Source organism: Gambusia affinis, linkage group LG09 (assembly GCF_019740435.1).
Source record: "Gambusia affinis linkage group LG09, SWU_Gaff_1.0, whole genome shotgun sequence".
Lineage (NCBI taxonomy): Eukaryota > Metazoa > Chordata > Actinopteri > Cyprinodontiformes > Poeciliidae > Gambusia > Gambusia affinis.
The window spans coordinates 21,438,503-21,510,591 of NC_057876.1; the positions used below are offsets into that span (position 1 = coordinate 21,438,503).

At 37.7% G+C, this 72,089-nt stretch overlaps 2 long non-coding RNA genes across 11 annotated transcripts; both read right to left on the minus strand.

The window, feature by feature from the left end:
* Positions 1-7,475: 7,475 nt before the first annotated feature.
* Positions 7,476-60,068, minus strand: LOC122837155. Of its 10 annotated transcripts, none has more exons than XR_006371705.1 (12): positions 59,994-60,068; positions 59,684-59,895; positions 59,498-59,606; positions 59,281-59,361; positions 59,072-59,119; positions 31,974-32,189; positions 31,657-31,889; positions 26,206-26,268; positions 20,676-20,899; positions 7,938-8,022; positions 7,682-7,772; positions 7,476-7,595 (listed from the first exon to the last, which is right to left on the minus strand). It is a non-coding gene; the product is annotated as an uncharacterized LOC122837155 (long non-coding RNA). The 10 variants fall into 10 exon arrangements; XR_006371701.1 differs by having other exon boundaries at positions 20,676-20,844; positions 59,994-60,066; XR_006371709.1 differs by lacking the exon at positions 7,682-7,772 and having other exon boundaries at positions 20,676-20,844; positions 59,994-60,067.
* Positions 41,760-46,454, minus strand: LOC122837156. Its single transcript, XR_006371711.1, has 5 exons — positions 45,477-46,454; positions 45,113-45,263; positions 44,819-44,942; positions 44,661-44,728; positions 41,760-44,105 (listed from the first exon to the last, which is right to left on the minus strand). It is a non-coding gene; the product is annotated as an uncharacterized LOC122837156 (long non-coding RNA).
* Positions 60,069-72,089: the final 12,021 nt, after the last annotated feature.

Here is a 72,089-nt window from a genome sequence, read left to right on the forward strand (position 1 = left end):
CAGCTGAACCCGGCAGCTTCGCCGCGCAGACTCGAGGTGCGGCTCTTTGCTTCTCGCCCGCTACACACCTGCCTTCGCTTTTCTCCCTCAGCGGTGCAGAAGCCCGGTAATGATGTGGCCTATCATTTAAAGTGGAGACAGGGTAACAACCCTTCAGGGCTGGAGCCAACATCAGGGGTAACTCTGACCTACAGTTTGGCAAGGACATTAAATATTTCTCCTTCATTGGGTGGAATGTATTTTAAAGTTTGGCAAGAACAAGTTTCATAATAGCTCCTGTCTTGTTTGAGTGGAGCCTGCCTTTTCAGATAAGAAATGCAGATACCCTCTTGCTACCAAGAACAGCCAGAGGACATCTAATGAGCCTTTGAGATTTCCTTGCTAAACCTACCATAAAATGTCCCAGTGCATGGAGACCTAGCTTCAATTTGTTTAAAAAGAAATTCCCCAGTTTCAGATTCAGCCATAATAGACAAGACCGCGACGAAAAGTCTCGTTTGCTCAATTTGATTTTATTAATAAATAAATAAAGGATTACCACTTGTTTGCAACGGTAGATTGGACTGAGATTTGAAACGGCTTGAATTCGTCTACTTGGGCTAACCAAGAGAGAGATTTGCATTTGTTCAGGGTGTTTCTTTCTTTATTCAGCGTTCTTTGCACTTAAACCCCCTGTCAAACATTTCAGACTTCTTTGTCCTTCCCCATTAGTTGCTGACAGAAGCAGAGAGGTTTAGTTTTATGTAAGAGCAACACAGATTGTCAGCGACACTGGCGAAACCAATTGCTTGGCCATCCTCATGCATCATTTAAAGATATATGTCCCAAGCCACGTCTGTCCACGTGTCCTTTGGTTTTACGCCCCGCAGTCGCTGGTGTCCAACTATTCTGAAAAATAAAATTACAACACTTTTCACACCAATCGCTGGTTTTACAAAGAATGTTAAAGCTGTGCTTTTAAAGAACAGTGTTAGAGCAAATAAATGGAAAACAGAAAAAAGTAATAATTCTTAATATCCTGGATGCCATAAATCTTCAGAGTATCAATCTTCACGCAGTCATTTAGTTTTCTGTTTGACCGGACTTTTAATTTTTTTGTCTCTTCAGAATATTGCGGTTATTTGAATTAATCTGTTAGTTATTCTTTGCATTCATTTATAAATCAAATCATTATTTTACTCCAGTGCAAAATAAACTATGAATTTAGAAAGATTTACAAAAAGTAATTAACTGTAAATGCTGAAGTTAAAAAAGCTTTTGGTCTTTGATGAACCTCAGCTGCTCGTCTTGGACAAATTCAGTTCAAGGTTCTCCATCAAATCTATCATTGTAGAGCCAGCTGAGGTCAACCTAACTCACATGGTCCTGTAATAAACTGCACAGATCCTATCTGACATTTTGGATAAAGACAACAACCCGGTTCTGACAAGGCTGTACAGAGTCCCAGGTGAGAGTAAGTCAGTAATAAAATCTTTCCTTATCAACTCTCCCTGACTGGAGAAGAATCTTGTTTATGTGGAAATCAGCACATTCACCCAAAGCTGGCTAAAGACCTGACCCTATTCCTTAAAGCGGACCCATTATGCAAAATCCACATTTTGCACGTTTTTTTTTTTTTTTTTTACCTGGGTTTCCAAATGGTGCTTAAAAAACAAAAAACAAATAAAAAAGAAACACCCTGCCGTTTTATGGCAACATCTCGATTGTTAAGTCACAATCAAAGGGCACTGTGCCGTTACCTAGCAACCCAAACTGAGCCCAGCATGTTTGGTCAGCAGGTTTTACCGCTGTACAATGGCTGCTGGAAAAGACAATAGTTTTGATTTTGACTTGCTATTCCGAACAGTGCTAGAATTGCACATTTACTGTAGCCATTTTCCAGCAGCAACTTGTTTAGATTTAAAGTGACAAGAGGCCCTAAAACAGCTCATTCTGGATGAAGCTCAAAATAGAAGAGAACAAACTAAAATATCATCATCTAAAAACAACTTTGGGCAAAAATTTAATAAACATGTTTTGTAACTTCCTCACTCATTCAAGGGAGTATAATAGGTCAGCTTTAGGCAAGAGAAGAAAAAAATGTATCAAAAGATCCAACTGTATGTTACCCACTTATTTTGAGCTGGGAACTTTCCACTCATTCAGAGTGATAGTTTATGAGCTTTTCATTCAGATTTTTTATTTTTTTTCGGTAGCAGGGAGAGGACAGATGGGAAAGAAAACAAGAAAAGTTATGTTTTCTGTCTTTTTTTTTCTGTAATCAATGTTCTATTCTTGGTGGATGAAGAAAAGCATAAAAAATAAAATAGCTAGTGTAGCAGCACAACAGCAAATGAGACAAGAGCAAACTGCTTCATAGATTTTTGAGTCTTTAGTTTCAAAGTGGAAAGACTAACGAGGTACAACAGGGACTTGACAGTCTTACCCTGACAGCTGAATATGTGCAAAGAAAGAATGCTTTAGAGTCACCATCAACTATCAATCTTCTCCAAATAAAAAGTCCCTCACAGCCGCACACTGTCTGTCTCTCTGCAGCAGTCAGTATGTGACAGGACTAGTTCACCACGGATGGGTTGCTGATCCACTGTAAAGTAAAAAGGACAAGAACTTAATTTAAAATCTACCCAAGAATTAATTACTCTGGCATTAAAGCTAAAATTAGAAGCTATGTTAGCTGGTCTCAGTCGAGCCTAATGAGGACTCTTCCAGCTACTCACTGATGAAACAATGTCGACTGGGCTCTGCAGCTACAAGGAAAACACAGAATGAAAATAACAATGGATGAAAATCTGATTTTGGAAACAACAGGTTCTTGAGGCCGGTATGCAAGACCCCATTAGAAACTTCAGGATGTAGAAATGACTATCAGCTCTGCAGCAACTAAAGCCAAGCTAAAGGTTCCAGTGATTGAAGTATTCAGAGTATTGCACTGAGAGCAGATTATAACCATCCCATGAAAGGGCATCGGTTGTTAAAGAAGTACTTGACTAGAGGAATCTCAGGAAAAGACCAGGCTACTAAACCAAAGGGGAGGAGGTTGAAAGAATGAAATTATCTTGAAAAGAGTCATAGGGGACAAATTAACCTTCTGTTGAGAGCCACATAGAAACTTCTCCCCACTTCTAAAATTTAATTAAATGTTTTAAAAAAGTGCCCACTCTCTTCAACTTCATAATTTCTACAATATCGGGGACTAATTCAGGCTATATCGATGCCCTACATCATAAGCCACCCAGTTCTTTATCTGCCATAGGATACCTTTATGAAGGTCATGGAGCAAATGCCCAGCCGCCATTAATCAGGCCTTCGCAGGCTGTCAGCGGCGCATGGTTTGAAGCTAATAGACATCAATCAGACACTCAAGCTTTCCAGCTAAGATTGCTGTGACTTATCCCAGAGTAGAAATGGTTCTCTGGTTCCATCTTGATGCAGCTTACATCATAAAGCTTACTTTGCCCGAGGAGGATTCAGCAGAGGAGACGAGTCGATGTAAAAGCCTGGTGCAGACAGGAACACCAAGGTCTGCTTTCTATTTTTAGTTGCAGAAGTTTCACAGGTTAAGCACCAACTAAACTGCTTGAGGACATGGGGACAGACGTTGCGGTTTTTATCCAGTAGTGGTGAGCCATTAAGATGGTTGCTATGGTTTGAGAACAGAGACAATATGACATGACAGACTTAGGAGAGTCAAACGCAGAGTGGTTCAGAAGATGCTGATGAGGTACGGGGAGAAAATTGTGACAAACCTTATGACAACATGACATCTTCAATCACATTTCCATTGTGAACAAAATTAATTTTTTGTACCTTGCATATTGAGTTCATAATTTTACTTCTAATAAAACCAAAATAAGACCACAGCTTTTGTACAATGTCACCGTCCCATAACTATCCAAACACTGATCATTTGTTTGACTGCCTTCACCCTTTGATTGCACCATGTCATCATCCCAATAAGCTCCCACAGTGTCACATTTGTTACTTTTCTCCAAGATCTTACAGAGATGATGGATAAGAAAGCAGCTGCCCAACGTCTTATCAATTTAATCCACATGAATCCTGGCATTGTCATCTTCGACTGTATCAATGTCATGAGGGAAGAAGATATTCAGCGATTGAATAACCTGATCATTTAGGACATTCAGGTAGTCACCTGACCTCATTCTTTAGGCTCATATGTTTTAAATACAGACTTCACCAACTAGGACAGTGGGTGCATCACTTCCTCTCCCATCCTACTCATCCTGATGCGGCCATCAATCTGGACTCATGAGTTTCTGCCATTGCTCTAAAGTCCTATCTTTCTGCTTCTTTGCAAACTGAAGTCTTTTTTCACATTGTATGTGTAGAAATGCCCTCATTGCTAAACATGTCAATGTATTCTGCTGCGTTTTTATTTCTGATTTTATTTTACAAAAACAAAAGCTCACCTAAAGCCATCTCCGATCATGATTGTTCTAGATTTTATCAGACTACATTTCTGTTCCAAACTTTTCTTCCAGTTTTTACTAATCCAATGGACATTTCTTAACTCAAACTTTTTGCAGTTTTCCTTTGCATGATACATGCCTGCAGCTTGACCCTTCTGGGAAAGATTTACATTTTTAAATAACTATTTCATGTGTCCTTAAGAAATTATAACCTACTTACTGCAGCAATTACAGAATCTTGTTGCCAGGTGAAACAATCATTCATGCAGTAATTATCCACTGGAAGACTCTTACCTGTCTGCTTTGTTAAATTCAAGTGGTGACTCTCTCTCTCCCTTTTTTTGTTTTGCTTGGTGCTTAACTTTAGAGAAAATGCCACCACCCACAGAGACGCAGAGGGAAGCAGGTCAGGCGTAAGACAAACCTTAATCTGAGGCAGAATTGGTGTTAAAACTGCTTTTGGTGTTGAAGTTACTGCAAACAGTAACTTTATTAAGAAATAAATGTAATTCATTAAATAAATTTAATTCATTACAAATATATTTCCCTCTGTTAAATATTAATATATATAAAGAGAATCAAATGATGCATTGAAGGCAGTTTAAAAGCGATCATTAGACTTTAAAAGAAGAAAGGCCCAAATACCTTCCAAGCATTTAATTACACAAAGACTTTTAATGTGACCATATGGTTCTGCCACACCCTGTCTTCTAACTTTCCAGACAGTGAAGTTTGAAATGTCAATTTTTATGTTTTAGGCTACATAAACATAAAAACTTGGCTGCTTCCTGGAGACAACATTACAGATTAAGTGATCTAACCATAATGAGGCATCAGCTGCACAGACAAAACACAGGATGTTGACTTTGATGTTAAAAACACAGAGCAGTCGTTTCAAGTTGCTTTGATGCAGAGTGCTCTGTCGGTAGTGAGTGTTTGCTGAGTCATGTAGTAAACTGAGAGTCTCCGCATCTGTGAACTGCACCACATTTGTTATCCTTGCTTTCCCCGTGTGTAAACTGTCAGCTTGTGTGGCATATGTTAACTGAGCGTAAATGTCAGTAAAGACTGCAAGGACTCTTCACAGATTGATGAGGTCACTGTAGAAACACACTGTTAGGGAAGCAAAGTTTTCTGATTTTAGCAATCACATAAATCAGCCAGTGATGAACAGCAGCAGGTATTACTGGATGACATAAAAAAATCATCATGTTTGTGTCACGCTGCTTGTGTTTCCATGTCTCACGTCAAAACACCTCAGAATATTTCATATTTTGTCTTGTTCCAGACATAAACTTACACATATTTTGGTGGCGAGTTCAATTAATCAATAAATAGTATTGTAGACAAATGAAAAAAATTGTTTTCCTCTGATTCCCGTAATAAAATTCACTTATAAAAATCAGGAAAATAAAAAAATCAGAGATGAGGACTAGAGTCACACTTTGACAGCAAAAACAAAGATTTTAAGGGGTGAAATCATGTATTTTACAGGCTCATAGTGTCATTTAGCACAATTGTTACGACTGGCTCATTGTCAACAAAACGGGAGACCATGCAGGGGTTAAAGTGCATAAAGAGGAACATTTATTAACAAAAACAACAATGGATTGTGGATGTTAGTATCAGTGATGTAGTACAAATGCTTGGATGTGTTATATGAGTGCATATGGAAGTGCTGAAGTACAAAAACAAACACAAATATGCAAAAAGAGAAGAGCTGAGGCCTGGCAACCAAACAGCACAAGTGTCAGAGTGGACCCCGAATCCATGGATTATAACGACAGACAAGTGACAATTAATGCACAATAAAAACTCCAAAAGCGACCACCTGCAGTGTGTCCCCTCTAACTGTCTTGGTGAGACGTGGCGATGGGTTTAGAAACCCGCCAACCCCTCAAAACCACAGAATGTTCCCGAGCCGATGAAGATAAACAACACGCTGAAACCCCTGTTGGGAAACAGAGCTAAAACCTGCAAGGGGACACCTGCCCAAACACGTTTTATTAGTGCATATTAAAACCTTGACACTATGTTGCTAAAATCAAAGCTAAAATAGTTAAAAAGCATACTGCTCCAATGACAAAAATGCACTGCACATAATCCAAACCACCTACATATCCACCAAGACCGCACCAGTACAAATAAGGACAATTACGTCACGGGGCTCCCCATCACCAATTAAACACATGGAAAAAAGCATCCCAGAGACGATCAATAAGCAAGAAATCCAATGCTAAACAAGCGCTCAAACAACAACGTAATTCAGTCAAAACGGTAAGGAAAGCCAACTTACCAAACAAAACTCACAGAACCATTGGAACGAACCCCCAATTGTTACTGGCTCAAAGTCCTAACAAAACGGTAGACCATGCAGTGGTTAAAGTATATGAAGAGGAATATTTATTAACAAAAACAACAATGGATTGTGGATGTCAGTATCAGTGGAGTGATACAAATGCTTGGACGTGTTATATGAGTGCATATGGAAGTGTTGAAGTGCAAAAACAGACAAACGCAAATGTGCAAAAGAAGGGGAGCTGAGGCCCGGCAACAAAACACCACAAGTGTCAGGGTGGACGCCGAAGGCGACCCAGAAGGTGGAGACAGCCAGGCTTAAATACTTTGCGCTCCAAATCAACGGACCAACAACACCTGCAAAGGGTAAATTGGAGCACAAGGGCAAACACCTGCAACCCAGCCCTCAAGCAGCTCTGTGTATAGCGTGTAGAGCTCTGGAGGAGACCAAGCAGGAGCAGCAGGCCAGCTGCACCTGGTTTGGCAAGAAGAAACAGTACAAAGATAAATATCTGGCCAAGCACAATGCAGTGTTTGATCAACTAGATCTGGTGACATACGAGGAGGTCGTCAAGCTGCCGTCGTTCAAGAGGAAAACGTTTGTCTTGCTTGGTGCTCATGGAAGCGGAAGGCGGCTCATCAAGAACACACTCATTGCCAAACACCCAGACCGCTTTGCCTTTCCAACTCCTCCATTTGTTACGACCCGGTTCGTTGAGCCGTAACAAAAACCAGGGAGATACGGACTTTAACAATGATTACACTCTTTATTGAGCACAAAACATAAAAGAAATCTAAGACACATAAGTAGGCAGCCCATGTGGATAATAGAGTCACCCAACAGCAGATGGTCCAAACAGGGGAATCCTGTAAAAGAAACATAAAGCAAAGGTCAAACAAAGTCAGGGTGGGGAAACAAGACAGACGAGAGCCAGGTGGAGAAGTCAGCTCACCGCTCCACCAAACCCAACTGGCAAATAGGAACACGGCTTTTTATAGCCAGGAAACCCAAGCCGATGCTAAGTGACGCTACTTCCGGCATGCCTTGAAAAATAAAGAATAATTAATGTAAAAGAACGAATCCCTCCATGCAAAGTGGAGGAGGCGTCACACCTCCCACCCACAAAACACGACTTCTCCCATTGGACTCCCGAGCCAAAAAATAAAAAATTCCCCACTTCACTTAATGAAAATATGTGCAATACTGACCAGAAACTGCAGGCGATTCAATTTCAGTCTGGTTAACTCGGCATCATCTCTTCATGTCAGGTCCCCATCTTAAGGAAATGGACACCTGAGAAGAGTTTAAAATAAGGACAGGACCTGCTTGAAAGAATTAAAGCAACACTCCAGAAATGCTTTTGTTGAAAGAATTACATGTAAAGTAAAAATAAAGTGGATTTTACATAACACACCCGTTTGGTTTAGATTCGTCCTCTAAAGACTCGACTCTTGCCTCAAACTCGACTCTCATTGAAAAGTTTTAACTAAGTCTTAAGCAATTTGAATAAATAATTAGTGTTTCTGTAGTCTTTGGGAAGCAACCTGTTGCCACGGTAACATTACACACAATATATGAACTCTTTAATGTTTCTCCACAGAATCAGCAGCAAAAGACGTGAAGGTTGACGTGTTTTTAATGCGACAGTCAGGCAGGCGTTTACAGTGAGGAGGACCACAGCGCCTGTTAAAGTCGAACATTTTATTTATCAGTTTTGGATGTTTTTGCAAACTTTGACTGATTAATGGTTCATAATGGCTGGAGCATCGTGGTGATGACCTGATGGATGGTTTTCAGGCTGAGCTTCTTTAAGGCTTTCAAATAAAATAAAAATCTTACCTCCAACCTCTTAATCCCAACTAGCACCACTGCAAAGACGCATTCGGTTTTTCAAAGTAAAAGCCCTCCCTATTTGATTGATTAAGAATGCTAACTTTTATCCCATTTCTACTGGTGTTTTAAAAACATAAAATGCATATTTACATTTCTTGCTGAGCAAATATTATACCTCAATTTTTTACTAGTTGATGTTTTAAATAGACTTGGAGATAATGATTTTAGATTCATATGTGGCAGTTCTGTGTTGGCAGCAGAGATGTTCACAAGCTGGTTTTCCAAATTAATGGTCGAGTTTCTAGCCTTCGACCACAAAAATAAAAAATGTTCTCATTAAATCTCCAACACCTGTACACAGTTTGCCCTGAGGCAAAATTCACTCATGAACATTTGATAGTTATCCGTCAATCTTGATAATTACCAACAGTTATCATTTAATAATTTAGCATCTAATTCATGAGCTAAAAATCTGCCAACGGATGTTTCATGTTGCCAGAATTGTTCAGGCATAGTATTTACCACGTTAGGAAAATAAAAAGGCATAAAAGTTCAGGTCAAAATTTGAGGAATAAAGGCTTGAAATATTTTATTCTAGTGATATTAATCTATATGCTGTAAAAGTTTTACTTTCTAAAATGATTTTAAAAAAGTGAAGCTTTTCCTCTTTTTGGGTTTTATGTTAACCTGTTCCAGGTTTCCCCCAGAAAACCCGCTAAGCCACATGGCTGGGCGCCGGACGGTCATTCATCCAGCGGCTGGTCGTGTTTTTGAGTTAATAAATGTTTCAAACTGACAGGAAATTTGAAAATATTACTTGATTATGTGTTATTGAAAGACTGGAAGCTTCACACCTGAAAACCAACTATAAAGTCTTAAAAATCCAAACATTTTATAAAGTTGAAAAACTCTGATATAAACAGATTTAAAATGTTCCATGGAAGCTGCAGGAATTAAGTTTTGAAAGCACAACATTTACCCATTTGAACTATTTCTCTTTCCTTTTCAAATGTGTTTTCTCCAACGTCAAGTTTTGCTTTTTCAAACTCCCCAAACCGGCAGCATCATTTTAAACCAAGCCCGTCCCATTACAGCAGTTTTCATGATTTGGAAATCTGTAATCCAATAATAGCAGGTTTGGCTCTTTGATAATTTTTGCATCTTTGACTTTTTGTCTGAACCCCAAAGCGCTCCTAATTATACGGTGCCACACACATGCTTGCTGTGTGCACTGGGAGAAAAGATTACAGGGAATATAACACATCATGAAACTAATTCATGTTTTTATCTCCCAAGTTGGTTTATTATTATTGCTGGTTGATGCATCCATATTGGAAAATATTGCAAGGCACAGTAGCAGAACCTCAAGTAGGCTTTGCATTAATTGCAATGTACTTTGCCATTATTCGGCTTTGCAGAGGGTGGCATTTAATTACGTATATAAATATCAAGTCATAAAGTGAGCAGACTGCATGTTTAGCTCCTTAGATGCCACACCGAACCAAGTATTCATGTTTTTAGATGGATCAAATGCTGCAAGGTTGTTGGGTTGTTGTTTTTTTTGGCTTATTTACATTAATTAGCATTTCATTAAGGCTTTCAGTCACTCTGCTGGGAAGTGTAAGAAAGAAGTATTTTTTAACTGCAGATACAGTTTATGCATCTTGAGTTTCAACACAGAATACCAACATATTAGCCTGGCGTATGAATTTACATGCAGAAAAGAAAAAGTCCAAAAACTACAAGCGAGACGGTGTGGAGATAATCCCAAGATGATGCATTCCCATCATCTGCTTTCTCCCCACCCTGAGCACACAAACAGAAGCTAACAGGAAAGAAAAACAGCTGTGCTACCCACCCCCTGCCTACATCACATTCAGAAAGACAGAGCAATATCGCAAATTTAAATAATCAAAATGAAAACTGCATTACATGACAACAAAACATATGAGAAAGTAATCCAAAATACCAACACCACACATGGTGCAGATTTATTGGCAGCTGTTTGATATCATGGAGGAATGAAGAGTGTGTAAACATTATTGTGGGGAACTGAATCAGGCCTGATCAAACCACATGCTGCTACCTTCAGGTTTCCTGTTAATTTCTTCCAAATTAAATCGTTTTTCAGGTATTTCTTGTTGAGGTATTTTTTATTGTTCTGTAATTTATTCATGAGTGATCTTTACAATGAGCGTATCTAATCAATTCCCCTCTCCTTTCAGATCTCCTGGCTTTAGAAATACATATTTCCCCATGTCAGTGGAGACTTATTATTCCATGCAGAAGTGAACAGAGGTCACTCATCACTGGAAATTGGACCCTAGAAGAAACTCTTGTGTTTTAAGAGCGGCTCACTCTGGAGGTTAGTGTTGAATGTGCAAAGATATGCTAATGAGGACATGCTTTGATTGGGCCACCCACGTCAGTGACTCCGGCTGACAAAGGTGCACAAGACTGCATCCGCCAGCCTCATTAAAGCCCTGTCCAATTATAGAATAGTAATTGATCGTCTGCTTTGTGTGTTTCTGCCCTCTCTCCTTGTCTCCAAAGTATGCTTGAGGTCAATTTGAAATGCATCAAAGCTATAACATGGTTAAATCCTCTTAGACAGTTGTTGGCCTTCCTTGGCTTTTTGGTAAGCTTGTGCAACCACCTGCTTGCAAAGTGTTGTCCCCTTTTTTCTGCTGTTTCCGTCCCCTCCCTCACATCATCAGCTGGAATCGTGACCCAATGCGACTTCTGAGGGGAAAACTTTTAGGCTGCATCTAAAAAATCTCTTAACTCTAGAAATACGCACCAACATTTAAATGATGTCTAAACATGATGTCAAACCTTTTTAACTTTTACCTTGAACTGCCATTCAGCTTGTTAGCATTAGCCCAAGTTAAGCTTATAAGATTCAACTTTCAAATGTCTCCCTGGATATTTTTGCTTATTTTAATTGTACGCAGTTCCTTAGATGTCCTGTGAGTAAATATATTTGCCCATTTATCCATAACAACTGGGACTTTCAATATCTAGCAAGTTATTTTCACAATAAACGTCTATTGAAAGAGTTCCCCTCAGATTAATGTCACTTCCTGCTACAGTGGGGGTGACATTACCGTAATAACACAATGTTGGCTTCCCTTTCAGAAAGCGTTGGAAGTTTTCAGATAGCGCAACGTGTGGCAGAATTACGGTACTGCAAATTTGGCTGGATCATCGCCGCTACGTTCGGTCTGGAAGGGTTAATGATATTACATTCTTTGTTTCCCTACTGTTGTATTTCATTAATTACATGTACCTTTCACAGGTTTTAGGTATTTGGTTTACATTCTGCTTCCGTCATGTTTGGTTTGTGGTAGTTTTGTGTGTTTCCTGATCTACTCAGTGTCTCAGCTATAAGACATTGCTAAAAATGTCTTGGTCAATGGCTTGTAACTCATTTTAAAAAATCTAGTGACTAAAGGAGCAGAAAACACTGACAGTTTTGTTTCAGGTGTGTTAGAGAAGGGATGCATCTAAACGTTGCATCCATCAGGATTGAACATGGACTTTTCTGCTCTAGAGCTTCAGTAGACAGAGATGCACCTGTGCTGTGGAGAGCTGCCATCAGAAACTCAGTTATTACTGATTATCTCTGTATAGTTTTCATACTGCTTTCCTGAAGTAAATGTAAATATATACAAGAGATCTGTAGTAAAAAAATAAATAATAAAAAAAGCTAAAGAGTGAATTAACGTAGTATAGTAGTGCTCTGATTGTATATTTGTGAAAGTGACTTGAAGTCTGTCAAACATGCTGAAATCACGCTTTGAACAAATATTTCCCACCTCCACCACTCTGCCGTTTCAAACTGGGAGAAATGATTTGTTGTTTTCTCTTAGAGGAGATGAGACAAGGTGGCATGGGATCCTGAACTCTCCGGCACAAACAGACAGGAATAAACAACGAAGCGGGCTTGTCATAGCCCCCGACAACATCAGGATGTCGAAGCAGTGCTGGCACAAACGCAGCAGCACCTTCAGATCTCCATATTTAGCTACGTGTGGTGTGTGACGGCAGGGGAGGCGGCAGCCTTAACAGAATCGCAGAGGGCTCTCACAGTGACAGGGGGACTTAAGTTCACCTGATTCTTGAGTCAATCAGCAGCAGAAGTCTAATTTACCTCTCAATTAGATTTCTCCTGCTGCATTTCCTCAGTCCTTCAAGATCTGTTATGCCAACCAAGATGGCTCTGCTGCCGTCCCATTATGAATAGAGACATTGCCTTGTGTGGTCTCATTATTAAATAAGTAAGAGGATGGAGGAGGCAGACGGGTGTTTTTAAGCCCTGGTGGAGCAGACGCCAGGGCCATTAGAGCCAGAGCATTAACAAAGGCAAGAAACAACACAGACCATGCAGAAGGGGGGTTGACTGGCAGAGGAGGAGAGGAAATCAGCTGCTTGGACCAAAGAGAAGGCAGATCATTACTGAAATATCGTCACCTTGTTATTACAGCCATTTCATGGAGCCATGGATGTGAAAATAGCTCAAAGACACGAGAATGAATCGTGAAGTCACTTTATTCTGTTTGTTGCTTACCTGGCTTTTTATTGCGTTTGATATTATTATTATACTGAACAAGAGAGAGGGGAACAGGTTCTGAAAGTGTCTTGGTAAATACATTTCAAATGCTGCTACTGAAATTAAATCAAGCCCAGATATTGGTAACAACTCAAATAATTCACAGCTCAAAATAAATTGGTTTACAAATTACACAGGGACTAAATATTATACAAATATGCAGGAATTTAATAAAACCCTGAACTAAAAAGACCTATTTGGTCATTAAAAACTCCAAGACATCTAGTGGCATTCACAACCCAGAGGTGATTTTTACTAATTCTTCCAAAAACTATGTTCACAAAAAAAAACTGTGATTATCAGTTCTTCTACATCTTCAATTGGACTCACACAAAAGTTGCAGGACACGGGCACTCCAGAACTTGAATTCAAGACATGTTTAGATGTTTGTATCATTCTAAAAGTCTCACTTCTTTCAATAAAACTATTTGAAGGCATTCTTGGCTGTGCACTTGGAATCGTTACGCCATTATTTGTGCGTGTAAAGTTGGACCAAAATGCAAGCCTGAATCCAGAGGAAAATGATGAAATAAGGCTGCACAGCAGCCCAAAGTGACCCAATGTTGATTTTTTTTGCCGTGGCCGTTCATACTTCCAAATATACGGGGCCTGAACTTGATCTCCAGTGTGAACCGCAAATGACCCAAACATGTCCCGCATGCGCAGCAGAGGGCGCAATAACGTCACACATAGAGAGCGTGCTCAGTGTTTGCGGAAGTAAACCTGGATGCTACCGGTGGAGCCTAGCTAACGATTTTGAAGTTATCAGACCGGAGCCATCACATTAACTACTTCAGGCTGTTATTTTTCTTCCCGCTTGCGAGTATCAGAGTGCAGAATAGTGACGTTTGTCAAGTATCAGTGACGTTCAGGTGACAACATGAACGAGACCTGGACATTAGGTCACATTTGAATCAGATACGTATCGGTTACCCAAGTGGTCTGAGTCGCATTCAAAAAACTCCGACCTGTGTTGTTCAGACTGACATGTAAAGATCAAATACAAGTCACAATATGTCAAAAAGTATATCAGAATTGGGTCACTTCATGCTACAGTGTGAACGCAGTCCAAGTCCAATGACCAGAAACAGGGAGGAACCACACAGAGAGTAGACAGAGTCCAGGGAAGTTGGAAACACGAGGAAAACAGAAGGAACTAATGAGAAGAGAGTGAAGGAGAGGTGAGTAAATACTGGGACCAGGACTGATTACTAACAGGGTGCAGGTGTGAAGGTAGAGAAGAGAGAGAGAGAGAGAGTGGAGAAAAGTGGAGTAGCAGTGGAGATGAAGTCATCATAAATCTAACCGTTACAAGGAATAATTAAACTTAACAGCAGATCTGACCTAGATAAATAAACTATGAAAGACTAATCAAAAGTAAAGCTGGAAACTAAGGCTAATTATGAATAAACAAAAAAGCATGAAGGCAAAAACAAAAAAAGAAAACACCCTGAGATCCTCATACATTTTCTCGCTGTCAAAAATCCACCTTATTCTTCAGATTCTTCTGAAAAATGTCCCAGTGCATTTCTTTATTGTCATATATGAAGTCTACCAGTTCCAGTTGCAGAAAGACAGCCCCAGTAGGATTTCCCACCTCCTAACTTTACTGGTGGTGGATTGTTTTTGGAGTGATTTGAAACAACGTAGAGTTTGCAATGATACCCACAGTATCATCTCACAAGTATTCAGTATTGTACTGAGGTATTTTGCGGAAACACTTTTTTTTCCTTCACCAGTGGAGTCTTGTGCAGTGAATGTGCATTGTAACTGTATTCATTTCTTATTTTAACAGAAAAACTGTACCTGTTAACAAGCTAACTTATTCTCCATGCGATCGCTCAGTGAAACATCCATTTTAATTTTTTTAAATTCTGTCAGAAACCTTTGAACAAGCACCTGGTTGTGGATGCTTTGCAGGTGAAATTAAGTTCCCAAGTGGGTTATTGGTAACATTTATAAATTTAGATAAACATCTGGAGCCATTTTCATGAGTATGTTTTACAGAGTTAAGGTTTTGCAGATTGTTAGAGATCCCTGAACCTTTTATGTGTGAGATACTCTTCTGAAAGGACACGTTTTAATAGACTGACAGGGTTTAAACTGTTGATGTTAATTTGCAGAACTGCTTTCAAGATAATGTAACATTCCTGTTTTTTTTTTATTATGTTTTTTGCTTTTAGTCCATCATGTTTTTCCACTTAATTTCCAGGTCTTCTGGTTCTGGTTCTGCATCCCCAGAACCAAACATGGAGAAGCTGCATTCAGCTTCGATTTACCACAAATCTGGAACAAACTTCCAGAAAACTGCAGCCAAAACGCTGCGTGCCTTTAAATCTAAATAAAAAAACTCAGCTGTTTAAAGTTGCTTTTGAAACAATCACTGAAACATTAATCAATATTCTGTTTAATGATGGCAGAATGTAAAGTTTCAGTTGTTGACTTTGTTCTATGACTTTGTATTTTTGTGTTTTCACGATGCAAAGCACTTTGAATTGCCATGTTGCTGAAATAATTTTAACTTAAATAATTTCAAGTTTATTTGTACAGCATAAACTTGAAATTTGAAGTTTTTCTGTGAAAACAGAAATCAAAACATCATATGGTCGTGAAAACTAATAAGACATTGAATGTTGTCACGTGCCATCATTAAAATCATCAATACACATCAAATATGTTGGTCAATGTTGTGTTTATTGTGTTTATGTGTCATTTCATTTCACTAGAAACGATGTACTGACTACGTTCTGAGTTTTTTTTTCTTTTGCAGATGTGGTTACTTGGATTGCTGCCACCATAATGTACTTTAAGTCAAAAGCCTCATTAGAAATATTTATAGTGAGAAAAATGGTAATGTGTTTGGTACTTATTTCCTTCATTGTATCTGCTGAATCTGCTGCGGTGAAACAAAAGGAGTGATATACGGCACATAGAGAGGATCTTTGAGCTCGACAGCAACCCAGGCAATCCTCGGTGGCGCCCCGAATGCATTGAATGCTACACGGGTTGTCCCTTTATTGTACTCATTCATTACAGTGATGAAAGCTCTTTGTAATTATCAGTTCTGTTTAAGCACATCTCAGAGCTTTGTGTGGCACACTAATGGATGCCACCGGTGAAGCCAGTCATTCAGATTTGTGTCAACGAGTCATTAAGCCGCCTTTGAGGGAAGTCAGCAATCTGATTCATCATGACAATAATGAGATGAAGATGAACTCATCAATTTCAGTCTCCTAAGCACTGTGCATCGGGTATGGGTGGCAGCCACGGCCTATTCTTTTGTGTCTCTCTACTTACCACCTTCTTTCTATCCTCTTTTCAACTTATTCACCTCCTCTCTGTCTTTTGTGCCACCTTTCTTAAACTCTGATTTTATCATCTGTTCCGGTTCGTGACTCTGGTCCTCTTTATTCTTGGTTCTTTTCGGCCCTCTCATTAGCACAGCGGAGAAGGAGACAGGCTTGTGAGTCATAGTGGAAAGGAAGGGGCGTTGGGTAAGGAAGAAAATAAATGTGCACATTACTGACAAATATTCTCTGTCATGTTATCTTGAAGCAATTTTTTATTTTTATTGAACAAATATGCAACTTGTAACTGCTCTGTGTTTGCTCTGCATGAATGCAGGAACACTGCAAAGGTATGAGACTAAAGTAAATAGAGAGGTTTGACAAACCTAATTTGTTTTTCTGTGTTCATCTTCGTCCCGGGAGATTTTCTTCATTTAAAATGCAATAAACTGACTTAAAATGCTTTGTTTTGATATGAATTTTCTGTACGGTTAAATAGTTCCTTATTCTTCATTTTAAAGACTACCTTAATATGCAATTGTTCATTTAGCCTTTGAGAATATTATATCTACCTATGACCTGAAGCAGCTGCAGCAGTTTCCATTTCCTCAATCTGCAGTTCATCATGAAGGCGGCTGATCATAGCCGGCACTTAATGATTCATGAACAGAGAGACTAATGGAGTACTTTACACATTGTAATCGAATAAGGCCATTATGGGGAAACTAGCTGCTTACTGGGGACTTTGATCAACGAGAAACTCGCTACATGATCATGAGACGCATCAGATGTACCGACATCCGTCTCAAGGTTTCACATTTGCATCACTTTAATAAGCAGAAGAGCGTGCTCCTCGATGTGCCATGCCAGCAGGGAACGGCGGCGACGAGGACGCATCGGATGAGACTTTCAGCTCAAAAACCGCCATGTCTGATTCTCCAGAATAAATCTTAGGAAACCATAACTGTTGCAGCCGTTCGCCCTCGCTTATATTACAGCAACATTTCTTAACCTGCATCAGCTAATCACACAAAACTTTATATTTCTTACAGCCAGGAAGTAAGTAAGTGTGTCTATAATGATCAAAAGAGGAATAAGTCAAGTTTGCTCAAGTTTAACCGCCAACACACAGAACGGACTGTTTTTGTTTTATTATTTCTTGACTTTGCTACAAAAAAAAAAAAAAAAAGAAAAATCTGCAGCAGCAGATGTAATATTCCAGATGTGCAAAACAATCAGAATATATTTATTTTTTTCATATATTTAGCTTTTAATATTTATGTTGCATTTTAAGTTTTTCTATGTGATGTCTGAATGTTATTTTCTTCTTTTTAATGTATTATTGTTTCTAATTTAGGCCAGGAATTTCACCTATGTTTATTTTGATTAATCAGTTTAATAAATTTTAACATAAAAAATGTTAATTATTATTATTTCTTTTATGCAAAACTCTGAAGTCGCCATCTTTGTAGTCGCATGTTTCTGATACAACTGTAAAACTGCAAGCAGCAACGATGAACTGCAGGTGATTTCTTGGCCCACCAGGAGTTAAGTTTTGCTTCAGAAACAACCTGATGAGACTCTGGAAAAGATTGCTGTTGTGTTAAAGTTGTGATTCCCCATCAGCAAAGCAATTCATGCCTAAAATACCATCTCAATTTCAAACATGTTGGAGACGTCCAACTCTCACGTCAGCATCCACGGTTCATAGTCTAGAGTATTTTTTAAAAGTAGCTGCGTAAATGATCAAGAGTTGAATAACCTAACAGATTAAAAACAATCTTTGTGGTTGAGTTCATACATCTATTTAATAATTCAGCAGAAGAAAATGGTTTTGAATTGGAAATCTTGCTTATTTTGTTTTCAATTCAAATGCAATTTATTAATTACAGATCCTGCAATTAACTCAATTAATTTTTTTTAATTCCCAGCACCACTTTAATTCCTTGTTTTCCCATAAAACACTTTAACTTACCCAGTGAGTGAATGGAGCTGGATACATAAACACTTATCTGATGACTTTAAATTCTACCTGAGTGTAAAGGTGCGTGTGGGCGTGTGAGTTTGTTTGTAATACCTAGTGGGGACCATTTTCCTGGCATATACTACGTTGTGGGGACCCACATTAGGGTCAGGGGTCAGATTTAGGACTAAGGTGTGAATTGAGTTTTGGTTAGGGGACAGGATTAGGTATGTAATGGTTAGGGTTAGGATAAGGTTTAAGGCTGTAGAAATGAATGGAAATCAATGGAAAGTCTCCACAAAGAGAGACATGTGTGTGTGGGCGTGCGCAGCAGGCGTGTGTGTGTGTGTGTGTGTTTCTCTTTGTTTTGTATGTCTGAGTCGCTATATGAAAACCAGCTCTCTAACCAAGGTGTGTCCTGCCTCTCAAGCTCTGACTGCTCAGACAGGTTTTCAGGACCCACAATTCAGAACAAGGGGGAAAAAAGCAGATATGGAAAATAGATGTGAATAAATAAATAAAAAAAGAAAAGAAAATAAAGTGCTTTGAACTGAAATGATGGGAAATAATCCTATGTGTTTCTTGTCAAAGATAAGATCACAACAACTGTTGTTTTGTCACTTTGTCTGTATGCAAATATTTTGCTACGACCAGCAAGTAAAAGCATCGCAAGAACAGTTGAATCAGGCACAGAAATATCAAAGAAGTCCCCGACTCCAGGATAGTTTAATGCAAAATGTAATTTAAATGCTGGGATTTTCTTTCAACTTATTTCCATTTTAATGCACTATATTATTTTATGGCATATTTTATTGTTTATCCATGCGATATCTAAAAATAGAGTGATTAGCATTCTTAAATCTGCATAAAAAGTCAAAGGAAAAACTCAACTGTGGCCAAAGAATGATAAAATACTTTATTCATTTTTTGACTCATTTGCTACAGTTGCTGTAGTCACTATTCAAAACTTTGATTAAAAATTATTTCTAAGTTGTTGATTATGCATTAATCTGATTGACATATGATCTTTGTTTTGATTGAAAACAGCAGTTCCTCTCCAACATGTGAAGAGCGAGTGAAAAGCTAACATATTTACATCCTTGTGATTATTTTTGATTTTGTCATTTTACTACATAATTTATTAGGCATTAATGTTCCTGTTATCAGCAGTTCACAGTGGTTGCTTGAACTTGTTTGGTCTGGCAACATAACCAACATAAAACAGGGAAGTAAATTAAATTTTCTTAAAAAATTACGTTATTAGGTGTGAATTTTAGTCTCAGGATTCTTTAAGAAAGCAGGTTCTGGATTAGTGCTCTGATTCATTGTCCAGAAAAGAATGAGTGTCTGTCCAGGTAATTTAAGCAGGTGAGCTGATGAGGTAATGACTCTCAGGTGTGAGGCAGCAGCCAACCCAGACAACAGACCAGCCCTGTTACAGGCTGATGGTTTGGAAAGATGATAGAAAAACTTGCACACTGAAAAAAACCTTACAAATATCAAAGGAGCCTGTTTTAGGTCAATAATTCCTTAATATATGTATTTTTTTTTCCTCACTAAGGGATCTTTTTGTGGGCTCTAGTGTCCCTTATATGACAGTAGGCTGACAGGAAAGGGGGAAGGAGAGGGGGGAAGACATGCAGCAAATGTCGGCCGGGTCCGGGAATCGAACCCACGACGGCTGCGTCGAGAACTCAAGGCCTCCAAATGTGGGTTGAGCTATCGATCCCCTACACCATCACAGCACGCCCAACAATTCCTTAATATTGATTAAAAGAAAAGCATAGCTCCACTGGCAGATTATTTCACTTATAACATGGAAAATTTTGATATACCTGTGGAACTAGTTATTTTTAATGAATGTTCACAAATCCTTTATCTTGCTGTAAAATTACGTCCAGGCTAGTTTTGTGTTATTTCAAGCATACTTGGAAAGGTTTTATGTTTTTACAGAGCAATTATTTTTCTATGTGCTGATTTCTTATTCCAAACTCATCCAAAATGTTTATAATCAAACTCATTACTTTTCCAGGCTGCCTGGGAATCCTGTGGCTCGCTTTTGAAAGCCCCAAAAATTTATTCAAGAATGATCTATTAAAGATTTTGTATTCTTGATGCCACCAGACAGGCCTGTTTTTAAACTGTGAGAGGAAATGCCTGTAAACACAGCAAGCTTCACACACAATCCACTGCAAATATTATCATACCAGCCTCTTATATTTATCTTTCAAAGACACTCAGCGGCTCTTACCTTAATATTCACGTCTGCACACACTCAGCCGCACCGTTCCTCAGACACTCAGCCCTCTCCCCCTCTCTCCTCTGTCTCCTGCTCTGCCACATCTCTTAGCTTTGCGCCCACTTCTTGGGTGCCAGCAGTCGTTGGGAGAGAAGAAGTGTTGACAATTGTCTTCTCCTGCCTTGTCACCAAACAACATTGTCACACTTCACTGCCAGATTAATTCTCAGACTTTCCTGTCAAGAAATGACATTTAATTTTCACACCTCTTCTCTCTGCTATTCTCCTTTTCATGAATTTTATTTTCAAGCGCACCCCTGGTGCATTGCCGTCTGGCAGTATCGATATCCGTGACAGTATGAAAGTCCTTAATTCAACTCCAGCACTCACACTATCTTTGTCTTTCTTCCAGTAACAATGTATTATGACAAAGGGAAGTTGTCACTTCAACATTTGATTTACTACAGCACATCCTGTATACTGTAAACTTGTACACATGTGTATTGTTTGCTTCCAGTACTATACTCAGAGAGCTAGTTACACAGCAATCCATTTGTTTAATTATGTAGTTTTGGAGCAAAATGAGCAACTCACATGAAAATATTTTGTTTACCATTGACATTTTTCTCATTTTATCATGTTGGATAAACAAACGTCATTGAATTTTGTTTGGATTTGATGCGATAGAGCAGAAATGTAAAGAGGAAGGAAAATGAAATATGGCCTTTAAAGTCTTACAAATAAATATCTGAAAAGTGTGGTGGGGATTTGTGTGGCTGCTAAGCTGCAGCTATGGTTCATCACACAGGAGTTTGTTGAGAATATTCAGGCTAGTTAGCATAGCCACCAATGGCCTGTAACAGAAAGTTGTTATCACATTGAGCAGCGTGTACACGAGGATGATTGACAGCGTTAAGAAGCTACTCCTGGCTCTGATTGGCTGATTGGTTGATAGGGAGAAGGCGGAGGAGCTTAATTTTTTTCACATTTTATTTGTCTGATGTTATACTGTGATGACGTTGTGACAGTTTTAACAAATAAGTAAAAAAAAAAAACAACATATTTTTAATAAACATTTTGTACTGCAGCTTTAATGGAGGACGCCGTAACTGGAGCTACAATATGTAAAAATATTCTATTGGTATTGGTACTCTTGCCAATCCCTAAATCTACTTATTCAAGGCCTTTCTTTTAAATCTTGGTTTACTTTATTTAATATTCAATTATTTCTCAGTAACATGTTAGTAAGATTAATTTAAAGTTTGTGTATCCCTCTTCAGTTTTAGAGTTGTCCTGTGAAGAATCAAACATTTTTATCTCAGCTCTTCACATCAAAACGTTGCTCCACTTCTTAGTTTTCATAAGATTAGAGAGCGTGTCCCAGTCTGCTGTTTTATCCCCCACATTACAAGCAGAGCAAGAGCTTAACTTCCTAAGAGTTTCTTTTTCAGCTGGAGGTGAAAAAGTGACCTCGGTTTGTGTCCACGTCAACAGAGACATACGGCTAAGAAGAAGAGTTCGCATCTCCTTCCACTCCGTTTCCCCTGCAGAAGGTCCATTCTGCTACAACAGGCCGCTACAACACCTACTTAAAAGCCATGGTTTTAAGTAGGTGGCTGGAGGAAGGCGAGCCAAATGGCCAAAACAGCCACTGGTTCATTATCAAGAGGCCTAGAATTTGAGATTATAGGTGATTACACTCATCCATCCCCTTTTCTGAAAAAAAAAGGAGAAATCTGTTTAATCCCCCTCTCTGGTGCAGCCTCGCAGGGCGCCCAGGGACGGCTGGCATCCATCGCAGGCCTAAAAAAAACCCCACATAACATACGGAACCAGGAGGAGCGCTGGCCCCAGCTTGCAGGGATGAAGGCCAGTTGGCCAGTGAACAAGAAGAGCAGGGTCTGATCGGGCAGAGGGAAACGCTACTTGGCCACAGATCACAGCGGTCAGTGGGGACACGGTTGGCCTGCCGGCTTGCATGGGGAGCTCTCATGGAAAATGGGAGGAGGGGGCATGGAGTCGAGTGTTGACCTTAGACTCGGAGCTGCAGACATCGCTCAGCGACCTTCTCCTTCCAACTACATCCCTGCTGTCACTCTCGGCTCTGACTGACGGCTCTCGGAGCTCGCATTTCCCAACAACCTCTGTCACACTCACTCTGCTGACTCGTTCAGAATAAGACTCTCAAAAAATAATTCCGGTGTTTTTAAGCAAACATTGTTTCCCACTGATATTATTGTAGCGAGGCTTATTAACAGTAGAAATAAACTCATATTGCAGGTTTATGATCACACTGCATCTTGTTTGAAAGCCCTGCATGTGTGGATTTATGGAGCGGGAGCCTGGTGTGCACCCTCCATTTAAAGTTTGAATTGATATACCGTATTGATCACCTACAGAGTTTTGTTCTCATTAAATGCTGCTTCTCTGGACAACTTCACATTGAGGCTCCCTCTTCAGTGGCTGCATTTCAACAGGATATTGAGCCTTTCACAAGTCATTTTGTGAGCTGTGAAACACGCATAACAAGGTTTTGCTTTTTCCTGTTTACCATTCGTTTCTTTTGTCTGAATTTATGGAGGTTTTTGAGGAGTGGAAATGGGGAGCTGGCTCAGTTTTTATTTGTTTGGCTGTAAAAAACAAAGGAACAAATATGGATGAAGACACTGAGGATTCTTTAGGTGCCGTCCCTGTATAATCAGTTGAAGTTCATGGATGTAATTTGGCTGAGTTGGAGTTATTTTGCAAATCGGATTGAGCAAAATCCAGATGGGAGATACTTGACAAAATAAAATTAGAAAAATTCTTGATACTGGATAAACTACTTTGTATTGCTCTTTTACAGAAAATTCCAATAAAACATGCTAAATTGTTTTTGCAATGTGGCAATATGTGAAAATTCAAGGTATACGAATGATTTAGATTTTTCTGACATCTTGAAACCAAGAAACATTATTTAAAATAAAATCAATGCCAAACAAAACATTTAAAATCCGGGTTGGTGAATGCAAAAGCACTCATTCTTGAGCCAAATAATGTAACAAAAAATAATTAAAGCCCTGAAAAAAGGCGCAGAGTTCTTGTTTGTAAATAAAATGGGAAACATGGACGTCTTGTGTTAGCAAACAGAAAACCTGAAACTCATTGTTTTCAACATGAGATTGTCTGTAAATCCATAAAGCACCACCTACTGCTCTTCAGACAGAACTTGACAATAGTTTCTGCTCTCAGCCTCCATGGATGGGAGGAGAAACATGTCAGGAGAGATCAAGGCAACCAGAGAGATCCCTGCAGCAGCTTTCTTTGCTCAATCTGTGAGTAGATATAAAACAGTAAACAGACAGCAGTTTTCTGTGTTGCATTTCAGAGATTTAAGCTATCTAAGTGTTATATCTGGTATGCAAACAGTAACTACTGTTTTCACGTGACATAAATGAACATGTCGACTTCTGAAACTTGACAGGAATCAGAGTGGAGATCCTTTCTGTTGTGTTCTGTCATGTCCTGACGTTAATAATTTAAACCCGGTCTCAGTATGAAAGAAGAAATAAGATTGATGATAGTGTTTTCACGCTTTACAGTGGGTGGTCAGCTATCTGTGTCATGCTTATGTCTCACATACTGAGATACATTTAATATCCCGACCAAGACATGTCCTGCAGTCTGGGGAGCTTAATGAAGACAAAGATTAATACGCCATTTGTCTCTGATTAATTGACTTGTTATTCTGACATGACAGCAAATGATCAAGAAACAGAGGTGACCGACAAAAGTTTCTTTCTGAGCTACCAACTCACTTTTCAGTGGCAGTTAAAAAGTCTGCTGCAAGAAAACCCAAACATCTGACCAACACCAGAGATATTCATGGTTACCTTATAGTTTGACATGAAATCAGACTAAACTTTTCCTGTTTTACATTAATTAGAATTGAGAAGATGATCACCTAAATAATTTTCACTAAATGTCAGCTGGAGAAGAAAATTCTTCTTGGAAAAAATTTAAATCTAAGAGTGCAGCATTAATCTGGGGACACAGGTCTCTGCCCAACAGAATATATGTTAAAAAAATAATGAAATCAAAGGAAAAAAAGAATAAAATCCAGCATATTTCATACAGGTTATGGCTCAAAAGCCACCGACTGCCACTTCAAGCTGTGTGCTTTAGAGTTTAAAGTAACTGAGCCGATCCAAAGGAACAGGCAGAGCTCTGATCTGGATTACAATTGGCAATCTAAAAATATAATTTCATAGCAGTTAAACTGCACAACTAAACTAAAATCACCTCTAACTGCAATAACTCACTTCATTTAATATTAAAAGTGCCACTAAAGCAGCTACAGCAGCTGGTCTGCTTTAGTCAAATTTTAAAATCAACGAGTTTTTATCAATCCTGGTGAGATGTGGTTGTGATGCTGTGAGCGTGTCTGTCTTTGTTTCCATGGAGACACTAAACAGGGAAGTCTTTGATTAAATATGTTTACAGAAGTTGACAGATTATAAAGATATTAATTCAAACTTAGGCTTGGTTTAAATGTTGTGTTTGCAAACAAACATGCAGAACTCCTGTCATGTGAGTTGAAATAAACAGAAAATATGAACTGGAAGATGACTGAAACAATATACTGGGTAAATATTTAGCATCACTCCTCCGGCCCCACTAAGGACAAGGGCGTACAGAAAATGGATGGATGCATATTTAGCATCCTCCCTCCGTAAAACTTCACTTCCACCTCAGGTGAGTCCAAGATGTCTGACCTAACAAGTAGAACAGTTTTCAGGATGCATTTCTACCTGTTTTAAACAGTCCCTACCTCATACCTACATCTTCAGGCTCTGCTGTGAAAATGCAGAAATCAGAAAACCTCTCTCGTTTCTGAACAGTTTGCTGCAGTAAAAACAGCATTCTTTGTGAAAAAGGCACTCAGTATCAGATGATTAGGGGTGGAGTCCTGTAATGGAGGACTGACTACATGTGGAGTTCTCTCATTAGTCGACTTGTGATTCTGTTCATCTGTCTGACTCTTTTAGATCATGCAAGCAAACGGAAGCATTTCTATGTCTTTTAAACAGAAAGTGCCTTCTTAGAGTAACACTGAAATCCAGGAAGAACTTCTTCATGAATTTTATTCTGATATAAAACATGCTACACCACTGAATATGTAAAAAAGTGACAGGTAGACGTACAACAGTGGAGCATGGGTGCAACACATAAGTGGTGTTTTATTTTTCCCTCTTTTTAAAATGGTTAACATGAGCCATTCTTGTAATTCAGGGGTTCAAATGTTGGTTCAAATGATTATAAACGAGAGGGAAAGAAGATGGGGAGGAAGTTGTGGGCATTTCTGCCTCCGTCAGTATTTAACAACAGTTTGTCTCCCATTGTGTCAGATTGCTGTTGTAGACTGCCAATTATGGCGCTGTATTTTAGAGGTAATATCATGCCAAACTTTAGAGTTTAGATTTTCTATTGCATTGTGAAGTTAACTCATACATAAAAAAATATTTACACAATTATTTCTAAAAGCCTTTGATCAGTGCCTTACCTTTGATGCATTCTGTTGTCTTCATCCAATTTTGACTTTGCTCTGATCCCGCGCAGCAGAAAGCTGTGGAGCAGAACAAAGAAAACTGATGTTTTGCTACCAAACTATAAAGGACAATTAGGCTTTGTCCGCCCTGCCATTTCCTTAAATGCTGAAAATGGAGGCATATTTACACAACCGACAGCACAAAACTGCAAGAGATATTATCTCCAGGGATCAGTAGAATAAATTTAAAACAAACATTCTCAGATAGATGAACCCATATGAAGATGGATACATCTACCCATCTTTAGCATAACTGTCTGCAGATAATGAACACCTTTGTTAATATTTCATACATTGCTTTATGATTTCTGCTTTATCCCTTTTCCAACATATTGATATGTAAACAAACATGTATGCGCCCATATAGTTACAGCTGTATTTAAACATAGTTGTGTTTCTGTTTTTGAAACTTTGCAATGGCACAGTAGGAGGATGTTTCATTTGTCAAAATACAAAAGTGATATTTATTAAAATATTTTTGTTCAGTTCAAAAATATTATAACTAGTTTAATTTTATCTGAATGTCTGGTTGCAGAAAGTCAGCGCTTAGAAGCACCATTTTGTGCTCCTCTGCTGTCCACTTGTGATATGAGCAATGTTGCCAACTCCTCTGCCAGGAGGGTGAGGGCTAGGATGAGGTAGATGATCAGAGCTTGTCGACAACTGTTGGTGTACTTTAGGATATTACTTTAGGATATTGTCTCTGCTAGAAACTTTCTGTTGGACGTTTTTGATGCATCAAAACGGTTCAAATCACGCCGTGCTAGACGCTCCAAATGCATCGCAAAAGCCCTCTATGCACCTCCTCATAGTCTTTGAATGCAAATCAGACGCGCCTGATGCTCAAAACCCATTTGGCATGAAAGCACCACTAGTCTGTCATAAGACAGTGATACAGCAACAACCTTCAGTTGTTGGGAGGCTGACAGCTACTGGAGATGCCTCTGCTCACAGCATCACCATCACTAATGACTCTGTGAAGATACTTGGTGATTTCCCTTTGGGATTAATAAAGTATTTTGACTTTGGATTAAATAATATCATCAGTAGAGTCTTCAGTCTGTGCAAAACAACCACAAACACCAAAACCACATTAATTTAACTTACAACTAAATGTTTCTGCATATCAAGACAGACAGAAGCATTCAGAATAAGTCTTAATGTTTGCCAAAATAAATTAGGCTGACAGAATTACAAAATTTAAAAAAAGCCTTTATATATAATATTAGTACTATATGTACATGTGACAAATTATCTTGTTTTCTACAACAGAAACATGAACTGACTCATATTCCCAAATATTGTTGTTCATGTAGGGAACAGCCATTCAGTCAAAACCCACCCTGCTTAAAATCCGTCACATCAAGAAAATCTGTTAAAACAGAGCAATTCATTTTAACTCTTCCCTGAGTAACAGTGATATAATCCACAGCCCTATTCACTGGATGATTAAAAGCATCCAAAAGCAGTGGTAACAATTCCCCACAGTAAGGATAATCCCTTGCTCATTTCAAGCTTATGTGCTCAGACGGGGACTTTAAACACAGGCATATGGTGACGGCTTTATATTATACTCAGTGTTTTCAGCAGCGGAGGGTCTGATCAATAATACTCTTAAGGTGTACATTTTGTATACATATACAAATGAAGCCAGTATAGAGTGCATTAAATCCAGCATGTCAGGCTAAAGAAAGACAACCATTCCTCAATATTTCTTCCAGATATTCTCCCCTTTGTGCAGTTGAGTCCAGCTGAAGGTAGGGCCTGATTCAGAGCGGGAAATAAGCTCTGCTCTTCATAACTGGGCCATTTAGTCCCTTGTGACCCAGCCTCTCTGCCTTTGGCAAACACATCATTTTATTGTGACCCCAGACGGCAGCCAAACAGCCCGCCTATAAGCCACTGATAATGAAAAGCAGTAATTCCAGCCTAGTGAACACAAACGGAGAATGCCAATTCATATTCATTTGCTGACCCTCTTCCTTGACCTTTGTGTCAACCCTTTCATCCGTTCATTGCAGTCAGATCACCCCGGGTAGATAGTATCCTCGTTTTCCACGACCGGCTCAGGAGCCTCTCGAGGGTTGAGATGAGTCACAATAAACAGGTTGAAATCCACAGCAGATTTAATTGCTACTTTAAATTTTTTAATTCACATAAATATAATCAACACTCACATCTGTTGGAAATCTACAAAAATCCTTGAAGGATATGTCTTTTACCCAACACTGGAAATGATTCATACGTTTGACAAAGTGGGATACTCAAAGAATTGGAAAGTAAAATATATTTCTCTAGAATAAAGCATTTTAATAAATACAAGCACATCTCAGTAAATTGGAATATACATTCTCAGGAGGCTTGTTTTTCAGATCCAAAGTACCTTTCAAAAATAACCTTTAGGCTGAAATTCATCGTTTCATTAAGCACATATCTGTATCAAAATGGTTTTTTTATTAGTCAGATGAAATATTGTAATCCTAAATGTTTCTGTTTTTCTGCTTACAGCAAATTAATTAGCACAAACAAAAGCCTGGAAATACTCAGTATTTGTAATTAACCTCTATAGTGTTTTTCACTTAGTAAATTGATTTACTGAAGTAAAATTTTACTATTCTTATTTACTGAGATACACCTCTGTTATTGACACAAATAATAAAATAAAATTATAACCACTAATTCTACAATCTATTACAAAATGATGAACTTTATAAATAAGAAATTAAAAATATCCAAACTGATTGAAAGTCTCTCTCTAGAGTTTAAAGAAATGGCTTGTGGCCTAATTTTGATATATAATATCTAACAAAAATTCATGGGGAAAACTTTGTAAGAAACCTAAAAAAAAAATCAAATCAAAAAAACAAAAATAAATAAATCAAAAAGTGAGAAAACTTGGAGATATAAGTTCTAAGCTGAGGTCCAGATCTCTCAGTGACCCTGACTTGCTCTCTTGATCTGCAGCTGTTAGCTTAGCTGACATGGGAATCTCGCCACAACAGCTGAGTGAATGGCCTGAGGGCAGCCCTGTGGCACGGGGTTGTTGATCTGCCCAGCCGTTGGATGTTTAGGTGGTTGCGCAATATGTCAAATCGAAATCACCTTCAGACGGTTCAGATCTGATACAGATCTTAGAAACTGAGCTGCTGAAGCTCGGCAACACTTCTGGGGACGAAACAATGGAAAAGAGAGAGTAAATAGTAAACACGATGTTTACCAAAGTGTTGGGGAAACAAAACTTTTAAAAGGTTATACAAAAATTAGACGAAACTCCTGCAAAATATTTATCACTATTGATATAAAAAAATGTGGCTCTCTTTCATTTCGATTAAACTTCCTTCTTCCTGGTTCTGTGTTTTGCTTGGATTCTCTGAGTGAAGATATTCTCTGGGTCAACACACCTAAACTAAATGATAGTTCATTAGCTTAGCGTCCCTCTGCAGATCTTTGAGGTAGTTGGACCATTTGAATCGGCTGTGCTGGAGAAGAGACATTGGACACACATCGATAGTTTGGTCAGTTAAGCGGCATCTTTCTTCTCCTGAGCTCCAGTTGGTCAACGTTCAAGATTTTGAAACGGCTCACTTTCCACACACCAAAAAACATTACCTTATTGCCAAAAAAAAGCCTGGATGAATTTTTTAAGCGCTTGGGCTCTTTTTTATAAGCAGTTGAGACGCAAATGAAGTATAAAAACCATGCAAAATGTGAAGTTTGCATGAAACATCCCCTTTAAAGTGAAAGAGTTGAATGCTAATCAACAGGTAGGTGTTTCATTAGAAACAGGGCGTGGCTGTGAGAAGGTAAATAATTGAAATTGAACCAAGGAAGATTAGATAAAAACTTTGAAGTCCACCAATGTGTAAATGTTCCTTAGGAGAAACAGGAAAAATGGCTGGTGGAATATACTGAGAATGTGGAAAACAAGAAAGAAGAAATGAGGAATTTGGACAAACCAGAGACACAAGACAATATAAGGAAGGATCAATATTCAATCCAAGAGAACACAGAAGCAGCAGGAAAACAAGTAAATAGAAAAAACAATCTTCAGGAACCAAGTTATACAGAGAGCCCTATCTACAGCCAGCCACTAAGAGCTGAAAATGAACATATACAAAAAACAAAAGTTAAGAACAAGGAACCTTCAAACTAAGAAACAAACAAAAAAAAAAAAATCGCTTTTTTGAGCTGGACACATTTAACCACTAATTAATTAACGTATTATGGACTACTTTTATAAATTTCCTAAACCATAAAGTGAAATCATTTAAATAAGGTATATCTTGAAACATCTAGAAGCTTGTTGAATGACTGAAAACAGGGAATTTAATTAATTTATTTTTTTCCGTTAGATTCAGACACTTATTTAGAGCACTAACCTAAACCCTAGAAGATTGATCACAGCAACTATGAAAAAATACAATTAATTAAATAGTGATGTCATGGCACAAAGTAGGTGGCTCTGTGTAACACGGTTTTATTTTAACAATATTAGAGATGAAAAGTTTGCCAAAATGTATTAATTCATTGAATTTATTTTCTTTAGTGAGGAAGTTGTTTCCTCAGACATTTATTGGTGTTTTAAGTTATTTTACACATTGAAATGCCTTGCTGCTCAAATGTGCTATGCAAATAAAATTTGATTTGATTTGATTTGCTCTTGGCAGTTGGTGGTTACCATAGTAACCGGTAACTGACAGCCCCTCCCCCTTTTCCTGTTGCCGTCTGTAACCGTAGTGTGTATTAGAATCAGCTCTGCGTTTTCTTTACCAATATTTTAACATATATTTTAGACACATTTAATAATATACAGTGTTTCATGAGTAAATTTCCTATGTTTTGTGTATGTTTTTAGCCGTTATTGTTAATGTTGACCATTTTAGCTATGTTTAATTTCCCAAATATTAACTGCTGCTAACTGCTATTAATTGCTCTTTGGGAGTTATTTCTTTGTCGTTTGCTTGGGGTTAATTATTATATTTTATTTAATGTAAAAGCAGCTGGACTGGAAGTTAACCACCATCTTTATTCACTTTTTTGTTAGAATAAATACAGTAAATCTGAATGTGTCTGTCATGAAGTCAACCAAATGGACTTGAGACAAACACAGAAGGGTTACATAATAAGTACGGTAGTAATCAAAGCAGCAATAACCACAGTTCCACATGAAGACATTGATAATTTAAATATCTGTGGATGCCATCAGAGATAGTTTGGCTAAAATAAATGGTCCATGAAAGATGTTGTGAAGGTAAGTAATTAAAACGTTTTTGTGTTTAAAAGTCAGAATTAAGGTGTTTAATTTGCTTTTCTTTGAAAGCAAAGTATAATCATGCATGGCTGTATTTTTAAATATCCTGATTCCTCAGCCATTCTTAAATAAATCAAAAATAAAAAACTACTCACACACAGCATGTGATAATTTGCAGCAGTTTGATTAATTGCTCTGCTTCTCAAACAACTAATTCCATGTTGTAGCCCAAAGGTGGAGATTCAGGGATCATGCATTTAAAGGTTTCATGCATCGACGGGAGATCTTGCATGTAATGAAGTGTGTGTTCCCAGCTGGTGCAGGCGACACATGCCAGCAGGGCTTTACAGCTCGTGTCTGGATGATTCCAGCAGCTGTTTCCACGAGCCTGGGGACAGAGTGTGTCAAGTAGGATGCCTTCTGCTGTCACGAGCTCCTCCAGGTGTTTATTAAAAAATGTTAATGCTCTCACCATAACACACACATCAAGACTTGGCCCTTGTGACAAGGATCTGGCAGTGCCCAACTGTTTCCACTCGTGCGATGGTCTGGAAGTGCGCGCCAGTTTATCACACCCACGCGGCAGGAGGTGTTAGCGGGCAACACACTTCTGTCAAGTCCCAAGGCCGCAGGGATTCACTTTAGACGCCTCAGTCTCTCAAGTGTTGGAGGATATTGATTTGGCATCCTAAATTAAAGCAAGGACAAATCAAATATTCACTTTGTGAAGAGTGGACACAAACATGCTGACCACAAATATGAAATCTCTCTTTTCACTGTCCCAGTTTTTTTTCCCCCCTATATTCTATCATGTAATGTTTTAGTTATTTCAAGTTTTTCTGCTTTAATTCATGCTGACTGTGGGGGGAAAATAAAGAATCAGTTAATGATATTTTAGCCGGCTGAACCCACAGACCTACACTGATTCAGCCGTGTCTCCTGGACGGCTGACTTAAAGGGGATTTAAGTAATTTATGACTTTTATTGATCTCGATCAGCGGCTCAGGAGTTGCATCAGTAGTGCACGTCTTTCTTCCAGACCACAATGTTAGCTGGATGGGGGTGAAAAAAAATGAAGCTCACATTTTCATTATAGAAAGATAGCTCACCTGGAGAAATGTCAAGCAGGAGGTAATACATCACATACAGTAATAATCAATAATTTTTAGCATAGGAAATTTGTCAAAGAGGACAGGGGGATGCCTTGTTGCTCCAATAAGACTCTTCTTTTTTTATATAAATTCTTGTTCAGGAAATTAAATCAAAGTAAGTCACTGAAAGTAATGTGTTTCACAACACAAAGTCACCGCTGCGTTTTGTCTGGAAAGGTCACAAAATCCTTGCACTTGCTATTTTTGTCTAAATCAGTCAAAGAGAGGACTGCTTAGGAAGAGGATTTAAAAAGTCTGAAGACAGATATTGCATAAAAATGCACAATTTCAATAAAGAAAATACATTTTTAGATAATCCAAACCCCAAAGACGATTATTTTGGACTCTTTCATACTTCTCTCTGTAGATCAAAAGCAATATTATTTGTTCCTGCTCCTGTTCTGTGTCTTGACTCTTTGTCTGGTGTCTTGGTACGGACAGCTTGCATCATCCTAATAATAACATTGTTTGATGTCATGCTACTCTATGCAGACATTCTGTCTGCAGTGATTCTAATTTCCCTGATCAGTTTCATAGCAACCAATATAATCTCCAAAGACTTCCAATGAAGATTTACTAAATCCCATTACTTTAAAATACACAAGTATTTGGAATCATGCTGTTTTTGGCATTTTTTTACTACCAGTTTGAAGAAAAGTGATGAATTTTGAGCCCCTCCCAGTAGCTCCTGGGGGCTACGCTCATGGGAAAGCTACGTTTAATTGTTTCTTGGCTTAAAGTACTGCTTTGTGTTTTTACTTATGAAACTTACTTACCCCAATTAGAGAATTAAATTGGAAAGTATTAATGTTCCAACATGAAACAAAAGCCAGCAAAGATTTGTTAAGCAATCTAAAGCATCCAATACAAAATATTTATTCATTGATACATAAAATGATAAATGTGCAAAGGTCAAAAGTACAGCAACCCAATAAATCAAATTTATTTATGTGATTATGTCATGTTCTGTGTTTATCTGTGTATTTATTTCGAGTTTCTGTGTCCCCTTGAGTGTTTCCCAGGTGTGTCTCGTTTCCTTGATTACCCTCTGTGTATTTAACCCTACATGTGTCCTTCGTTCCTTGTCGGGTCCTCATCAGTTGTTCCTCGTCTGATGTTTCTCAGTCCGTTGTTTCAGTCCATTCGTGTGCCTTGCTGCTACCTGCGTTGAGCCCTGGTGCTGCCTTGGTTTTTGGACTTTTTGGGATTATTTCCTCATTAAACATAATCATTCATCTCTACCTGGGTCTCAAGCGTCTGCCCCACCACATCACACCCGATTATTTGTATAAAATTGGAAATAAATATATTGGTTATTTATTTTAATAAATTCCCATTATGATGAGTCAAATAAACCTTAACATCTGATTGCTTGACTTTTATAAAACCTCAGACCAAGCATCTTAATTATAGCAGTGTCTGGGACTGCTAATTATTCAGGTCAAATAAATGCAAAATGTGTATTGTTATACCTATTATGTATAACAAGGATTCAGGCCAGTCAGTGTGTGAAGCAAACGCTGCTTTTGTTATAGTTGATTGATTTCAAGTTGGCTTTTTGTACAGGGTAACCAATCAGATGCTGGAGTCAATTTCAGAAGCAACACAGACACTTTATATTATTTAATCAAAAACACTAGGAATAGAAAACATGGAATATCAAAATATTTAAATATTGAATAATTTATTTACATTTATTTTGTGTGTGTCAATAATTAAAACACTAAGTAAAGTAATAGGTTGTTTACCTATTTATTTAGGAGATACAGTCTAATTTTACAAAATGAGCACATTTACATTTATATTTTCATGTATTTTGTGGATTTTGACTTAGTCTACCTTTCATGAAATGGGTAATCTACACAAATAACACTTGAAATATTTTAAGTCTCATTTAATTCCTCTATTTTTATTTACATCTTTGCATATAAATTCTGGCTTAACCAAGAGCAAAGTCATATCCTCTAAATTTAAGGTCTGGTATACATGGATCCTATCCCTAAGGGATCCAAATCGGCTCACTTTAGGGTAAAAGGTCTGGTTAAATCCATTACCAGCATACTAAATTAAACTATCTCTGTGTAAAATGAGTCCTGCTGCTGGTATGATTTCATTATGAAAGTGCTACAAAGCCCCATGGTGACAATACGTCAGGCATATAATTTTTTACATTTCATCACTAAGGAAAATCTTTGCTTTTAATGAATATAAATTGGTGTTACAAATGTGAAATTTCCCCACAGTCCATATGTTTATTGTGATAGTGTGAACAAAAAACAGAGAGATGTAGCTGCTTTTCAACTCCCAATGAAAGGAGCGTATCATGCACCCTAATGACAAGGTGCTTTCTGAGTTAATACAACTCTATTGAAGGAAAGAACAAAAGAGCAACACCCACACAAAACATCGGCAGCAGACAAAACTCTGCACCGCTCACCACAAACTCAAAGCCATTACCTGCTTTAAAAGTATAATTGCTGTGACATGTGTACATAGAAAGTATTACAGATGAGGAGAGCATAGGTTTCAGTGTAGTCATTCTCATTATGAGTGGCTGATGAGCTTGATACTGTGTGACACGCTCACAAAGGAGCAGACGCTAAGCCACAGGTAACATGGGCAGTTCATTCAGCGCCGCCTGAGTATCAGCGCTCAGCCGAGAGCTACATTCATCAGGCTGGCGTTAATTAATGCCAACGTGATTGAATGCAAAAGGGACACATGGGAGAGATAATGCACACCTACAGGTAGCGCAAAGACTCAGTCAAAGATATGATGATTAATTCCTTCTTGTCATTCTCTGAAAATTAAAATATGAGGCTCTGATGGGTTTGCTCGAATACAAAACGACGTTCATTTGATTGCGTGAAATTATGGAACAGGTTCAAATTTATTGTAATTCAAAAGGAAATATAAGGTCATTTTCACAAGATAGAGAAATATGGGTGAGAAAACACAAATATGTAAATGCATATGAGCATGTGTGGGTATAGGTGGATGTAAATTAAGAGACCACTTAAAATGATCAGTTTCTTTCATTTTTGCATAGGTACTCTGTGTGTCTGAGTAAAATTAACATTGTTCTTTTATTCTATGAACTACTGACAAGATGTATCCAAAATTCCAAGCAAAAATTTTGTATTTATTTGCAGAAAAAAAAGAAATGGTCAACAAAAAAGATGCAGTGCTTTAGGAGCTCAAACAATGCAAAGAAAACGAGTTGAAATTCATTTAAAAACAACAATCCTGTACTAATGTTTTTGTTGTAACGCGTCATGGTGAACACAGGTGAGTCCAGGACTTCAGCTTAAAGTTTGAAAATAATCCCTTTATTGCCACGCTGGTACCTTTCCAATGACAACTAACTGCAAGTCCAGCTAGAAACAACAATGATCCCAAGACGAGTGGGAACAACAGGTGAACTTAAATACACCAGAGAAACAGAAAACACAATCACAAAACAAAGAAAACAGCCGTGGTAATTACGCCCAGGTGGTGGGCATTAAGTAACACTAAACGAAAGAAAAACTTAACTCATGACAGTTTTAATGTTTTAAGAGATCAGAAATCAAGATTTGGTGTAATAACCAGGAGGTTTTCAATGGGGTTCAGTGCTGTGGGCTCTTAAGATTTTCCAGAGCTGTATTTAGCAATATGTGAGTTTGAGAAAAAAAACTGATGAAATGGGAAATGAATTAAGCTATGTCAAGATTTATCCATTTGATTTAATCATGAGGGTCCGTCTGAAAACAGAATATGAGTTCATAAGTTTTCTACTTATTCAAGCTCTTTTCCAAACATGTTAAGATTGTGGCACAAAAATGTGTACCTCTTGCATTCCTTGTTTATGTCTATTGTTTTGTATTTGTATTTTATACTGTTCATTTTTGACGGTTAGTCTGTGTTACAGGTGAACTTGAGAAACACAAATATGAACGTTCCTTTGGGTTCTTCGATTGGAACAGATTGGCGACGAAGGGGGCTGTTTGAAAGTGGGTCTCAGAAACACCTGCTTTGAGTTTAGGGTTAAATGGGATTGCTCCCTTTGAATCATTTTGATGACCCACCACAGCTGAGTCTGCAGGTTGTCCTGCTTGCTTTAAAGAGTATTATGTGCCTGAGATTGAGCAGGACTGGGGGGCTTAGGAGGCACGCACACACACTGAAGCCTTGAAACGAGCTGGATGGAGGGCAGGCGGCTCACAGGGGAAAAATAACCGCTTTGACCAAATTAAGTTCTTGAAGGGTGGATGTTAGTGGAAAACAACCGTGACATTGTTATTTAAAGGATAAAAATAGATGGAAGCCAGTAAGTATGATTACTTTCATTTGAAATAATAAAACCTCATTGGTTGTCTGACTTTTGAAATAACTAAGCTAGCAGTTTAACTCTTTACCAGATTGCAGACCGGCATCCTTGTTCATGATTTGCAGCTACAAATGAAGTAAACTTCCTTAAAACTATAATCATTAGCTGTGTTTTATTAGAAATGTATCCTAAACTTTGTCGATATCCCACTTTGGGGAAAAAAACAAAAAAAAAAACACAATCTTGCAACTGTCATGTTTACATTATTTAAGAAAACACATTTAGCTTTGCATTACTTTTTGCTACTATATTTAAGAGTTGACTGGTGCTCCTTTATGTTCTCTGTCAAATAGTCAATGCAATAATAACTTGACTCCTTGCTGTAAGCAACAGGTGTGGGAGGGGAACTATTTAAGAAAACTGCCCTTACAAAAAAATCACATAATCCACCAAAAAAATCACGTGATTTTTATGTGATCACATGTGATTTTCATGGGATTTTTTTGTAAGGGTGGTCACGCTGGCACTTTCTCTACCATCTCATTAAAAGGACTTTAACCTGTAAAAACAATATGATGGAAATTTCACTGCTTTTTGAGAACATAATTTTCTAGAACCTCAGATATGTTTATAACTGAGCCATTCCTAGATCCAGCAAATTATGATATAAGTGAAACTGGTTTGGTGTTGATGTGTTTGGGGGGTTACCCATTTCAAATTGACAACCATATTTTCACTTATATGCCTACTACTGGTGGATAATCAATAAGAGATTGACCTACTTTTGTTTTAGACTGTAAATGGCCAGACTATTTGGTCAATTACCAAACGAAAGATTCATTTGCTCTTTGCATTGTAGCTCAGCTAGGATTAACAAATTTGGTTTAGGAGAAATCTGATCAGGAACCTTAAAATTATGATTTCAGGAAAAATCCATGTCACTGTAAACTGAGTGGACAGGTGGATGGAGAATCCATCCACGGTTTATAATCTTATAGGACAAATCACAAGCACAAGTGTGTTTACTCAGCGCGCCCCCACAGTCAGCAGGGGATATTTTGCATGTCAGACTTAAACAACCACATCATCAGTGTGTGGTCTGTTGCCTCAATGCAAATTATATGAATGTTTCCAGTTCACTACAAGATGGTGACCATAAACATATAAAAACATCCATATGGAGTGTAAAAAAGGATAAATGTATTACCAACAGCATGGACAGGATGGAATGAAGATGCCAATAAACTCAAATGTCTAAAATATTATGAAAATACAGAAAAAAATTTTTTTAGATTCTATAAAAGTGAATTTAATAATGAACATCTAATTTTATGAATCCTAATAAGTTTATTCTTGATGCTCTAAAGTTCAGTTTCAATTAAAATGAATATTTCTTACAAATATTTACGTTTGCAATGTATTGAAAATGACAGTTTTCAGGTACATTTTTCTAAGATATTAAAGAGATTTTTGATCAATTTGGGCTGCATTGATATTTAATTACATGTTATTGCCACTTTTTTGTTTATGTTGCACCTTTTTTGTTTACTCATTCCTTAGATTTTGCCATCAATCAGCGACTAAATACTAAAGAAACTTTGCAAGATTTATAAAGGCAGGAATAATTTATAAAACACAGTTTGGATTTAGACTGTGCATCACATCAAATTGGAGTTTGTTGTGCTAAAACTTTAACACTAGGTGTTTTCACGTAGACGATTTAGTTTATTTTTCTTTAGATACATCCTTGGGAATAATCCTGCAGGCATCAGAATCAATCATGCAGTCCATGAACACCACATGCCATCCATCAAGGAATTTTTTTATTATTTTTTTCTTAAGAACTGAGTCTACTGCTGACAAATCCCCGCCACTTTTTATTGATATACTCTTTTAAACCTTTAAATTCTTCAGTCTTGTCAACCACTTTGTATCCACCACAAGCCAAAAAGTCTAGACGTGAGCAGCCCTCAGAAATGCAGATGCAGGTCCTATCGCCACCTCCAGATTTAGATGTTTAGCACCACATGAGCTCCAGCTGTCGTCAAAGCCTTCATTGGTGACTTCTGGCCTGTCCATTATTGCTCGATTAAAAGCAGTGTGTGCGTGTCCAAAGGGCTCATGCTGCTCTGTAGCAAATGGGCTTTATGTACTCTGGCAGAGAGATTAACCGTAACAAATACAGTGTTTTTCTAATTTCCGCCACCCTTTGATACCAAGATTTCAGCGCGTGTCAAAAGTAATCCGATTTAGAATCAGTGTAAGATTGGTTTGTATATAAGTGAGCATGAGGTAACGATACAGTCAGAATATAAGACAACACAGTGGACCCCGGCCTATTTAAGGTTGTGCAGCTTTTTTTAATGGAGCAAATCTAAAATATTCAAAATAAAAAATGCACCTTGGCTGGACATTCCCATTGTGTTTATACTTGAATTAATGTCTCACCTTAAGACATCTAAACATTGCTCCCAAATGTGAACCAGACTTGTTGAGCTCTACACTTCATACTCACTTTTTTGAGAACTTTGTGCTGTTTTTATGCACATCTCACCCTGACATTGCTTGACGGCACTCTATCCCGGAGAAAAAACAAGATGTGGCATCTGTTCTTCAGGGACAAACCTTCATACTTCATGTGGAAAACAGCCAACAACAACATCGGGCAGAACTGGCACAGTTCAGTCGTTTAGCACATAGTCTTTGCCATTTTTTAGAAGGGTCTAAAATTGCGAACCCAACATTGGCCCATCATAGCTGACTCCATTAACAGAGGACAGATCAATATGCACTTCCTGTTTTACTTCAAAATAAAGGCCTTAAATGTTTAGACCGAGTCCCAAGCTAATCCTAATAATAGCTCAGACTTCACTGGTCAAGGTCACTGAATTATGCTTTTGATGATTAATGATGCAAAATCTTGAGTTTATTACAGAAGTTTTCTAAATGTGCCACATATTTGCTTTAAAATCTTCATTTTCTATTCTCTTTAACTTTCCCCAAAGCCTCCTTGCATTTGTCTTTTCCTCCTCATTTTCAGCTGTGACCTACCTGTTGTACTGTCTAATAAATTCGCCTATTAGCTTTCATGTGAGGATTCAAAACTCAGAGACTGACAAATCTCTCTTCACAAAGGCAAACAGACGTGCAGAACATTTTCTCTCCTGTCTCGTGTCCCCCTGGTGAGGCCGTCAGCCTATTTTTGCTGCTACCTGAGGAGCCACAGAAAGGTGGTAATGGAGGGCTGACTGAGGCCTGTCACTTCATGCTCTTTCACCCCCAGGGACTCTGAGTGGGAAAGTAATGGCTGGGCCTGCCAGATGTAGCAGTCACTTTTAATCAAGTGCATCGCTGTCACTCCGCCTGTATTGATCCCTGCAAAGTCCCCAGGTGGATGGCAATTGGGCTGGTTTCTACTCCACAACAACCTCCCTCTCGCCTTTCAAACAACTCCCCATGTGGTGGCATCTTGGCCGAGTTAATCATAATCCAGCTTTTCCGTGGAAAAAAACACTAACCACAGCAAACAAGCTCAGACAGGGCCACTGCCCCTGCCACTTACTGTGGGAGTCGCACACACGCTGCCTCTCATAAGCTGCTGTGATTTAACCTGGGATAAATATAAAAATCTGCCTCTGGGTCATTGTTTAAATAACACACTCAGGTCATGTTTTTGTATTTTTTTGTATTACCCCTCCTATTTAATATCTATATGCTCAGGTTATAATAGGAAATAAGATTGGTTACCATAACTACGCAGATGATACTCAGCTCTACATTACGATATCGGAAGGTTCAGATCAGATCGTAACCTTCAGAGTCATATAAAGACAGTTATAAAGTCGGCCTTTTACCACCTGAAGAATATTTCCAGGATTAGAGGACTAATGTCTCAGCAAGATCTAGAGAAACTCATCCATGCATTTATCTTTAATTGCATTGATTACTGCAACAATGTCTTAACAGGTCTGCCTAAAAAAAAATCTATCCTCCAGCTGCAGCATTAAAGATCTGCTGTTGTCGTATCAACCTTCCAGGCCTCTCAGGTGTTCTGGTTCCAAACATAAGAGTAGTAGCATTCAGCTTCTATGGACCAGAAATCTGGAACAAACATCCAGAAAACTGCAAGACAGCCTAAACACTGAGTTCCTTTAAATCTAACCTAAAGACCTGAACGTTTAGTTGCTTTTGAAAGACAATAAATGACGCATTAATAAAGATTATGATGTGTAATGATGACACTTAACAAAATATAATGTTTTAATTGTTGACTGTGTGTTCTATGACTTTGTATTTTTGTGTATTTATGATGTAAGCTCTTTGGAACGACGTTGTTGCTGAAATGTGTTACACAAATAAACTTGACTTGACTTGATAATGCAAAAACAGTGGAGGCTAAAGCCCAGATTGCTGTGCCACATCATGTGTTTTAAAGGGGCAGTGATATGTAAAGTCGACTTTTTTGAGCTGTAGTTCAAGTTATTCCCTCATTAAAAAAAAGCCTGGAGTGTTTCCTTGATTCTTTCATATTTAAGAAATCCTTTAGTCTCTATGGTAAAACTCCTGGGTGAACCTAGCCCCGCCTTTGAGACACAGTTCCTCCCCCGTGAACTCCCAACGCAGCTCCTTCAGACTAGCCAGCAGTAATCAGCAAACACCTCATGGAACTACTCAGTGCAACACTGGTAAAAACATTGTTAAAAAAATAGAGGTTGTTATAACTTCCTGAAGGCAGAGAAAGAGCAGGAGTTTTTAAGGAGATGGAGGTGTTAAATCAGGAAGGATATGGCAAGCCGTTTTAACATAAATTCGGTTTCGTCTGACTATCCGTAATTACATTCTAGATATCTAAAATTGCATTTTGACTAGACAAAACTACATTTTGACTATCCGGAATGGTAATTTAAGATATCTGTATTTACATTCTGACTAGGAAGAATAATAATTCAAGATATCTTCAATTTCATTTTGACTAGTCAAAATTCCTTTCAAGATATCTCATATGACGTCATCGGATTCGTCATTAGAAGGGTCACACATCCGTAATTATAATTTAAGATATCTCGAACGTAATTATGACTAGTCAGAATTACAATTTTAGATATCTGAATTAAGAGATTGCGTGTAAGCCCCTCTTTGGCTGTACTGAGCTGTCCAAACAATTGCCTGAACAAATTCAATGGTGCTGGCAGTTTTGGACAAAATTGTAAGAAAATGCCACAATATGGAAAGAGCTCTTCAGTATGGGATATGCGGAGAGCGCGATTTTATTGTATTGATATTAATATTCCGCAGCCCGGGCCAGTTCAAGTAATAACCAGATGTAGTTTTTATACTGTGGTAAAGCTATCTGCCTTTTCGGAAATTATAGTAAAGCCAGCCAGCTCTTGATTTTGACATACTACACGGCACTACACCCATCCTTTAGCTCCTCTGAAAATAAAAGCGCACCCCGGTTCATGTCTGATTCACACTTTAAGTTGCTTTCCAGCGTCTATAAAAGTTTAAAGCTTTGTGTTCATGCATTTGTAACAGGAAATTATGTATATCAAAATAAATTTATACACAGTGTGAAATGCATAGTGTCACCTTTAGGAGATACAGGGACACCTGCAGAGGATAGACAGATATAGACAAACAGAAAAAAACAGATGTATAAAGTAAACATTATGCTAAGACCACCTAAAATATGATTCTATTTTAGGTGGTCGAGGTAGACCAGTTATTCATATTATAAAAGAGCAGATCGACTTTCTTTTGGCCCAAGGTGGGGCTTTGTGGTCCATGGTGGCATCAATGGATGTTCTCGCTTAGTTACCTACTTGAACTGCAGCACAGACAATCACACCTCAACAGTGCTATTTCATTTTCTCAAGGCAACAGGCCTCTATGGTTTACCTTCTAGAGTGAGGTCAGACCATAGTGGAGAGAATGTGGCACTGGTGATGAACGTCGGAGTCATCTAACTGGGGAATCCATCCATAATCAGAGTTGAGCGTCTTTGGAGGGATGTGGTTTTACATGTTCTGGAACCATTTTATAGCACATTTTATAATCTTAAAGATTCAGCCCTCTTGGATCCCAGCAATGATGTGCACAAACTTTCTCTTCACATAGTTTTTCTTCCTGAGATTCAAAGCCGACTGGAACAATTCAGAAAGTCATGGAACCACCATTCCTTGCATACAGAAAACAATAAAACACCAACAGAAATCTGCACTGAACGGATGTTGGCAAACAGCACAGCAACTAACAACGTGTTTGGTGAAAGTTCCAGCTAATCAGAGACTCTGCAACAGCATGGCCTTTGGCCACTACCAACCACTGTTGCTGAAGAGGTTCCTAGTGTAGTTGTAGAACCACCTCGGACCAGGCTCAGTTGGCACCGACCTCAGTCATTTAATCTTGCAGTCAATCATATTTCAGATCTGAAGGAGAAATACCAGGTCTGTTGTGCAGAAACTGCAAATGCTTTATTGATTTAAGTACATGTCACAGAACATTTGATCAAATGCATTGTTCTAAAGCTACAATTACTACAAATAAAACTCAGAATTGACATGAGTAGGTAACCTTTCAGATTTAATTATAAATGTTAAGGTGTTTAAAGATATGACAAATTAATTACACATTCTGGAGAGCAATTGAGCAGTGTTCATTACCAGAGTAGACCTTTTGATTTGCAGTGTGGCTTAAATGTACACCTTTAAATTGTGAAACCAAAAAGTGGTTAAAAAGACTCCTATTCTTTGCAAAAAACAAGAGAAGCCAATATTGTATTTACATTCCAATATTTCGGCCATTACATTACCTTTACTATAACTTGCTTTAAAATACTTAACTTTTCAAAACATTCCAACTCTATTTTAAAAGAAATGCTTATTACAGTTATTAGCTGATTATGCAACACCAAAGGTAGGTCCCTGCAGCACCCCGTCTGTCATGTACTTTGTGAAAGACTCATAGTCTGGGTGTACAGGAAGGCAGAGTACTATCAGGCAAGTATTTGCTTCTGGGAAGACTCTGTTAGACTCATGGAGGAATTCAATTTGTGGACGATGGTGAAAGCCCAGTGGAGGTACCGTGGATGCTCCAGAAGCAAATTCCAGTATCATTCCAAGGGTAATGGGACTGCATTCTCCTTCTGAAAGACAAAATGTTGAAATTATGACCTTTGTAATAAAGTATCCAGTGTGTACTCTTAAAGACATGGAAGAAAATGTGTCAAATGTCTGTCCTTGTTCCTCCTCAATCTTGTTATATTGGTGATGACATTACATTTCTTGTAAGTAAATATAAATCAATAAACATTTTGAAGACAAACCATGACTAAGCATGATCATTGTAAATAGTATGTAAAAGTATGCATTTATGCAACAAATTACCCAATATACTGTATATGCACTGGTAAAAGACAGACAATTTGTTATGGCAGCTTAACAAAACAACATTCCAGGAAAGAGACTTTTCTAGTAATTTAACAGTTTTTGGTGTCACTAGTCATTTAAAAAGTCTGCCTTTACACTCAAACTATGATTACTTCTTCTTGGACAGTGGTGATAAGTCGGTCACTTGACGGTTCTTTATATACTGCCAGTCGTTGCTGGCATTCTTCAATTGCCTAAAACATGAGAACTAAAGCTAAACTAAAATGTGAGTATAGCGACAACAAATTATGATAACTAAAATGTTAACTCACATTTTCTTGGTCTGCTAAAAAAGACTCTTCGTACTCTTCGTCTTGCTGGGACCGCAGAGATCGCCAATCTAGAAGTGTACAGCACAGAGATTGTTAAAGTCAACATCAGAAATAAGTTATAAAACAAAAATGCATATATTGTTTTTGAAATTAATGACCTGCTCTTCCTCCAAATGTTGTCTGTTGGTACTCTCTCAACCTCTGGAGAGACGTCCTGTACTTCTGGTGCAGTTGAGGGTTCTGCAAACAAACTCCTGGACATTGCTGAGGTTGACAGGTTTCCTAGACATGGCCAAGACATTTCAAATTATAGTGGAAGATATTACTTTGGATGTACCACACTACATAAAATTATTTTTGTGTAAAAAACAATCATATGTGTGACGGATCTGCTTTTGCCAACCTTTTCCTTCAGCTCCCTTACAGAATTCACTTGTAATTTTTTTTTTTACCTTTCGTCCTTTTCCAGCTCTTGCCAGTTCAAAGCCAACCAGATTTAGGCTGATGTGTGGGTAGCTTTGACACACAAAGTTGTTCAGTTCAGACAAGCTCCAATTCAGGTTAATTTTGGAGCTTCTGGTTTCTGTCCCCTCATGCACAGGCCTGAATAATCAACAGTGACAAAGCAATGTTAAACACAATAACAAAGAACACAAAGCCATTTAAGTTTAAACTCATCAGCCCGCCAGATGACTGGTGAAAGAGTAAAATTATCATGAAGTGGTGAATTAAACCCATGTTAAAAGCAAAAGTACCTCCTTCTGTCACATTATGCAGGTGTATGAAATAATGTATTTTTTGAAAATATATGCCCACCTAATCCATGGTCCTTCAGTCTTTGTACATCTGAGGGAGAAGGGAGGACGTCAATTTTAGGGCCAGAAAGCAAGAAAATATTTGTCTTCCATACAGAGCTTGGCAGCCTCCCAGCCGAGCTGCAATGAACACAACAGAATCACACTATTGATCCATCATAGATGCTAACTGATATTCTATAACATGGAGTGTGTAACTGGGGATGCCACCTTTCATAAGTTTCAAGAAGAAACGCCCATTGTGGCTTCTCATGTAGATTATGAAAATTGTGAAATAAAAATATGAAAGCCAATAATTTCATTTATCCTAATGAACAGACTGCGATGGACTGGCTACCTGTCCAGGTGTACCCCGCCTCTCGCCCGCTGCTGGTGCGAGATAGGAACAAATCATATACACTACAAATCGCTTTCCATATCGCTTCGGGACGTAAAATTTATTTGCCAAAATACCGGACTATTCCGTATCTTGTAGACAATTCCATATTTTATAGGGCGGATGGCAACTCCAGTGCTAACTAAATAGGCTACTTAAATTTTCCCAATAAATATTTAATTATTCCACTAGCACGAAGCTAACGTAGCTTGGAAAGCTACAGTTATATGAACCGATAACTGAACATCCACTTACCTTGACTTCTCTGCACTTGACGTCGAAAAAGTCTTCTTGTTGCAAAGAATAAATTATTCTCTGCAACATGTATTTCTTAATTCATGTCAAGCACGAGTTGCAGCGCTGAATATTGTTAAAAACACGAACATTTGAGCTGGACTGATCTGACACTGTGGACCACTGAATAGCATAATCAAGTAGCCGAAGGCTAGTATCCGCCAAAATGTTACGTAAATCTGTGACGTTTTGACTAGACAGAATGCTAATTCAAGATATCAGTAATGTCATTTTGACTAGTCAGAATGTCAATTTAAGATATCTTAAATGGAAAAGCTGAATAATTCAAGATATCTCAAATTCATTTAGAGATATCTTAAAAGGAATTTTGACTAGTCAAAATTACAATTCAAGATATCTTAAATTTAATTTTGTCTAGTCATTATTTGCATTTAAGATATCTATAATTTAGTTTTCACTAGTCAAAACTACATTTCTCCTATCCAAAAATACATTTAAGATATCTTGAATTATGGTGTAATTTGAGATATCTTTAATTAGAATTATGACTAGTCAAAACTAAAATTGAGATATCTTGAATTTACTTTATGACTAGTCGTAATTTAATTGTAGATATCTGAAATGTGTATTTCAGATAGTCAGTAATTCATTGTAGATATCTCGAATTGAAGTCTCCATACAACTGAATGGTAAATCTGACGTCATTTCGACTAGTCAGAATGTTATTAGAGATATCTCAAATAGGTTTTTCCAGTCATTTTGACCACTCAAAGCGCTTTACACTAGAGTCACATTCACCCAGTCGCACTCACAAACACACACATTTATACCGATACACAGATCGGTAGGCAATTTGGGGTTAAGTGCCTTGCCCAGAGGCACATCGACATGTGGCAGGAGGAAACTGGAATCGAACCCACAACCTTCCGATCGCAAGACGACTACCGTAGAACCACAGTCGCCCATATTTTAAGCCATATTTGATATTTACAACATTTTGTATAACAACTGAAGTTAACACTGTTACTTGATAATGCTATAAAATGCCACTGTGTGGCTAGAAAACACATGATAGTGCTCCTTTGAAATAAACGTTGTGCACCAACAGTGTGGAAAATGTACTGAATTAGGCTCAAAACTAAATGTTATTTAGATGTGATATTTTCTCTAAAAGCCACAAAGGTTAAGTAGCCGCTGCGTGGCCATATCTGCCATGTATTTACTGCACTTGACAGGAATTTGTGGCATTACGAGTGGAGAGCAGTCAGGATTTGGCACCTGGCTCCCTCTTCTTTTTTTTTTTTTGCACAGGTCTGTTGCAAGGCTGTGGTTTTATTGTTCATTTGCAGAGGCCACAGGGGCTGACTATTACTGGGTCATAACTCGACAGGATGATGAGGGATGAATTCTAATGTGGATCCGTCACCAATAGGGACAGGAGCTGGGTGGCAGGAATGAGAGATGGAGGATTCATAGGGGAGATGGGAATAAAGTGTGTCAGGAACAGGGACAGACAGATCTCAAATGTACACAAACACATATGTATGCTACTGCATATTCTCTTGTTTTTACCAACAATGTTGGAAGTATACAGCCAAAGTGTTTTTTCACTTTGTTTTTTGTTTTTTTCAGTTTTTGTGCAGCTTTATTGTATATTTGTAGTTATATTGTTGAAGTCATTTTTTTCCAGATCATTCGAAATGTAACAAAAGTAAACCGGATCTCACAAGCTGCAAAATGAAAGTCAGTATACTTCGATGAGCAACACTTTGTTGTTTTTCACTTGTCAGAAGAAAAAATAAAGGCTGCAGTTTGTAAGAAAAGGAACAAAGCTGGGCAGAAAAAGAGAAATGGCAGAAGAGGTTCGGAATAATCAGTTCCACCATTCGGACACATGGCTGCCTCCATGTGGTAAACCTCGCTGACAGATGCTTAGAGTAAGAGTAAAAGGAAAGGTATTAGGCAATGACATGTGAAATAGAGGGCAGACTGTCGAGCCCCCCTGCATTGCAGATGTACTCCACTGCGCCATAGTGGACAGACAACACTGAGCAAAGCAGTGTGAGGACACACTGTTTCAGAGTATTTGGCAAAGCAGCAGCTCTCCCAGACCTTTTACACTTTAAGGGATTGCATCTTAAAAGGCCAAATATCATCAAATTTTGGAGTCAGAAAGTCAAGGAATTGAAGCTAAAAAAAATTTTTTAAAAATCACATTTTGCCTTTTAATTTTGCTTTCAAAGCACCTAAATGAGATTGACATTATGAGTCACACTCTGAAGACAAGATGTGAACATGCAAATACGAATGATGACATAATGTAACAGCATATGCCTGGAGTCCCACTACTGTAAATGGAGAGCAGATTGTTTTCTCAGATAAAAAAAAAGCTCCTTTATTAAGGGAAATATGTTGAATGGCCATGTGGCCACTGATTAGTGATTTAAAAACTGATGTAGAGCCCTTTTGCTGCAAACCATCTCTGCAGTAAACATCAGCGTGTTTACTGTCTCATCCACAAAAACAGTTTCTCACTTTAGGCTCATGATTATAAACCTATTTGTCATGATCCTGAGTTGTTTTTATTTCTTCTGTGTTTGCTTTCTTGATTATTTTCTTGCTTATTCATGCTCAGCATAGATCTTGCTTATTAGTTCATTCTGTTGTTTTCAGCTTAGTTTATCTCTGTTTTTTCTTAGACTAGTGTTTCACCTTGGTTAATTGTGTATGCTCTCCTCAGCTTCCTCTCATGTTCACAAGTTTTCTTCATTTTGCACCTTGTTTCCAATCAACCGCCTGTTACTTGTCTAGTAATCAAGCTCCTCCATATTTAAGCTTCTCACTTTCTGTTACTCTCAGCTGGATGTTCCCGTCTCTCTGCCATCGCCTCCTTCTTAACCGCCGGCAAGTTTTTGAATTTATTTTCAGTAAATTCTGTTATTCATATCTCTGCCTCCAACTTGGGTTTCATTACAGCGCAGCATTATGTCTCTGTTGGGATTTTAGATTTAAAGAAAGGAGAAATCTAAAGCTGTAAAATAAGCAGGGAGTCAGCAGTCAGACCACTGACTTTGTTGTCTCTTGGTGCAACAAATCCACTTTTCTCTTTGGAGTCTGTGAAATAATTGACTGCCCTCTTCAAACCCTATTGAAGCAGAATTCAGCTTCTATGTACCTCAAATCTGTAATATTTCCATAAAACTGCAAAACAGCTGGAACACTGAGTTCCTTCAAATCAAGGATATAAAACCCACATGGTTACAGGCTAATATACATATGAGAAAAATTTATATTAGCCTTAAACAGTTTGAGTGGCACAACAGGCAGAAACATCTTTCACAGATTGATTTTTGGTAAAACATGGAGAACTTTGATTTTTAGACAAGTTAACATCAATTTGCATCATAATAACAATGTTGGTCAGATCCGTATCAAAACCAAAGATTGCTTTAAGTCTGGGTTCCTTTTTTCAGGTTTCCAGGCTACTGCTTTCAAACTGCATTTCTCCTCCTGTCTAAAAGCCATATAAGGTCTTTATTACCTCTTGTTGGAGAAGGAGACTATCTTTACTGCTTTCCTCCCGGTCATTGTAGTGTACATAAATGTCCTATTTGGATGTTCCAAACTTCGCTTTTCAGTAACATTTGGCAGCGTTATCGACTGGCATGTTGTCTTTTTTTTTTTTCCTTTCTTTTTTACGTTTGTACATACTTCTTGTTTTCAGTCATGAACATTAATCTAGCTCTTGTGAGTTACAAGCTTGAACACAGCTAAAAAAGGAAAAGTTGTAAATAATTATGATATACGCCCCTTAAAGTTTGCAACGCTAACATGAATTTCAGAAGAGAAAACACAGTGGAATATATTGAAGTTTATAAATCTGACAATTAGTGAGTGTAAGAAATACCTCATGCAGAATATATTTATATTTTATGTGGTAAAGGGGCTCTGGTTATTTTATTTCTGTAGAAATATAGGTTGGTCCAACAGAGAGTTATAACTACTTGGGCAGAATAATTTCTAGTTGTAGATTTTTTTTTTTTTTATTCAGTGTAGATTAAATTTTAATGCTCCCTGAGGGAAAAATGCATTGTTTCAGTTTTCAGCTGAGGAGAATAAGACATAGCTAATAATAATAATGCAACCAGGAGAACTGGGAATAATTCAACAAGTCGCCACCAGCTGAATGTGCAGAATGTAATTGTGGGAATGAATAACAATCATAGATGTTCTGCAGTGACAGATTTAGGCTTGCAGTAGATTTTCAGCTCACATCACTATTTATTCCCATTGCAGGAGAACTCCAGACACAAGCTCTCCAAGAAAAAGGAGAAGAAAAGGAAAGTAATGCATGCATATGCAAATACAGGTTGCCATCACCACAATGAGATATGGAGATGCAAAGAAACTTCATCATTCAAGTCTGTACCATAGGCCCCTATATAGAGAGAGATTATTTTTTCTGCCTTTATCAGATCATCTCGTTCTCTGAAGCACATCACCAGAAACTTGCATATTCTGTTCAGCTCTGTCATATTGCCAGCAGGCAGAACACAGCAGAAAGAAGGGGGTGGGAGGTACTGGGTTCTGTTTTTGGGATTTGCAACTAAAGCATCAACCCCTTGCCTTCTCACAGCACAATGTTCAGAATGCCTTGCAATCCCCCACATGACGGGACAAAGGCTTTGTGCTGCAGCTCACATTGAGTCAGCAGGAAAAAACAACAAAAAGACAAGGCTCCTCCAGCGCCTTCTGTCTTTTCTGCGGGAAACAGACCAATGGCTCTATTAAAGCAGCAGCGGGAGCGGCACCATACACCCTGGGTAAAATGGCTGTCAGATTTGTCACTTTCAAATGACATACCTATTAGAAGCTAATAAAGCCCCTGAGCTAAGTTGAGCCAGCCGGCACAAATCAAGAGTACAATTCAGCAGAAGGATGGGATGTTGAGGAGAAACAGAGATATTTCTTTGCTTTTGTGTAAGCTTTTGTTTGCTTGTTCAGCTCCTGTCAAGTTAGACAATGCAGTTCCTCCCTCAGAGCCTAATCGATGCTGCAAATGTCAAAGACTAGCCATGGTTGCATAAGGCGAAAACATGACTCTTTGCATGATGTTGTCAACTGCTGGACAAAATCTTTGACAGCTGATCCCGACTCCCGAAGCACACAGCTTTGTCTTATGCAGTAAATTCTCCTCATCCACTCAATGCCAATGATCCAGCCTAATCTCAAAGCAGTTGATTATCAGCTCAATCTCCTCCTCCCAGCAGCGTCTCTGTGTGAGGCATACAGTAAGACCTAAATATTTGTCAACAAGCAGCAGGTACAGTATGTCCACACATCTTGGATTTAAAGTTTTAGGCTTCTGTAATTACTCTTCAAAGACAACCGCTTTTAATTCGGAGGTAATTATGTTTGCTTTTTAGATTTTCAGTCCAGACGATTTGTTTGAAAGTTGAAATGAATGCACACACAAGCAGACATAAAGCTTTTGTAATTCAGGGAGCATCTATTGGAGATTACATCGTCGTGTTATTAAGACAGCCCCGCTCAAGGGTACTATTATTGTACACATGCACAGTAAAATACTCTTCCTCCCACCCACCCACACACACACGCGCACAACACACAGTCAGGATTTCTTAATTGGCTTTGCACTCACAACAGAGTTGTATTTTTACAGCCCCCCTTATTGAAGACCAAAACTGAACTCCTAAACCTTCTCTGTTGTGACGTGGCTTTCAATATATAATGGCAGATTTTATCACCGCAATAAAAGTAGATTGGTCACACTACGGTGTCTTTCTAAAAGCAAATAAAATTTCTGTAGTGTTGAAATTGTAATGGGACTATATAAATTTTATCAATCAATACATTGATTAGTTATACGGTGGCGACAGACCCGAGCATAAAACCTGCTAAAGAATGAGGACATGGCTAAACTGACCATGACTACAGCGAACATCTGAGGCTTAACTGGCTTTCACACACGATTATATTCTTGTTTCATGCATCATTTCGGTTATCTTCACGTATCTTTTGTAGAGCAAATTACAAGTGAACTTTTGAAATGCAGCTTCATAAAATGTTTGCAGTGGACACTTTTCAGCCAAGTGGCTTTAATGTGAAAAAACTGCAGAAGGATTTCTGGTGTCATCAGCAGCTTGTGATGGGCCGATTTCTGCATTTCTGTAGAAAAGCGGAAATTTTCTCTACACACAAAATATATTTTAAGGAGGAAGAGACACAGAAAAGTTGTTTGATATCCATTCATCGATTTTCTATGCAGGGTTGTGAAATCTGGGTTGGACTATGTCCAGTGGTCAGCAGGCAAGAGAAAGGCTACAGCCTGGAAAGTTAGGCCATCCAAAATTAAAACTTTATCAAACTCATCTGCATTCCTGATTTTGGATGATTGTAGTTGTAGAACTTGGTGGAAAAACTTGCATGTCTGGGTGAAATCCACAAAGACAGGAAGTTAAACCAAAGGCTGTCTTGCTGCAAGGCAGTACTGCCAATATCAAGGCCATCATTCATCCTGATAAGTAATGTACAATTGCAGTCCAAAGTCTTGACACCAAATGTTTTTGTTGAGCATCACTTATTTGGTGGTGTTAGATTTTTATTTAAGTAAAAGAAGTTAAATGATAAACATTTAATAAGTTTCAAATACTTTTTTTTTTCCAGAAATACACCAAGTTTATGCAGTGCATCAGTGGGTTATAAGTTTCTACTGCAGGCAGTCCTTTTTTAGACGTCTAACATCCTGGTCTTCCTTCCTTGGCCACATTGATGCTTCCTTCCAAAAACTGAACATCTTTCCTCAGAGCTCTTCATAATCTAACAGCTGATTGGGATGCAAACTTGGCAGCAACAATATCTTTGCATTATCCTGCACATCAATGACAATTTCTTTTTGGTTTAGTCTTTTTGGTGAAGTACAGAGGTGGAAGTGTGATGATGTTGGGCTAAATGACTGAGAAAGGAGTTGACATTTATGAGCAGCAAAACCATCATGTGTTTTCTTCTTTCCACTTAATTGTCACCAACAAAAATTACTGTATCTGGCTGTAGCATGTAAGAATGACGTAAGCTTCAATTGGTTTTTATGCAGTTGAAAGACAAAGTGAGGTGGATTTCTGAAAACATTTAAAAAGTTAAATGTTTAAGAGTTTGTCTTACAATACAGTAAAATGCCACAGCCACACAATCCTCTCAGCATGGGCCGAATCAGCCGTGATGACACACAGACACAGTTCAATAGGCTGCACTGCAATGATTCGGGAAGCCCTTTTTAACAAATGACTAACAAATAGATGATGGAGGAGTACGGAGTGGTTATTGAATTGAATGGTTTTTGACAGGCTTTTAGTCCAGCAGTGTTAAAAAAAAAATCTTTTGGGAATGATTATAATGACTGAGAGCTACCAAGCTCAACTCTGGACAGCGGAGAATAGATGGCTTTGTGGAGCCACACTTGAGTTTTAATGAACCTGTTGATTATTGTCATGCACTCAAGTGAGATTTTCACAATAAAAGTTGTAAATATTCTGCACAGTTTTCAAGTAGGTTTTTAAAAAAAACAAGGAAACATGTTGGTAAATCCATGTTGTTTATGCCCATAACTGATGATTCAAGCCAATAAGAAGTCTGCAGTGGTGAGATAATCTCAGACTGATTCACAAAAACATTTACCAACAAAAATATTATCCATTTAGGTGCTACATGCAGTGGAAAAATAAACCCTACTGAGCTGGTTGATCTGTACTGAATATGTTGAACAACTTGAACAAGAATAATTAGTGCAAAAGTCAAGAGGTAAGACCCAGCCTCAACTTTACTTGGTTGCTATTTTAAACTTGTTGGTACATAAAAGTAAGAATATACAATTTTGTATTTAAATATATATAAATATATTGCAGCACAGCAATTTTTCAAGAAACTGAAACATAAAAGCTAAACCTGTAACTAAATACTAGATGAACAAGTTTAATTTTCAATCATAATAACCCAGTGGTTAAAAATATTTGTAGATCTTTGTTATATTTTCTTATATCTAATGACTTATTTATGTAAAGGTGCTTACATTAGATTGAAAAGTTTGCTTACATTTGAATTCAGCTGCTGTATATTTTGCTACATATGTTGGTGCAACACTGCACCAGATTAGCTTGTTAGCAAAAAGTGGCTTACTGTCAAGTTTGTTTTTTAAATTTACAGTAAAATAATTCTGTTTTGACTGAGTTTTTGCTCTCAGATTCTCAATTAGGTGGATATTGTTAACTGTAGCACAATAATAATAGCACATTTACATTTAGTTATTTGATATTTGTTATTTTAAATCCAGCATTATTTTGACCACCAGGTGGAAAGGTCCTTTCAACATGCAACAACAAGAATTAGTGGTATACATCTCCTGATATGACAATAATCTACAGGAGCTTTAGCTCTCGAGTAAGAGATATTTTTACCTAATATGTTTACTCTAGTAAAAATATTAGGTAAAAAGTCTACTCAAGTACTGAGTAACTGATTAAATTACCAGTGATTTAATATTTTTCAAAAATTACATGATCAGACGGAGCAAAACACAGTTATGTGGAAAATTTTGTATTTTAAGGACAAAAATTACAAACAAAATCATACAAAAGATTTGTTTTTTTCAAAGTCAGTTTGTTTTGATAAAAATCTTGTAAAACTTGAACAAAACCTGCAGGTGTGTGTCTGGTAAATTTTTGGTTAAAACATGTTTTGTGAGAAAATCCTGAAATTCTCCTCAACTAAGAATAGCAAGATTACAGAATAAAATAACTCAAATAAAAGTAAAATGTACAGTTTAGTAAAAATACTCCTAAAAGTAAATTTTTTTTTCAAAAGAGTTGCTCAAGTCAATGTCATTGAGTAAATGTAACTATCCAACTCTGGGGTTAAGATACAAGATACAAAAAGTATGATTATTCAAATTCAGTTCAATGTTTTAAAAGTCCAACACAGAGAAAAACTCTACCAGCAGAAAAAAGCTAAGTTTGGAACAATAGTTATTAAAAAGTGAACAATATTAAACAGTTCTTGCTAAACTAGTCATTTGTGTCTAAAAAGCCAGAGAAATCTGGCAGTCCAGTTGAGCAGGACATGAAACTTTTAATGCTCCAGGATCAGATAGATATGTAGAAAAGTGATGCAGAGATTATAGTCATTAATTTGGTTTGATTCATAATTTCCGGCCATTTGCTGCAGCATCGTGTCTTCCCCTATTTTCTCCATACTGAGTGTTTAACAAAGGCCATCAGTTCCAAATATATCTCAAAACAAACAAAAAAGGAACGATGGAATATTTTTCTCTGAAACACCCCATTGCAATAAAGCAATAAAAAAAATAAGGCAAATAAAAAATGTCTTTATTGTTTGCTATTTCTTTTCTCTGCTACATTTCTGTGAGACAAACAGAAATGTTGCTGTTATTTATGTCGACCTTTACTAGAGGGGCTATATCTGAAACATTCAACCATTTCCAAACCCCCCTGGCAAGACACCAAACATATAATGTTTGTGAATTGTTGCTTTAAAAGTGTATATTGTTCAGATTATGATGCTGTGTTCAGTTTTTGATGCCAGATTCAATCACTAGAGTGCCCCATTATCATCCGTCACTGCTTCCTCCAGACTTCAGGCACAACCCATCATCCTGCGACTCCTTGCCAAAAACAATGAAATTTATCCAGATCTCTGCCTGGTCCAAGACCGCATGGATAACAATGACCCTACTTACTGATTTAACAAATGTTCGCCTCTGCTGGCCAACAAATGGTCTGACACATAACCCCATTCAGCAAAGTGTGTCATCTTTCTTATGCTCCCCTCTTATAGATTAGGCTAACAGGACAACAAATTAACATGTAAGATTTTGAGGTTGTAGTACAGAAATGTTATTATGTTTGGATGGACCAAAGCTCGTGGTTTTAAATTCACATCATGCTGGAGCAATGAATATGAGAGTGGTATTGATTTTATAATCTGACCCTTGGAAAGAGATCAAAACAATTCCTCAAACTATGGAAATATTTGTTTAAACGAGGAGGAATAACGATGAGGAGAGAAAGGCTTTAAAGGAAAAAGATTCTCTCTAGGGCTTGATAACTTTGACTTTGTATGGGTTACATTTCTAAAAGCTTTTCTTCCACGTTACTTTCTTTCTTATCTATCCAGTGCACCTGTAACTGAGACTTTCAGCAGCAGCTGAAGTTTTTGCATGCTCAGCCACCCACAACTTTTCACACAAGTGTGTCTGGATGCACTAAATCGACCCAACATCTGTCTGATGTCTTAGTGAAGAGGCCATCTTTTCCCTTGTCCATCACGCATCAACCTCTCAAGAGGACCTCTAGCCACCTGCGACATCTCCTTTCAACCACACAAACAGACACTCAGCCCCGCCCTTCCCGCCACATGAATAATGCATCCTCAGCCAGTCAGCAGTGAGCTAATGAGTCAATTTCTTAGAGAGCCAGGAGAGACTGATACCCATGTGCTATGATGGTTAGAACAAACCGTCACTTCGTTCAGGTCGTACTCGGCACCAGATGGCCAAAGGCGGGAGGTGATGCATTATGGGTCATACCTCTCAACCCTCCAGAGCCGCCTCACGGTGATAGGAGGAGGGTAGAGCCCGCAGTTTGGCACGTTTGGTCAGATGAAGGTGTGTCCATCACAGTTCAAGGATGAACAACACTTTAAATTATGCTGTGGTACGACTAGAGGCATATTAGTTTCATTCCACTGGTCAGTGGTGTCCAAACGTTTTGCACCAAGGTCCAAAAAAGGTCCACGTGTGTTTCTGAGTAAGAAGTCGCTGGATGTTTGTGGCATAACTTTATCTATATTTTTAGGGGTGCACCGATTGCAGTTCTTTGGCCGATCTTTGAAAAAAGTGATCTGTCGATTCCGATTTTGGCCAATGCTAATTTGTTTTGTCTGAAATGTTGCTAAATATAGCAAGAATGTTGCTGAGTTGGCAGCGAATTTGGCCCGCAGGCCATGAGTTTGGCTCAGCTGGATCACTGAAATACTCCTTACTTGTTTAACTAAGATCTGTTTCAAAGAACAGAAGAGACATTGGGGTCCAACCTCATACTAACAAAGATACCCCTAACAAATGGACCTGTGTATATAATATGGCAATAAATTACTTGCTAGTTAGCAAAGACACTTTACTAATCAAATTTAAATGATTAATTACGCATGGCGGAGTTTATAATCACTTCAATGCCCTATTTTAGTGAACCACAGCTTTTGTTTGATTAGTCCTTGTTTTCTCAGAGTTATTCAAATCATGACCATGCCTGAAGCACATTTCTTGACCTTTTTAATTTCTTAGTGGTTATATAAGACTTCGTCTCTGCAGCCAGGATTTGAAGAGCAACGGAGTTCAGCTTTGATTTCATGTGATATGCTTGCCAAAAAATCCAAGTGCATGTCTCAACCAAACACACAATAATCCCAGAGGATTTAAAGTGTGACCGAGGCAGTTTAAGATGACTCCTAAAGCTGGAAAGCTCTTGTGACAATTACACTCTCTCCCAGTCCACTCAGCTGCTCTAACAGTCACTTGGAGGGAGAGAGAACTTCTTCCAGTGTCAGAGTGAAACACTGTGTAAAGACCAAGATTTCATTAATAATCCTTTCAAAGTGAAATGTCTGCCGCTGCAGTTTCGGTGTGATCGCACTGACAATCACTGCAGTCTGTGAGGCCAAGCTAAAACAAGGAGCTTGAGCCAGCGTACATGATGCAAAATGCCATAAAACAGACAATTACAATCCTTATTTCATAGAACATTCTTAGCGCAATACTTTCCCTTTGGTTCCTGCCTGCATTTCAACAGAAGCTTGAGCTTTTTGGAAGTGAATCAGATGCTTTATAACTCAGATGAGATCTTGATAATGTATGGTAGCTGCATCCGCATTACAGTCTGGAAAATCACTTGCAGATAGCACCAATATGGCTTTAACACAAACCGCACGCACAATAAGTCTAATTGCAAAACCACATCAACAATTAGTGGAGAATCCCCCCCTAAACACAGGCTCTGCGCCACACTGTCTGGCTCCTGCTGACAGATCTTTATTAGCTTTAGGTGCCAGGAAGATGTGCATATTGATTACCACCTGCTTCATCTATCTCCCTCCAAACATTCATGATCTGCTAATTCGTATTTCAAAAGCATCCATTTAGATGAGCCCTTGCAAGCTGTTAATAATTAATGATATTTTTTAATCGTATATTTTATGATATTGCTACCAAAATATCATCCGCTGTCTGGCCTTCATCAACATTGAATAAAAAAAAACAAAAAGCAGTTTGTGTTCACCAAGCTTTTCAGCTATAATCTGAAGAATGTGGCACAAATATTTAAATACTCCCAGGGTTGTTTCATTATGCTCACATAATGCAGAAAGTAAATAGGCACAAGGATAAACAGCTACTGAAAACAAGTGGATTGATGGATGATTATGTGAATACATGGAAAGATTTACATTTGCTTAGGATTTCATTATGCATGCATCAGTCATTCAAAACTCACACAATCAACCTGGCCTTTATGTGCCTATTTACTTTCATTTTTATAAATGAGCGTTTGATGCTTCACCATGCTTCACCCTGAGCCTCATCAATGGCAGCTAACATGATGTGATTCATAGCTCCTCTGTACATCTTTATCACAGAGATGCTTAATTACGTAGAAGTTCCCACTCAAAGGACAAGTCAGCACAGGAGATTTGTCAATTGTCTCACAAACAGACAGTATCACTAATTAAATTTAATTTAATTACTCGGCTGCCTGTAATAAAAATAGTCTACAAGTACAGTCTTTAGGTGACACTGACAAGCATGCAGTGCATTTGATATCATACTGTATGTTCATTTTAGGCTTACTGAGACAAAAAAACAAAATTTAAATAATACGTACCACACTCCCCACATTTCAGTCAAAATTTGCACGCATGGCTCCAATGGACTGAAAAGAAGAGCAGAAGATTGGACAGTCAGGTAGGCCTGTCACGATTACAGATTTAGCAATAAATAAATCTTTAGCGATAAATGATAATGTTGTTGCTTTGATTCCATTTTCAAGTAATCGTAGGTTACAGTAAAGTGCGAACACCTGACAAAACTTACTTTGTAGCATTCAGTCTACTCTGAGAAGGCCGGAACTGATTTATTAAAGTCATCCTTGTGCACCATCAACCACCGTAAGAGCTAAACAAGAAAAATAAAAATTACAATCGTTTTCATCGTTCGTGAAGCATAGCTCATTACATTTATACAAATCCTTCCATTAATCATTAATTAAACAATCACAGAATTAAAATACTTAAAGTTCAGTCGCCATTACCTTGTTCTCTTACTGACTGAAGCTAAATTTAAGTTGCGTTTTTCTGCCTTGCTGTTAACCTTTTCCTTAAACTGTTGTTTTGTTACCATGGATACCGTGTATGTTAAGTCTGCCAAAATAAAAGCACAGAACTTTAACGGCAGTTACAATAAACAAAAAATCTACATTCATTTGGCCTTTACTCACTTTTTGGTTTCAGCACAAACTGGCGCGGTTCGTCTTGGAAAAACACGCGGTGTTTCTGCCTCTGCTGTCACCCATCCTAGCTTGTAGGTTTTAGTGTCAAACATTTTCCCGGTTTTGATATTCAAACAAAGCTATTTCCGGATTAAAGCGCGCGGGGAGGTAGTCGCGTGATGACGTCATCAGGACGTTGTACTCATTTTTCTTAAGTTAAACTGAAAAACAGTGTGATCATTTTGAATTATTTTCTGTTTAGATGTTTATCAATAACATTTATCTTAAAAATAAATCCTTAATGTGTAGACTTTCTGACCTTTGAACTTGTTATGTCTGTGTTTGCTCCTCTTCAAAAATAATTTTTTTTATCAAATACAACATTCAAACACTTTAGAAACTCAAATGAATTCTTCTCTATGGTGCCTCATAAGGGTCAAAATATTTGTGTACAGTATTTAATAAAAAAAAAAAAAAACTTCGAACTGAATGTCAAATTTAGCTCTAAAATTCCAAAATATATCAATGTGAATTTTTAACTTGAAGTGAAAATAAATTAAAATTCAACCAGGTAAAAATAATGATAATGACAATAACAATTTTTTAGGTTAAAAAAAATTTGGAATATATTTTAGCACTGAAAAAGTGAGCACAAATATGCAACATTAAAATTTCAGGGACATTTTAAACTCAAATCCTGGCTACATCTATATTTCTAGATGTAGTCAGGTTTCCAAATACTGTGACGTTTTGACAATTTATTTAAAACATACACTTTGCAGCATAGTCGTATGTCAAAACCAAGTTCATAGTTAGTCTATAAATTGTTAATCAATTCACATTTGCAAATCCTTTAATTGTGCCTGATCCTTTCTGCATACTACAAAAGGCATTCCTGCTGCATTATGGTTCAGTCCACTCTGCTGCAATAAAGAGTACATTTATTTTTAGCCCTTTTCACATCTTCACCAGTGGTGCTAATAAGTGTGTGAAGGTGGCTGTATAATAATTGATGCCTGGGTCTCTCTCTGAACTACAGCAGTCTGCATCAAACTGTCATGATATTTTGACATTTTACTTTTATTCAGATTTTGACCAGGCTTAGGCAACAAGAATGCAATATTTGAGAAATACTAACATCCAAGAGTCTGGCTGTTATTTGTGTAACTTAGATGTTTTTTTCCCCTCCTTTTTGAGTTAAAATACAGCTAGTTATTAGTTAGGTTTGGTCAGTAAAAGTCCTCTGAACTTCTGGTTTCCTTTTTTCCTCCTGATTGTTTTTATATCTGTAAAATCACGAGGAGCAAGTTATTCAAATCACTGGTCACAATTAAATGTTCTGTTCTCACATAAAATATTTCAAAATGATATAAATTGCTAAAAAACCAAATTAAAAAAAGGTGTTTAAGTGATGCATACTAATTGTCAAACAAATCTGTTCAACTTTTTCCATTTGAGATTTTCCAAACGATTCTGTCAGCGTTTGAACAAGCAGCAAATTTCTCTCTTTTTTTTTTTTCCAGATTTAATGACTTTTGGAAAGTTTGTGTTTTTTAACTAAATTTGAGCTCAGACTCCCAAAATCCCTGCAAATGTTTCTTTGATTTGACCACATGCTGTGGGAACAGGCTGAATTATTCATAGACACATATACTGAAAAAAAAAACTACTGGAGTTATTTTTATCAGTTCATCAGCCTCCATCGATATTTTCAGACCTTAAAGGAAACCATTATTGCTGAAAATGTTTCTTACATTTGAAGAAGATTTAATCTGAAGTGACTTCCCTCATTTGCCAACAAAGGAGCAAGATCTGATTTTTAGTTTGCGGCTAGAAGAGGGGAAAGGATTATAAATAATGACAGTATAAAATTTGCAGGGCAAAAGATACAACATGTCTACAAATATGATGCGATCAACACCATGGATGTTTTTTTTTTAATGATGTACTAACCGTTTGGTATCATTATCCATTTCTGCCCATAGACACAAACAGAGACAAACAACAATAAACCTGGAGTTGACCAACAAATTCAGCTTAACTGGCTCAAAACAAAGCTACTGTAACATCAAATGATGCTCGTTGTTATTGGATGCAGGACCGATGGTTGTTGCTGATGTTGTTACTTTTGTTTTTTGGAGGTTTTTTTACCTACTTTGTCAAAATGTAAAACTATTAAACTGACATGTTTCTCTTCTTTTGTTTCAAATCAACAGGCTGTGCTTCACTGTTAAAGCAATTTAAGTATATAATTCTACCTCTAAATTGCAGTTTAAACTCATGCCCAGAGCAACAATTTAATAAACTCTTTATTTTGGGAAAAGGGGTCAACCTTATTTTCCAAACATCAAAAGAATTAGCTTTCACCTTTTTAGTCTGTGTCCTTTTGATCGGGCTGTCAGCTGCCACAGCCGTCATGCTAAGACTTAAAGGTGGTGTTGATGATGAAGACCAGTGCAAAATAAGGAAATGGAGAGAGTCAAGTACTTCAAAGCTGCCTTTCTCACATATTTTATTTACTCTATTGTCAGAAAAAATGTTATTAAAAAAATCACACTCCTCGTTGCATTTCAGTTTATGCAGTTTGACACTGCAAGAGTAATATCCAGGTAATTATTACATTTCCCTGTCACATTTCTGTATTATTTCATATTAATATTTAAGAAGATTCTGTTTTCGAAGTTAATCAGCATTTTCTGGCTGGTGGAATGAATAAAAATATTTTGTCATATTTTTCAAACAGAAGAAAAAACTAGAATAGGCTAAATAAATTTGCTTGTAGAAGTGGAAAATCTGTAAACTTGTTAGCTGCCACCATACAGAACAATCTTTAATTAGAAATTACAGTCTGAAAAGTTAAAAATTTCACAAAAAAGAATAGAAAAACAATTTGTCTGACTGGTAGGATAATGTGGTTTGAGGATATTAATGTTTAAATACAATGAGTGCACACAGACAGACGGCATGCTGGAAATAAAACCAAACTGCACTGGTTGAAAGGTCACTGATTACAAAAGTGGTTCTCACAATTTATACAATAAATATCACCTCAACAGAAGTTTAATTTTTTCAGTTTGTCGTTTAGCCTTTATGATAAAAAAAAAAGAGAAAACTTTCTTATCCACTGCATGATTGTGTAAAGGACTGAAAGTAAGCGTTGTGAATTTTCCCTTTCCTCAACATCCCATCTGGTTACTGTGCAAATAAAACCCGTCAATAGGTGCAGTTACTGACGTGAAAACGTGTGTTTTAAAATATTAAAACACTTTCTTTTTGAACAAGTAGCTCTAGGATTTAAAAGTGGAAATCAAAGAGAAATTTGTAGTTGTTAGCTTGTATTGCTAATAGCGGTTAGCCTGGTTAGCTTGTATTCAAGTTAACAAGGAAGTCTAGTTTTTAGATTTAAATATTATTTCATGTAAACCTCTAGTATAAAGGGAAAACATACAACTGCGATACCATCGTTGGTTATTATGATGGAAACATAAATTGTGATAAACCAATATTTCCCAGAATCCTCTCCTCCTTTTACTCACTCATAATACCTCATCTCTGTGTTTTGCTACCTTTGATTTGATTTATATCAGTTGTGTGCAAACATGACAGTGAAAGTTGGTTTAAAGGTTCAAATGTGTTTTTTGAAACCAGATGTTGTTTTATTTTTTTATCTAAAAGTTGCAGGATGGTAGATCTCCAGGACTGGAGCAGGTAGATAGAAAGTAGACGGAGCAGTAAGTCAGTAGTGTCGCCGTTTGGTTCAGCTCTTCCTTCGTCAGTCTTTCACTCCATCCTATCATCTCTCATAAACAAGACATACAGATACTGGAACATCTCCACAGAAAGCAGGTCTTGACCTCCAACCTGGAGGTCACAATTCACCTTTTCCCGATAGAGATCAGCTTCCTCATACATTCCTGGTATTTATAAAGCTTTTGCTTTCTTCCAGAATTATAGATCCTTCCAATTTCCATATCAATAACTGAACATTTTTCCAACTCTTCTGTTTAGGTGCAAAACGTGTTTTGGCTTTGTATTTTTTTTTTTTTCAAAATTCTGTATTTTATAACGCCTCTCTCACCTTTTTAAGTTTTACAACCTTTTGTTCAGTACTTGGTCTGGCTTCGGTCCAAGGCTGTTAATGAAAAGATGCACACTTCCCACACTTCACTTTGCTCATATTTTATTAATCCCTGAAAATAATCAAAAGTGACACAGGCTAGTTTTCAAACTCTCATCCACACCTGTGAATCAAATCTGCTTCATACTTCCTGACACCTGCAGCAGTGGCTGTTATCAGCAAGGTCAGGAGAAAAGAGGCATCCGTTTCTGCAAAAGAAAAAAAGAAATTAAAAGTTGTTGGCAGTAATGCATATATATTCATGTCGACGTGTCAAATTTTCCGAATGCCTATATCATATCTAGCCCCCATTTGGAAGAGGAAGATCGAGCGGAGCACAGGTAAGCCAGTAAATTAGGTATTTTATTTCAAGCTTCCACACGCACTGGTGCAGACATGCAACACAGAGGATCCAACAAAAAACCAGAGACACATGCGAACTTAAACATGAACAGGGAAACGATCAAGAAAACAAAAAGCGCTGCGTCAATTAAAGAGAAAACTCAGGACCAAAACCCGGATCATGACAGCCTGCCTTGCTGAAAATGCTTTACATTCCTTCGTATTCCTGTGAGTCACAGCTGAGGACGTAGAAACGCCCTCAGCCTTTCCTGGCCTCACTTTGCACCTTTTTTCTGTCTGGGTTCATCAACAGAAACAAGAGCCTCGATTTGAACAGAGCATGATCCATGATCCAAAAGGAAACGGTTTCAAACTGACAACTATTTGTGGAGCCAGGTCACAGTGGGTGAAGCTTTTTGTGTCTCATCCTCCTTACATTGTTGGTAAGGTCATACGCTGCCAACTCACTGGCCTGATTGGCATGGAAGGCAGACGGTCTACTGGGGGGAGAATGAGCACTTCCTGCACATGCACACTTGGCACAGAAACAAGGTGTGGAGCTTACCCGCTTTCCTTCCTGAGGTTTTAGCGAGAAGAAAGACCGTTTTGGCAGACGGCCTCTTTGACGCAGGCTTTCCCTCGGGTTCAGAAGGGAGCAGACAAAGGGCTCCTTGCATTCAAAACTTGGCTTCAGTACAAATCCTTCTGAGAAACTCATAAGGCTTCAACTCTGAGTCTCCTCCAGAAAACTGAAAAGAAGCCGGCGAGACCCTTCAGTTTGGTTTCACTGTCTGAAACACGGGCACTGATGGTGGCCGCGTGCACCTGAAAGGTGGGGGCGAGTCGCCTGGGATCCAGGAGACGGTGCAGAAACTGCAGTGTGATTATAAAGCACTCAGGTCCAGCTACTGAGAGGGCAAAGCAGCAAAACACTAGGAGATGCACAGAAGGTTGGCAAAATTTGTTTGCGAGCGATTTCTCTTATGTGAAGAGGAACAACAGATGTGTTGAAAACAACACCTGGCTGGAAGACAAATGTCATTTTGAGTAAACATCTGGAAGCACTGTGAACTCTGACCTTGTATTGCGCAGATAGGAACTCCTTACACTAGCAGGTCAACTAGACACTAGAAATAAAGTATTTTTAAAATATAGAAGAAAGAAACTGAGAAACTGGTCAGAAGTAATTATTTTCAAAATAAATGCATCTTTTTTCCTTTAAACGTAAATAATATAATAATAACAGCAGTTGAAATTATTAAACAATTTAATTTGAATTAAAAAAAATCTTGGATTTTGTTAAATCATCTTTCTTCAGTCCTTCATGAAATCATTTATACAAGCACAGTGTAAGTGTTAGCATTTCCATCTGATGTTCACTTGTAAGGCTACCATGAAATTTACCCAATAAAAAAATTTACACAGGTATAAATGATTTCAACATAATGTATAATAAGTATAAAATTTAACTATGGTTTCATTAAACCTTTACTTCACCAGGCAAATGCTAATAACAATATCTTATTTGCACTGTTTGCCTGAAAGTCCTAAAACACTTAAAGGGTGAATATTGTCTAAAATTGATTCTTTGGAGCTTATATCATTTATTTAGTTATTTATTTAATACAAACAAGTTTTACAAAACAAGAGAACAAGCAATCAGTAGGACAGAGAAAAACATGTGGGCACAGAGCCAAGAACAAAATTATTTGTTTTCCACTTTTCTGTTTAAAACGTTGTAGGAAGAAGTGAACACTTACTTAATATTACCCCTTATCTCAATTTAATAAAATATATTACCTACTGACTCAATAATTATAAAAAAAATTGTAAATAAAACCATGTTATAACATCCTGTCATAGTGTTATACCACTTTGCTCCTCCAGACTAGCGGCAGCAGTAATTACCAAACAGACGATTCTGCTGAGATCATCACTCAAACTGCTTCTCAGTCCAATGTATCTAAAATAATGGTTGTAAACGGCATAATGGAGAAGCAATGCTGTGATAAAGGCGGCATATCAGAGGCCGAGCTTCTTAAAGAGACAGAGGCTAATTTTAAGGCATTAAGCTTCTATTAAGTTATGCTTGATATTTACAACTGAAGGTAACATAATTATTTGATTGTGTTATAAAACGTCCCTATGTACCTGGAAATGCTGCCACTTTAAAAGAAGAAATAGAAGTAGAAGACATTTATATACACACAATGAGCAAATTGTTCATACAAAAACAATGACATGACCTCTAAAACACTCTTTAATCTGCGTTTAAAAGCAGGAAGTAAAAGATGTAATGTATTTTGCTAATGTATTTTGAATCATTTGCAGCAGAAAAACAGAAAGACATGAGGCCAGAATGATTCTTTATAGGGACTTTTAACATATCAACATGGGAGGATCAAATATTGTATCTTCTTGTTGTTGTAACTGATTTAAATAAGGAGGTAAGAGACCTGTTAGCGTTTTATAAGCAAACAAGGGCCAGTGGATGTCACAATGAGACGGCAGTGAAACCCAATTAACCTGAAGGTACAACAGACAATGACAGAAGAGCAGAATGATTTACTTATTACTTATTTACTTTTATTTAAATAAATACTCATTCTCCTCACAATATTTCATTTACACGTTATTCAGTTCATCAATAAGTGTTCCCAGATAAATGATCTGCATTTGTGTGAAAGAAACATCTTCTCCACTGCATGTTTTTCTGTTTTCAGAGGAAAATAAAGATTTTCTGGGGTGACGATGGGCTGCTGTCGGACTGCTGTCAGGTGATTCAAAGTAAAGTCTAATCATCTCACCATTTATGTAATGAGACAGAATATGGACAAATTAAAGTTTATGTCTGCGTTCTGAACAGCCGCAATGCTGTGAAGTGTAAATCTTCTACCAACAGAAAAGGAAATCAACAAATATTTTGTGGCTCTTAGGCTTCTGTCATTACAGGATGGAGGTGAGAAGCAATTACAAGTTTGGAAATCGACTCTGATGATGCTTCGGTCTGAGCCTGCAATCATTTCCTGGATGCTCTGAGGAATATTTCAAGAAAAAGTAACATGAATTAACTTTTGAAATTTAGGCTCATTTTGCTGTTATAATAAGACGTAATAAAGTGACAGGTTTACATTGTCCTACAAAGTATGAATACAGCTACAGCTTTTGTTTAAAAACATGTTCGCACTGTGTTTACACAGGTACAAATTGATTTAATCATCTGCTGGGAATGTTGATTTCATTCTCATGTTATTTGAATCATCTGCTTTTGGAAAGGACTTTCTGTTTTTTTTCTTATGTGCAATTAAATAATCAATTTTAACCAAATTATTGTGTGTGCACTCCACTGGTAGGCTAATAATTATTTGCATAAATTGAGATACCACAGCTTGAAATCAGTAGTAGTTTCTCATTAGTTTTATTTCAGCTTGTCATGCAGGGCAATCTGAATTATTTACTGTAAAGTGATAGAAATCACAAAACTGGTTTAATTTTAACACATATGGAAAATGGAGATAACTCATTTATAAATAACTGTTGGCACTCAAGGTGAAGATTTGTGTCGAGCTCCAGATTAAATTAATGCTACATTTAAAAAACACAGTCCAGCGTTGAAAAGCAACTCTTCCATTTTTAAGTTTTGTTCTAGCTGGAAGCTGGTAACAGCTTTATGCATTTCTACGACAAAAATGTACAATATGTAGGCCTACAGAGAAAAAAGGAGCTATGTTTGGAAAGCTGAAGTCTGGATAAAACACGGTAAACATCCATAAAGTGAATATTTGTGTCTTACTTTAAGTAAAGAGAAAGATGTCAGAAGAAATGCAACAAACAACAAAAACGGCTACATTTGGAGGTATTTAAAAGTCTGTCTTTAATCTGCCATAGAAAAAAATGACAATTGTCATTTTTAATTTGAAACACAAGAATGTTGATGACATTCAGATAAACAATTACTGCTCCAGTTCTGACCAGCATTGTTCTTCTGATGCCCACAGCTGTCAATGCTAACATTTCTAATGCTAACGTTAACATTTGTCCAACAATAGAATAGATTTCAACTTTATTGTTGTGTCACAAGTACAAAGCAACAAAATGCAGTTTGCATCCGTCCAGAGACTAAAAATATATATTACAAACATACATTTAAGTTTTTAAAATAAAACTGTAAGCATATAGATTATGAATGTATAATCTATATTGTATAATACACAGTAGTGACTAATAGCTAAAAGTGCAGGTAAATAAATAGAATTTCAGGTAATGTCACCACAATATTTCATATGATAAAGACAAGTCTCAGTTTTTACTTCTCAGTTTTAACAAAGGTCATGTAGATCTAAAAATGTTTTTCCAAGGACTTCACCTGTTGACTCATCAAAGTTCAGCTGCTGCATCAAAGATTCACTTAAAACTATTTACTGGTTGGCTGGAAACACTCTATCCTCATTTGGCTCAGACACTGAGAACAAAAAACAACAACGAAGATGGAGCTGATAATCTGTAAAATAATAATAAAAGTTTGTTTTTCTTGATGAACTTCATGGTCCGTATGGAAGTGGCTTCTTGTTTTCCGACTCTAAATGCTCTTTTATTTAGAAAAATGCTTTTTAAAACTACTAATCCACTTTTAAAACCAAGGTTTCTATCTTAATGGTGCACACTTTCATTAAAAACTGCATTTTGTGTTTATTTGTGTTACCTCTGATTAATATTTAACTTTGTTTGATGTTCTAAGACACTGAAGCATGAAAAACATGCAAGAAGAAACAGGAAATTGTGAAATCTCAGTACTTTATTTTATACATTTATTTCCCCAGTAAAGAAGTTCACATTAATTAAAGGCAATATTTTTCTAAATTTTCAAAGTGTGGTGCTGCAATAACATTGATTTATTTTAAGGCCATCAAGTTTTACCAGGAAAGCCAATTAGATTTTAGACAAGGAACAAAGTTATGAAATCTAGGTGCTTTTGTTTCATGTGGCGCTGCTGGTTTAGTTCTGCATTAGTGAATCAAAACCTATTTAGCTGATATTTAATGTTTTAACAAAAGTATCCCCACATGATCTCACATTTTGCACCCAAATTATTCTTTTTCATGATGTTTCACCCCCAGTACTAAAACCTTTTGACTGGGTTTTATTTTTTTACTCCCCTAACTTCATCTTTAAAGTTTTTATTTTTTTATTTTCCATGCATGTGAAAGCTGTGTGACGTGTTGAGGCAAAACCCTTTATAAAAACCAGCAGAGGTGACATGTTCTCGGAGCAGAGAGAAAGATTTCTCGACTCGGCTGTAAGCGTTCGCCACATTATATCGCTATAATATATGTAAAGCCGTGTCTTTATGAGGGCAGTATTAATGGGTGGGGTCGGTGTTACTGCCTTAAACAAGGGATTAGCCTGTCGCTGATGAGTGGGGACTCTGTGATGGGATTATTTACGTTGCTCTGGTAGCAGGGTGCAGGTGTCATTAGAAATACAAATCCCTTAATAAATTTCTGAAATGGGGGCAGTTTTTGAAGTCGGGGTGGATTGCAGAGAGCACAGCCTGGAACAATGTTCGTGTCATCTGGCATCCCGCTAAATATGCATCACTAATCTGGCCGCGTTATTAAGTTGAGGAGTAAAAAGTTTTGCTTCACTTTGTCACCAGAATGTCTCACCATCAGCTGAAAGAGTGAACTGACAATGCAGCAATCAGAGGAAATAATAGCTTAGACTTCAGACGGTGGGGCACCTGAGTCATAAACACTTAGATACAGTAATCCGATCAAAGGACCTTCAATTCTTTCTCTAATTCCCCTGTTCATCCAGGCGGTGGCTTAGCATCAACTTCCCTTGCAGATGCATAGCATTAAACTTCCTTTAATCTCACACAGACTGTTGACGACGGACACATTACTGAGAGCACTCGTCTTTACCCAGGATTAAGCATCATGGCCCTGACTAATTATAAGTTGTATACCCAGTAATAAAATATAATTAGGCAACTTTTGATGGTAGAAGATATTAATTGGTTACATCATCAGCCCAACAATTCATCTGCTGTTGTAGCTTCAAGCAAAAGGCAGCTCTTGTTTCATTACTGTGATAAATGGACCTTCAGATTTCCCTCAAGTCAAACGTGCAGCTATAAATATTAAAAAAAACATTGCAAACACACCGACCTAAAAGGACTTTTTGTGGTTTTAATGTCCAACACTGAACATTTTAGAAAACATGTTTTTGATATGATCAAATTGAAAAAATTATGGGCATCTAAAAAAACTGAAAATTGTTGATTTGTTTAAATAATTTAACTTAAAAAGCCACGTTTTTTTTTTTTTACAATTATGGCTCAAATTTTGCACTTATGTGTTCTGATATGTTTTGCAAAAAAATCTGCACCTAGATGAATATTTTGCAAATAATTTGGAGTTACGTCTTACAGAAAAATTTCCATATTCTGCATTGCAAATAGACAAGGGTCCATTGTTCAATCAAGATAAAAAAAAAAAAAAAACAGTGACAACACATTACATAATTTTTGTATTATTAAATATGTATTTTCTTGCAACAGAGTTTCTTGAATTATTGCATAATTTCCTAATTAACACCTCAGGGCTTTTTCTTGCACACGTGCACCAGATGGACGAAGAGTAATTTCTTCATATTTCACTTTGCAGAAATAATTTTGCTATTCCAGGACGCTACATAAATAATATTGTGACTACCTTTTCATTTCTTACACAACAACCTTTGTGTAAGATTACATTAAAAAAAAAAACCTCTAAATTCCATCCATCCATCCATCTTCTGTACATCCTTGTCCCTAAGGGGGTCAGGAGGGTTGCTGGTGTCTATCTCCAACTGCGTCCCGGGCGAGAGGCGGGGTTCACCCTGGACAGGTCGCCAGTCTGTCACAGGGCAACACAAAGACATACAAGACAAACAACCATGCGCGCACACACTCACACCTAGGGAGAATTTAGAGAGCCCAATTAACCTGACAGTCATGTTTTTGGACTGTGGGAGGAAGCCGGAGAACCCGGAGAGAACCCACGCATGCACAGGGAGAACATGCAAACTCCATGCAGAAAGACCCCGGGCCGGGAATCGAACCCGGGACCTTCTTGCTGCAAGGCAACAGCTCTACCAACTGCGCCACTGTGCAACCCCCCTCTAAATTAATTATACAAATACAATTTAAAGAACCTGAAGTTTTCACACAAGAACGGGTCATCACCTACTCCAAACACTTTGTCTGTTTTATCCAACAGGAAGTTAGATAAAACACCGGACCAAGACTTCGTTCGTCCAATCACCGTCCAAGCCCCAGCTGATAAGGACCGCCATCCATGGCGTCGTGCGCTTTCCAGCTGAGCTCAACCCACCTCCACCCCTTCACCTCCACTCACTCAGCATCAGGCCACATCCTTCATCGCCTCCACCACCAGTGCCGGGTCCCGGGGGATGACGTTCCTCTCAGCATATGGAATGCTCATCCAAGCCCATCGCAAAGTTTGCGATGATCAATGTCCTTAGCCGGGGCCCGAGCGCCAAAGATTTAAATCATAGTGTCATTAAACTTTTCTAATGGTTACCCCTTTGTCTGTCTGAGTCTCTACAGATTGAAATACAATTTAAAGAACCTGAAGTTTTCACACAAGAACGGGTCATCACCTACTCCAAACACTTTGTCTGTTTTATCCAACAGGAAGTTAGATAAAACATGATTGGTTCTCCAGTCGTTTAAAGCCCTTTAAAAATCCTGAAATTAACAGCGCCACAGACTTCCAACCTCAGCCATCGCTGCTTGAAGGGAACAGATGTTGCTGCGATGCCAATTAAACCAGGGCAAATTGATAAAACCAAGCTGCCTCATCAGCCACGATGCCATTTCTCTTTATCAATTTGTAAACACAAGAAAGTCACACTTGCTGCAGTTTTCTTCCAAAGCAGTCTCTGAAAACA